This window comes from Odocoileus virginianus, chromosome 19 (genome assembly GCF_023699985.2).
Source record: "Odocoileus virginianus isolate 20LAN1187 ecotype Illinois chromosome 19, Ovbor_1.2, whole genome shotgun sequence".
NCBI lineage: Eukaryota > Metazoa > Chordata > Mammalia > Artiodactyla > Cervidae > Odocoileus > Odocoileus virginianus.
The window spans coordinates 236,407-308,495 of record NC_069692.1 but is presented as its reverse complement, the minus strand read 5'-3'; the positions used below and the strand labels follow the sequence as shown (position 1 = coordinate 308,495).

General features: G+C 38.6%; 1 long non-coding RNA gene across 1 annotated transcript; it reads right to left on the bottom strand.

The window, feature by feature from the left end:
• Window positions 1-21,116: 21,116 nt before the first annotated feature.
• LOC110140792 (uncharacterized) lies at window positions 21,117-68,557 on the bottom strand. The gene is made up of 4 exons (XR_011492932.1): window positions 68,331-68,557; window positions 53,606-53,718; window positions 47,618-47,700; window positions 21,117-21,528 (listed from the first exon to the last, which is right to left on the bottom strand). It is a non-coding gene; the product is annotated as an uncharacterized lncRNA (long non-coding RNA).
• Between the last annotated feature and the right edge of the window lie 3,532 nt (window positions 68,558-72,089).

Sequence of the window (72,089 nt, the reverse complement as noted above, 5' to 3'; positions counted from 1 at the left end):
ACTCGGGTATTGGTAACTTTCCCAGTTCTCTATTCATAAATATTGGAAGACTTTTTTCCTCATTAAAAAAAAAAAAAAAGTCAGCGACCCCATTGTAGTCTGTATATTCATTGCTATCAATGAACTCATAATTGAATTTCTCACTTCTTTTTGTGTGTGTGTCTATCAAAAGACCAATTAGACTGCTGCTGCTGCTGCTAAGTCGCTTCAGTCGTGTCCGACTCTGTGTGACCCCAGAGATGGCAGACTACCAGGCTCCCCTGTCCCTGGGATTCTCCAGGCAAGAACACTGGAGTGGGCTGTCATTTCCTTCTCCACCAATTAGGCTAGATGGCACATATACTGGAGAACGCAACGGCACCCCACTCCAGTACTCTTGCCTGGAACATCCCATAGACGGAGGAGCCTGGTGGGCTGCAGTCCATGGGGTCGCTAAGAGTTGGGCACGACTGAGCGACTTCACTTTCAGTTTTCACTTTCATGCATTGGAGAAGGACATGGCAACCCACTGCAGTGTTCTTGCCTGGAGAATCCCAGGGACAGAGGAGCCTGGTGGGCTGCTGTCTACGGGGTTGCGCAGAGTCGGACACGACTGAAGCAACTTAGCAGCACATATACCAATTTAAAATATTTGCAATGTACTTTTGAATTATTTCTCTTAACATTAAAATCTCCATTGCTTTTACAAGTAAAATTCACTTAAAACTCTATATTTACACACTAATCAGAAACAACATATTTCAATGATTACTGTTGTCCCTAAAAATTTGGGGTGATCATTCAAAAGACAGAACCTTGATCAAAGAATCAACTTTCTTCTACCAGTCTTTTCATATTTTATAGTTCCCTTTTATTTTTTTGTTTTTTTTTTTTTAATATTTATTTATTTGGCAGTGCCAGGTCTTAGCTGTGGTATGTGGGATCTTCAGTCTTTGCTGAGGCTCCTGAGTTCTTTAGTTGCAGCATGTGAGATCTGGTTCCCTGACCAAGAGTCAAACCCAGGCCCCCTGCATTGGGAGCCCTGAGTGTTAGCCACTGGAACACCAGGGAAGTCCCTATAGCTCCTTTTTTAATTTTTTGTTGCTTGGGTTATTCCTCCTGATAGGTTCCACATCTTAAAATACAGTCTTCAATTAATAACATATATAAGATTCAGGCAGCAGAACATGTTCATCTGTTCTAACCTTGAGTGCATGCATGCTCAGTCACTCAGAATGGGTCGCCATGTCCTCTTCCAGGGGATCTTCCAGACCCAGGGATCGAACCCGTGTCCCTTACATCTCCTACATTGGACAGTGAATCATCTGGGGAAGTCTCATTCTAACCTTAGGTTCTCCTTAATTGTTGTAACCAGCCTCTATTATGGTGTGAATATCATTGGCCATTTACTTGTAACCATCAGAGATACTAAGTATATCTAACATACGACATCTTCATGATTTCTGTAGTTCTTCAAAAGTGATTTATCAATATTAAAGTTAGTGACAGGAACAACAGAAAAGCAAAGCTGTGAGGTAACTTTTCGTTCCTCATGTCCCATGTGTGATGTCTACTATCAGAATCTTGATAGCCAATTGTACCACCACTGAGGATTGATGGATATGTACTAATGTTTCCCAGCTACTTTTGCTCTGGTTTCCTTGTTAAATTAGGATTACTTTTTAGGAGGAAATATATTTAAAGAAGGCTAATGGCAGCATGCTAATATCATGTAATTCATTCTTTTCACTTTAGAGAGAGGATAACTGGTCTCCCCACAGTGGCAAAGCTAGGATTGCAAACCCAGTTCATGTGATTTGAGTCCGTACTCGTGACCCCTCTGCTATGCTGCCTGTCAATATTCTCTAGGTAGTCAAATTCTGCCACTAATGGGATGACCTTGGAAAGCAACTTAACATCTCTAAGACGTACTTCCTCACATGGGAAAAGGGGGATAATAATAATGCCTATCTCACAGTGTCATTGTGAGAATTAGATGAGTTAAATTTTTTGGTTTTTTTTTTTATTTTGTTTTTTTTTTTAATTGGAGTATAACTGTTTTATAAAGTTGTGTTGATTTCTGCTGTACATCAAAGTGAATAAGCTATAAGCATATATATCCCTTCCCTCACACCTCCCTCCCATCCCCATCACCCCACCAACCTAGGTCACCTCGGAGCACCGAGTTGAGCTCCCAGTGCTTTATAGCAGGTTCCCACTAGCTGTCTATTTTACATATGAATGCATATACGTCAATCCTAATCTCCCATTCATCCCACCCCGCCCCCGCCATGTCCACATGTTTGAAAGCACTTACAACAATGACTGTCATGTTGTAAGCACTGTACAGGTGTTGGCTAAAAGAAGTTTTGTTACTTTAAATACTACCCTAGAGCTATTTTATTAATATCACTTATCATTTTTATAGGAAGATTAAAAATGGTAGTGCAAATTGCAATTAAATAAATGATAATTGTTAGGCTGTAGCTGGGATACATTAGAACATGTACACAAGATTCTCCTTGCATTTATGCAGCCTGACATTACCTGACATTTGCCTGACATTACCAAGTGCTGCTTAGTCCCTCAGCTGTGTCCGACTCTGGGCTATTGCCCTCCAAGCTCCTCAGTCTGTGGGATTTTTCAGGCAAGAATACCGGAGTGGGTTGTCATTCTCCTCCTCCATGGGATATTCACCAACCAGGGATCGAACCTGCATCTCCTGTGTCTCCTGCATTGCAAGCGAATTCTTTACCTGCTGAGTCATCAGGGAAGCCCATTACTGAGTGAATACATAGCTATACAAATCCCATGTGAAAGAAAACATACTCATAATTCAGTGACATTAACTATGATAGCTAGCATTTACTGGATACTTCCGAGACGCATGTTAATGTATTCATTTAAATTCTCAGAATAACTCTAAGGAATAGATGCTACTATTATCCTTATTTTTCAGATTAGGAAACTGAGAAACAGAAAAGTAGCTTATGTTTTGTGAACACACAGCTGACAACTGGTAGAGCTGAGATGGTATAATTGGTCATGTCCCGAGCACTTCCCAGTTTAGCCTGTCCTCCACTCTTCCCTTTCCCCCAAGTGCTAGAATCCTGAGTAATATAAAGAAAGAATATATAAGAAAATGATGCATGTAGTTTCTAAAATGCAGCTTCCTCACTGTTTGTTGGTAACAAACTATAAAAGGACAGTTCTATTGAAAGTGATCATGTTCTGAAAGTAACTAAACCTTAGTTCCTGTTCCTGTCTTCACTTTAGTGAAAAGACTGAGGTTGCTAGTGACCCTGATGTCTTCCCTGGGTATAAGAGAGCTGAGGATGAACACAGCAATGATAAAAATGTGGATCCTTAATCTGCAAAATGTAAGACATTTTATGAAAGTATTCATGAGACTTATTTAAACAGTCAGGGATTTTCACTGATCACTGTTTCACCATGCATTTTAACATCTAACTTTTTCTTTTTTATTGTGCCACTCAATCACTTCTAAACCCTTCTGCCTCCAAAGGTAAAGAGCTTCATGTTCTGAAAGAAAGGAGGAAACTCCTGAGAGAGCTCGTAGATTTGAAACCTAGAACATAATTTTCTAAGTCAGTGACTTACTTACACAAGATTGCAAGCCATAGTGACTCTGAGCATGTTTGTAGAACTGAGTTGAATGGACTTGTCCAACAATCCAGGCTACATCTATACAGGGAGAGTTTGTGGTCCACATGTTCTTTAAAATTGGGCAGACCTGATCATGGGGACATAGCTCCTTTCCACTTTCAGGAGTCAGATATAAAGGATATGGAGAAAATTTTGGTTTTTCCCCTAATACATATGCTATTACACTGGTAATGATGACAACAAAAACACCAGGGCCTTGGCAAGAACTTCAGGGAGAAATGGTGAGATAGAAAGATGCCAGGAGAGGCAGACTTTGATACACTACTGGTGAGCAGACCTTAGGAAGCCTTTTCCATGGTGAAAACAGAAGCATGCTTGAGTTGGAGACTCACCTGCTTACCCCAGGTAATCAAAGAGGATGAGGTGATGAAGTAAGAAGGCAGAGGATGCTAGTATAAAAACCCTTAAGCTACCAGGACACTGCCCTTCAGCCTTTGCATGGACAAATTTTGAGAAGCAGAGGCCTTGACATTGTCTTTCTCAGTACACTGACTCAACAAGTTTCTTTCCAGCTCATAACATGCTAGGCATGGCTAATACATTGGCCAACTAGAAAGATAGATAGTTTCCTGCCCCCATGAAGCTGATAGAGTAGAAAAGAATAACTGCACAATTAATTATAATTGTGATGAGTGTACAAAGAAATATAGATCATTTTACGAGCCCATAATGGAAACCAGTTTTCGCTTAGGCAAGCAAAACAGAAAGAGGCATTTAAGCTGATGCCTCAAGGATGGGTAGACTTCAGCTATGCCCTGTGAAGACAATGGGGGAAAGCTGATAGAAAGAACATCAGGCAGAGGAGAAAGAGACATAGCCTTGATGGCTCCCTCATAAGCCTGAATTCATGCTTTAACACTTCATCTCTCTCCACCAACCCAGGACCAGGTAAAAAGGAAGGCATAATGATGATATTAGCTACTGCTTCATATGCTTTTAATGCTCCTCCAAAACACTGAATGCTTTGATACCTTATTTAATCCAGGCAGCAGCCCTGTAAGGAAGGGGCTATCTTCTTTCCCTTTTACACATGAGGAAGCAAAAGTGTGTACTGCATATAAATGATAAAGTCAGCAATTCAAACACAGGTGTCCCTGATGCACACCCTAAAAGAAATTCTTTCCACAATCCCTTTCCACATATGTTAGAGGGAAACAGAAACAAGAAGTGGTACTCAGTAAAAGCAGAAGAAATCATCGTGGGGAAAACGAATGAGGAGAAGAATTCTCCTGTCTGCCTATTTGTAACGTATGTCTGTGTGTGTGTGTGTGTGTGTGTGTGTGTGTGCGTGTGTGTGTACACAAGCATGCATGCTCAGTCGTGTCTGACTCTTTGCAACTCTATGGACTATAGACCACCAGACTTCTCCATCCATGAAATTTTCCAAGCAAGTCTTCTGGAGTGGATTGCCATTTCTTCCTCCAGGAGATCTTCCAGACCCAGGAATCGAACTCTCATCTCCTGCATCTCCTGCATTGGCAGGCAGATTCTTTACCACTTGAGACACCTGGGAAGTCCCTCAAAAAACAATGCCAAAGTGTCTATCTGCCTATTGTGATCAATACCAGGAAGCACCAGACCATTATAGATGATCAAGTTTTGCTCAGAGTCTGAGTCTTCTGTTCTCTGGTAAGGTGTCTGTGAATTCAGAGCCCAATGTACTTCCTTTCCAGCAGAAAGGACATTTTTCCAAGATGAAATTGAAGGTAATCCTTCTCAAAAATACCGATCATTTCACACAGGAAACATCTTTTTTTGGAGCCAGGTTTTATCATTGCCTGATAGCCATACTGTGGGAGACAATTCTCTTAAGGACCAAAGTTGTTTTTATATTTGCAAAAAAAATGAAAAAGAAATGCTGTAGGGGGAAAAAGTTTCACAAAGATCAAAGTAATTCAAGTACAACACAAGAATATACCACTAAATTTCAGTGAAAAGAAAGCTTTAAAATTCACTCAAAAACAACATCACACCATAAGAAGACTTAACTTCTGTCATATCACCCAAGGAGATAGGATTGATCATTCTCAGAATGCACTATTCAGAGAGAAGAAGCCACAGATCCATTCATTTGTTAAGAGTTGTCAACTCTGGGTTTTAAAACTCATTTCAATCACACAAGAGTAAGGCACTTTCTAGTGAAAGTGCCTCACTGAAAGGCATGTTTTAGTGAGTCAAAAGAAAGACAAAAATCAATACACTTTTTTCCAACCAAAATGTATGTCTTTGATTCTGAGAGAAGGCAAAAATTAAAAAAAAAAAAAAATTAACAGCAAGAGTGACATTAAACTGTAACATTCCTTTTTTTTTCATATTTTTTAGTGATCATTTTTTCTTATATATGTGGCATATAAAATGTTTATTTCCCTTTTTCTAAAACTTCATAATAACTTTCCTGGGACTGAGTTTCAGATTCTTTGGAAACTACTGATATATTAACTGATTTTTTAAAATTCTCTTAAAAATATGAATTTCACTTAATGGGCACATATGGCCTTTCCTTTAAATATTGACTCTTCAGCAGGTAGTGTCTATAAATAAAACCAGATTTCAAAAATCCTCCATAATAAGGGAATGAAAATTTGGTAGATTTTACTTACCTACCAGAACTAAAAAAAAAAAAAAAAAATCAATATAGAGTTGAAGAAATGTGCTTGTGTTTGGAGAGTGTGATAAATAAGACATAAAATACATGTGTGCAGTCAGTGCTAAGAAATGATGCAAAGAAGAGGAGAAACAAGGTCAGACAACTCTGTCTCCAGTTCAGAAACTGGGTAAAGAACAACAGTTATAGCTAGAATGGGGGACTTTAATAAGGGTTGAAAAAGAGAAGAATATAGGATTCCCAGATTGGGCTTCCCTCATAGCTCAGTCGGTAGAGTCGGAGTGCAATGCAGGAGACCTAGATTCGATCCCTGGGTCGGGAAGACCTCCTGGAGAAAGAAATGGCAACCCAGTCCAGTATTCTTGCCTGGAGAATCCCATGGACAGAAGAGCCTGGCAGGCTACAGTGTATGGAGTCGCAAGAGTTGAATACGACTGGGCGACTAAGCACAGAAGCACAGGTGGCGCTAGTGATAAAGACCCCACCTGCCAATGCAGGAAATGTAAGAGAGGCAGGTTCCACCCCCGGGCCGAGGAGATACCCTGGAGGAGGACACGGCAACTCACTCCAGTATTCTTGCCTGGAGAATTCCATGGACAGAGGAGCCTGGTGGGCTACAGTCCGTGCAGCCCCAGAGTTGGACACGACTGAAGCGACTTAGCAGCTGCAGGGAAGAATATAAAAGCTAGAGTATTAATAACTGATCCTCTGACTTGTCAAAGACAGAAACAGAAGGAAAAGAGAACTACGTTTATAGAACCAGTCAGATCAACATAAAATACCTAGCACTTTACTCTTCTCAAAGGCTTCCATGTTTTATCCAATGGGTAGCATTATCCCAAATTTATAGACAAACGAGAGACACTAGATGACCTCAGTGTGATCTCATAAGCAAATGAGTGGCATAACCAACACTGCAACCTGGGGCCAGTGCTCTGTCCATCCAGGTTCCTGGACAGGCCTTTCAGTTGTACAACCCACCTTTATGGAACACTGTTTAGAATATTGGCTAAGCTTTAGGTGGAGAGAGCTCCTAGGTGAGAAGTGTTCCTTCAGGCAATTTGCATCATAAAGAGGACTTCCAGAGATATCAGTTAACCTTTAGCCCAAGGTGTTTATAGGGGTCAATGAGTCAGTCATTGATTATGTAATATCCAAAATGGGGGAAGAATATAATTTCTGAATTATATTCAGAAATATAATTCTGAAATTATATATTTCAGAATATAAAATTTTCTGAAAATAAATTGGAAATGTAATTTTACTCTAGCAAGAGCAATCCAACAAAAGCAGTTACATGAATATTTAAGAAAGCCAGCTTTGACCAAAAATGCATGTGAGGCTGATTAATCTACAAATCATCTTTCTTTTCTGTAATATAATAACACAAACTATATTTTCTTGGACAAGAAAACTTCAATAAAGTCATATTTAGTGTCAGCAAACCTGTCTGTGTGATTATTTTCTGATAATTTCACAATCTCTCACCTTCCAATTAACCATAAGATACCATCTCAGGCTACAACACCTCTCAGGCTCATTACACCCATCACAAAATTTCACTAAGCATGAGTGTGCCTTTTATCTGCCATATTTCCATTTAACAGATTTATGTATATTTGAACTCCATCAATTCCACATACGTCATAAATTATGGCTGAAAATGTTTTTATCATTTTTTTTGTCTTCATATTTCTCCCATACACTACTATTTTTGTTACTCTAAAACTTAACTGGTAGATTGGGAATGAACAAAATTTGTATGAAAACCTATAAAGTTTTGTATCGATCTTTATGAAAACAAAGTCTCTGAAACTGGTGTTCTAGTGGTTAGTAGTACCTCTTGTAACTTTCAGCTAAAAGAACCAAAATAAAAATTTAGAAAATAAAACAGAGCTTATGAAACTTTCCCACAAAATGAGGTTATTTTCAAGTAATAGGGGCAAAATATTTGGGGCTTTATGTAAATAAAACTTAAAGAATTAACATTAAATTTCTCATTAAATGAAAGAAAAACTTAAGGCAGGTTTATCAACTTCTCTTTCTCTCATGTTTCCATTCTCATTCAGATTCCTAGTTATATACATGTATAATTGTAAATGCAAGTGTACTTCACTGAACACCATGCCCCTCTGTGCTCCTACTCCATTTTTTGTCCATATTCACTAGTTCTTCTTTCTCAACTTTCCTGTACTGAGCTCCTTTTATTAAAAAAAGAAAAAGAAAAAAATAGCCCTAAGTCGTGTCTTACTCTTGAGATCCCATGAACTGTAACCTGCCAGGCTCCTCTGTCCATGGGATTCTCCAGGCAAGAATATTGGAGTGGGTTGCCATTTCCTTCTCCAGAACCCCTGTTATAATCAGGCTTTTATCCCCAGCTTTCCATAGGAACAAGTGACCCCATATTGTTCAAATCAATAGCTACTTCTCTATTCTTTTCTTTTTCAAGTATTTTTAAAAATCAAGACTATGTTTTTAGATAGTGTTAGATTCACAGCAAAACTGAGGAAAATATGCAAACATTTCCCATATACACCCCATCCCTATACCTGTGCAACTTTCCCTGTTTTCACCAGAATTGTATGTTCATTGTGATTGATGAATTACACTGAAATATCATAATCACATTATGATTTGCTCTTGCTATTGTAAGCTCTACAGCTTTGGACAAATGTATAATGACATATATTCACCATCAGAGTATCACACAGAGTCTTTTCACAGCCTTAAAAAATCCTCTGTGCTTTCCTATTCATCCCTCTCCTCCCTAACCCTGGGCAACCTGGGTCCTCTTACTATCTCTACATCTTTGTTATTTCCAGACTATCACATAGTTGGAATTATACATTATGTAGATTTTTCAGACTGACTTCTTTCACTTAGTAATACCTATTTAAGTTTCCTCCATGTCATTTCATGACTTTAATAGTTCATTTCATTCTGTTGCAGGGAGGAAGCCAATTCTGACTCCATATTGGAAATTTTCTTTGACTTGCTTTTTGTTGCTATTGTTATAATTTGTTGTTCTTAAGTCATTCAGTTGTGTCCAACTCTCTGTGACCCCACAGACTGTGGCACACCAAGCCTCCCTGTCCTTCACCATCTCCTGGTTGCTCAAACTCATGTCCATTGAGCCGGTGATGCCATCCAACCATCTCATCCTCTGTCATCCCATTTTCCTCCTGCCTTTAATCTTTCCCAGCATCAGGGTCTTTTCCAATGAGTCAGCTCATCTCATCAGGTGATCGAAATACTGGAGCTTCAGGTTCAGTATCCGTCCTTCCAATGAATATTCAGGGTTGATTTCAGTTAGGATTGACTGGTTTGATCTCCTTGCAGTCCAAGGGACTCTCAAGAGTTTTCTCCAAACAGCGCAGTTCAAAAGCATCAATTCTTTGGCTCTCAGCCTTACTGTTCTTGGTTAAGGCCAGCCTTGTTATTAAAATCTTATTTAGTGGCTTACCTTGAGGACCCTGCCCCTCTGCCTGAATGGAAACTAAAGTGCCTTTGTTCAGCTCATGGAGAGATTGTCCCTGCCCAGATGAACAGAAGAGAGCAATACACCCCTTCCAAAGGCTGCCCACTCCCTTGAAGATGTTTTACAAGACTGAAGACCCTTTCACTTGGCTTCCCCACTGCTTCTCCCTCTCTATTCTGCCTTTTGACTTTAGTTCCTCATTGCTTCTTTCTCTCTGATCTATAAAAGAACCTGGCATCCAGACCCCAATAAGATGGTTATTTTGAAGCACTAGTCTGCCATCTTCTCTGTTAGCTCCTTTCTGAACAAAGTTGTTTTCCTTGCTTCAATACCTCATCTCTCAGATTCACTGGCCTGTGTTGTGGAGAGCAGAGTGAGTTTGGACTTGGGTTCAAGTCAAGCAATATTCCTGAAGAATATTCCATTTCTTGAATGAACCAGAGTTTATTTACCCACCTATTAAAGGGCATCTTGGTAGCTTCCAAGTTTTGGCATTTATGTATAAAGTCACTATAAACATCATCAGCTAAAACATATAGTCACAACCTAAAAGTAGAGTGTTATTTTATTTGGTGGGAATATTTAAGACTCTAAGCCTGGGAGACAGCGTCTCAGTAGCTCTGAGAAAACTGTTTCAAGGTGGGGAAGTCAGTCTATATACAAGCTTGTAACAAGGAAGCAGGCAGTCTGAACATCAAAGATCAGGATTCAAGTTAAGGAATTTAGCATTCTGTGTAAGGGAAGATGCAAGTTCTGGGCTCACAGATTCATTCCTTTCATATGCACCTCAGTTGCCCGCCAGGATCCTCTGTCCATAGGGATTCTCCAGGCAAGAATACTGGACTGGGTTGCCATTTCTTTCTCCAGGGGGTCTTCCTGACCCAGGGATTGAACCGATGTCTCTTATGTTTCCTGTGTTAGCAGGTAGGTTCTTTACCACTAGCGCCACCTGGGAAGCTCTTGCACCTCAGTTATCTGGGGCCAATCCTGTTTCCTTGCTCACCTTGCTTCTTGCATTTCCCCAGCTCCTCAGCAATCACCATGGGGGGTGGTAGCATCTGCTGGATCACAGTTTTGGGAAGCCCTCATTCACATTTGGAAGCCAGAAATTACTGATGGCTGTGATATTTCTTGTTTATTGATATGGCAGGAGATAATTTTATTTCACAGCATCCATGTGCAAGCAAGAGTTTATGTGGACATGAATTTTAACTCCTTTGTGTGAATACCAAGAAGCATGATTTCCTGATCCAAACTATCTTCCAAAGTGGCTGCACCATTTTGCATTCCCACCACCTGTTGACCTCCATTCCTCTTACCACTTCCTATTGTCAGTGTTCCAGATTTTGGCCATCCTCATAGGTGTATAGTGACATCTCACTGTTGTTTTACTTTGCATCTCCCTCACAACACATGATATGGAGGAGCATCTTTTCGTGTGTGTATTTACCATATGTATGTATTCTTTGGTAAAGTGTCTGTTAACATCTTGACCCATTTCTCAATCAGGATGTTTGTTTTCTTATCTTCTCATCAGTGAGTTTTAAGAGTTCTTTGTATATTCTGAATAACAATCTTTTATCAATTGTGCTTATGTAAACATTTTCTCCCAGGCTATAGTTTGCCTTCTCATTCTCTTGACAGTGTCCTGCCGAGAAAAAGTCTGTAATGTTAATGAAATCCAGCTTATTGAATCTTTCTTCCATGGATCCCACATTTGGTGTTCTATTTAAAACTCCATCGCCATTTCCATGTCAGCTGGGTCCACCCTCTTCTTAGTCCATTTCTTAACCACGGGCAACACAGCTGGTCAGTTCTCGTGTCCTCTTTTTTTTTTTTTTTTCATTTATTTTTATTAGTTGGAGGCTAATTTACTTCACAACATTGCAGTGGGTTTTGTCATACATTGACATGAATCAGCCATGGAGTTACATGTATTCCCCATCCCGATCCCCCCTCCCACCTCCCTCTCCACCCGATTCCTCTGGGTCTTCCCAGCGCACCAGGCCCGAGCACTTGTCTCATGCATCCCACCTGGGCTGGTGATCTGTTTCACTATAGATAATATACATGCTATTCTTTCGAAACATCCCACCCTCGCCTTCTCCCACAGAGTCCAAAAGTCTGTTCTATACATCTGAGTCTCTTTTTCTGTTTTGCATATAGGGTTATCATTACCATCTTTCTAAATTCCATATATATGTGTTAATATGCTGTAATGTTCTTTATCTTTCTGGCTTACTTCGCTCTGTATAATGGGCTCCAGTTTCATCCATCTCATTAGAACTGATTCAAATGAATTCTTTTTAACAGTTGAGTAATATTCCATGGTGAATATGTACCACAGCTTCCTTATCCATTCATCTGCTGATGGGCATCTAGGTTGCTTCCATGTCCTGGCTATTATAAACAGTGCTGCGATGAACATTGGGGTGCACGTGTCTCTTTCAGATCTGGTTTCCTCAGTGTGTATGCCCAGAAGTGATATTGCTGGGTCATATGGCAGTTCTAGTTCCAGTTTTTTAAGGAATCTCCACACTGTTCTCCATAGTGGCTGTACTAGTTTGCATTCCCACCAACAGTGTAAGAGGGTTCCCTTTTCTCCACACCCTCTCCAGCATTTATTGCTTGTAGACTTTTGGATAGCAGCCATCCTGACTGGCGTCTAATGGTACCTCATTGTGGTTTTGATTTGCATTTCTCTGATAATGAGTGATGTTGAGCATCTTTCCATGTGTTTGTTAGCCACCTGTATGTCTTCTTTGGAGAAATGTCTGTTTAGATTTTTGGCCCAATTTTTTGATTGGCATATTATTTCTGAATGAGCTGGAGATGCTTGTATATTTTTAGAATTAAGCATTTGGTAGCTTCATTTGCTATTATTTAATCACTATAACATCTAGTAGTCTTTCAAACCTAATATAGAGTGTTATTTTATTTGTGAATAAGACTTTAAGTTCATGGAAGACAGCTCCAGTATTGATTTTAAGTTAGCTATATAACTTTAACAAATTTTGAGGAGTCGGTACATAGAAGGATCTCAGTGATTACATGTAAGGAGATGCTGTTCTGCCTACAGATTCTTCCTTTAGATTGACCTCAGTTTGCCGCAGGTCCTCTGTCCATTAGTTCTTCCAGGTCAAATATGAGGTTTATTTTTTCTAGGGTGTTTGAAGATTGTCATAGTTCTTATCTTTTACAGGTGGTTTTTACCATTAGTCCCAGACCCCCCTTGTTATTGGGCATCCTTTTTTCCATTGCATCACCTTGCTTCCTTTGATTCGAGCTTAGGAATCACCATGGGGGTGTCACGCGGATTCATTCTTGGACCCTCATTCACTTTCCAATTGATCTATATTTCTGTTTTGATGGCAGTATCCATACTGTCATGAGATAGTGGTATTTTTGTAGTAAATCCTAAGCAGGTTGTTCCTATCCCTTCCCAAAGTTCCATTCTTGCATCCCACAGATTGACTTTGCATTTTATTCCTAGTATGTTAATTTCCATCCCCAAATTGTAGAAACTATTTGTTCTATGTTCCTGACAAACTACCATGGATATGAGAGTCTTGAAATGCTCCCTTTCCTTTGCTCCTGAGACATCACACTCATCTGTTCCACTCACTACTCCTTATCCATCACTTTGTTCACTGTATCTCCTTTGTTTGAGCTACAAATGTTGGACTGTATCTATGTTCATTTCAAACTTTCCTCTTGTCTAGTCCTGTAGCTTTCAATTTCATGTTCATCCTGTTGCCCTACATGTATGTCTTGACTCCAACCTCTGTTGAGCTCCACAGACAACTAACACCATTGCATACTTGATATCTCCACATGCATGTCCAGTAATTGTGTAAAACACGGTCCCATTAGAATTACTGAATCCCCTAGATCCTTCCTATCCAGTCAACTGGATCTCAATAAATGGAAAAATCTTTCATCTCTTGGCTTAAACCAAGAATCAAAAAGTCTTTGAATTTTCTCTTTCCCTCATTTCCCACTCAGTCTCTTAAAACTCCTCTAATTCTAACTCTAAAATCTATCCTAAACCCATCTATATGTTTTCATCTCCAATGCCAGTACCCCAGTTTTGCCCCCATATCTTTATTAACCTACTCTAATAACTTTCCAACCTTTCCCCATCTTCTTCTCTATAACCATTACCCACACAATAGCCTAAATGATCTTATAAAGAGTAAACCAGAAGATCCATTTTCCCTGCTTAAATCTCCAATGGTTTCCTTTTATACAGAAAATAAAACCCAAGACTCCTACTATGGTTCACAAGACCCTTTATCATCTAAGTTCCTGACTCCTTCACTGTCTCCTTCCTTGCCACTCTAACCCTCACACTACCATGGTATAGTCATCTCCATCATCTTATTTTCTTGGACATAGTTAGTCTCATTTCTGATTCAGATTCTATACTCTTCCTTCTACCCAGAATGTTCTGAACTAGATTTTCTCACAACTGCTTCCTTATTATTAAGCTCCTAATTCAAATGTGACCTCCTCAGATAGGTCTTCCCTGATCACCCGACCTATCCTAGGACTACAATCATTAGTTTTTGTATAACTTATTTTATTTCCTTCATAGCTCTTACAACAATCCAAAACATCCTAACTAGTGCTAATGTCTGTCTATTCCTCTAGTAAAATGTGAGCTCTAGGAGGGCAGACACTTCATCTCACTTGTCTTCCTGTTGCTGTTTCCCCAACATTGAGAACAGTGCTTGGCACAGGATGGGAACTCAATATTATTTTTTTAGATGAAGGGTCATACAAAGTACTATGATTCTTGTTTTTGTAGTAAATGGGAATCAATTGAAATACACAGAGTCATAGATCAATCAGCTGAAGGATCTTTATATCAATTTTCTTATAGAACTGATTTTTAATAGAACTTACAGTCATACTTAGATACCAGGAGATTATATTTATTTCATTTTGCAAATGTGTATATTCTTTGTGAAGCCATATTTCTGAAGTGTTAATTTAACATTGCACTACTATGCTTTTTTAAAAATGTGGCTGTCTTCTACTAAAATGGCACACATTCCAGTGCAATATCCAGTAACTAAAACCAACAGCTAAATTATTTATTTGGAAGATTGTCCATGAGTCCAGGCTAAATTAGAATAAAGTATACCTTTATGTCTAAAGCACCGCCTTGATTTTATTATTCCCTGCTTCTCAACCCACAGTAGCATCCATTGCCTGCTGCCTTTGTCAATGGCACAGGTTATCTTTTATTCCTATTTATCAGTTTGCTGTCAGTTTATATTCTATCACCCTGAACAGACACTAGGCTTTTGGTATGCTGCACTGGAAAAGTAAGTTCTATGAAAATCAGTTATTTAGAGACTTCCCTGGTGGTTAAGATTTAGCCTTCCAAAGCAGGGAGTACAGGTTTGGTCCCTGGTAATGGCAACCCACTCCAGTATTCTTGCCTGGAGAATCCCATGGACGGAGGAGTCTGGTGGGCTACAGTCCACGGGGTCGCAAAGAGTCGGACAGACTAAGACTTTCACTTTTACTTTAGGGAACTAAGACCCCACATGGCTTGTGGCCAAAAAACCAAAAACAACAGGAGCAATATTGTAACAAATTCAATAAGGACTTTTAAAATGGTACACATCAAGGAAAAAAAAAAGAAACTTAAAAAAAAAACACAAAACAAAGCAATTACTTAATAGATATTGTAAAATATTATGATGACAATCATTATAAATCTCTATCTCTAAACTGAACTCTATCCTTAGTCCCAAACACAATGTGAAAATTAAACTAAAATTGCCAAACAATTAATTTTGGCATTGCAATATTCTCAACTGTTTTTACATGTCTTTTTTATATGTTACACTTTTTTTACACATAATGAAAAAAATTCTTTCTTTTCTCTACATATCTTGGAGCAATGATATATAGAGTTGATCCTCTCAGAAACTACTCTATGAATTCTGTTGTTGTTGTTTAGTTGCTAAGTCGTGTCTGACTCTTTTGCAACCCCATGGACTGTAGCTCACCAGGCTCCTCTGTCCAGGGGATTTTCTAGGCAAGAGTATTGGAGTGGGTTCCCGATCCAAGGACCTAACCTCTGTATCCTGCCTTGCAGGCAATTCTTTACCACTAAGCCATCTGGGAAGCTCACTGAATATTCAGTTCAGTCGCTCAGTCATGGCTGATTCTTTGTGACCCATGCACTGCAGCACACCAGGCCTCCCTATCCATCAACAACTCCCAGAGTTTACTCAAACTCATGTCCATTGAGTCAATGATGCCATCCAACCATATCATCCTCTGTCGTCCCCTTCTCCTCCCACCTTCAATCTTTCCCAGCATCAGGCTCTTTTCAAATGAGTCAGATCTTCACATCAGGTGGCCAAAGCATCTGGAAATTCAAGTACCTACCTTTGTGTGTGCTTAGTCACTCAGTCGTGTCTGACTCTTTGTGATCCCATGGACTATAGCCCACCAGTCTCCTCTGTCCATGGACTTCTCCATGCGAGAATACTGGAGAAGGTTGCCATGCCCTCCACCAGAAGATCTTTCCAACCCAGGGATTGCACCCAGATTCCCTGCATTGCAGGCAGATTCTTTACCACCTGAGCCACCACGGAAGCCCACCTACCCTTGAGACTTCCAATAATATAATCAAAGGTGAAACAAATGCTTAGTAGGAACTGTAAACATTTGAAAATAAGGGGGTCATTCTAGGCAATTAGTTGTATCACAGGGAGAAAAATAGTACCTGCCTTCACTTGAAAATGCCAAGTGAGTAACATCTGGCCTTACCCCCAGCAGCAGCAGTCCCTGGATGCCACACCACTGTGTGGTTTGCAGGCATTGGGGTCACCAAGGCAGACATGACACACACAAACACTGTGTGAGCACCGCTTTCCTCACCTGGAGGAGGGGCAGAGCAAGGTCAACTTCAATAGTGAGCACCAGTCCCCCAGGCCCCATCCCACATATGCACACCCTTCTTGTGCTGCAGCAAAGAGTCTTCTTCCCTCCCCGCAGAACAAAAATAGCAGTGGGTTGGCCAGATGCCCTATCATGCACCACACTTAAGCAGAATAAAAAAAGCATACATCAGGTCCAGAACAGGTCAAAGATTCCTGAACAGAAAGAAATGCCCAGCACAGGCTGAGAGAGTTCTTTATCTCTTTGCAATAAAATGTTCCAGGCCCAGGGCCGATCTTAGGCATCTGTGTAGGGATTGAAGGACTGCACTCATGAAATTGTCTTTCCCCATATAAAATGTAATGACTGTCTTAGTACTATTTTATAATAACTGAGGACCAGACAATTAACTGAAGTTTCTCTCTCAAACCCTACCCCCATGCCTCCTTTCTGATTGCTGGGCCCTTTCACTGTTTAGGAAGCAGAAATACCTTTCTGTACAGCTGTTCCTTAGGAGAAAGTTTAATATAGCTATGGGAGAAAAAAAAATTGGTTTCATGGTTTAAAATATGCTCTTCAGAGTTACATCAAAGAAAATAGTCTTGAATGATAAACTATATTCAGCCTGTATGAACCAGATGGTTAAGATAGAAAAGTTATTTTGTTTGTTGGTTTTGCATTCTTGAAACTTGGTTTTCAATACATAGAAACAAATTTTAAAATCAGTAAAATTCAAGGTTTCCCTAGAATAAAATTTAAGTTTCAGTTAAATTAGCTGCTATAACAAACTCCAAGTTCACATGGCTTAAGGCCAGGGACACCTTCTGACCTGGTGGCTCATGCTCTGGCGTCGTATCTTTTGGCTTTTTCATGCTGCTCATGGGTTCTCGTGGCAAGAATACTGGAGTGGTTTGCCGTTGCCTCCTCCTCTTCCTTCAGCTCATGCTGAAGCTCCAATACTGATGTGAAGAGCTGACTCACTGGAAAAGCCCCTGATTCTGGGAAAGATTGAAGGCAAAAGGAGAAGGGGGCAGGTAGAGGATGTGCAAGATAGCACTGCTCAAAGGACATGAATTTGAGCAAACATTGGGAGACAGTGGAGGACAGAGGAGCCTGAAGTGCTGCTGTTCATGGGACCACAAAGAGTTGGACGTGACTTAGCACCTGAACAGCAACAGCAACAAAGGCCAGAGAAGTTTACTTTTATGAATGAGTAAAAGTCCAGTGAGTGTGTTCCTGGTTGGTAAATGGAGGAGGCGCTATGCTCATCGTAGTGAATCATGGATACCAGGCTGAAAGAGGATTTGTCTTTTTAAACCTGTGTCTTTTTATTTATATGGACTGCCCTTGTGGCTCAGCTGGTAAAGATTCCATCTGCAAGGTGGGAGACCTGGGTTCAACCCCTGGGTTGGGAAGACCCCCTAGAGAAGGGAAAGGCTACCCACTCCAGTATTCTGTCCTGGAGAATTCCATGGACTGTATAGTCCATGGGGTTGCAAAGAGTTGGACACGACTGAGCTACTATTACTTCACTTTCACATTTTATATCACCATGGGTTTTGATATCTGGCCAAGAGTAAGGGGAAGAAAATGTTGAGCCTCTTCAGGTGTTTCTTAACTGCTGGTCGGGAAAAAAAAGAACCAAAATAAAAAAGTGAATGTCCCCCATTTACTTATATGTCAGAATGGCCCCAGCCGGATGGAGCAGGAGCTGGTATCAATTCTTTTCTCTGGAAGAGAAATAAGCTGGGAAGTCCACAAACTGATTCGATTCTTAGCAGTGAAACTGCAGTAGAGAAGGCCAAAAGAAGCTAATACATGGGTTGAGGGTTTGGAGAGCAGAAGGGGTTTGTGCCCAACTTCCTGTGTGGAACTCAGAGGAGGTGACATCATCTCATGAAGCCTTCAGTGATAACACGGTTATCACAAGTGTTAAGGGGGCACAAGTGGAGCAGAAGTGGTAGCAAATTAGTTCCAATCAGAGGCAAAGGTTGAAATAACCCCATCCTCGATCTACCAGAAGTCTTTATGATGCAGAAAAGCCCCTGAAGATAGCTTGTCCCACTCCATACTGATGGCAAGGCAGGCCCCAGGGGCTGCCCCATTGTGAAATCCAGGACACAGAATAATCAGCATGAACTGTGACTGAAGAACAGGGTGTGGCTTAGATATGAACACCAGGTCTGCAGGGATGTCTGTTGACAACCAAGGTTGTGCTTGTGTTGGTAGGTTTAGATTTTCCTCTCCTGAGAAAACAGTTCATTTAAATAGAGGTGCGTGCATGCTTCAGTTGTGTCTGACTCTTTGCAATCCTATGGACTGTAGCCCACCAGAAGACAGCTTCTCTGTCTATGGGATTCTCCAGGCAAGAATACTGGAGTGGGTTGCCATGACCTCCTCCAGGGGATCTTCCGGACCCAGGGATTAAACCCAGTCTTTTATGTTTCCTGCTTTGGCAGGGAGGTTTTTTATCACTAGCACTACCTGGGAAGCCCTTAAATAGAGGTACAGAGAAAAGTAATTTTAAAAAAAGGTCATTTGTATGTGCAGTAGCATTTTGGTGACTTGAAATACCTGCCGCATCTGGATTCTGAATAATGCTGCATAAGTAACTGTCTCAGAAACTCTCAGTTTTAAATTTTTTTTTTTTCCATCAAAACTCAACAGTTGGAAAAGGATATGGTTTCAGGTTCACCTTTCCATTTCAGAATTTTATTTAGTAAGACTCTTTAGTCTTTAAATCAATATTAGTTTCTGCAGCATAATCAAGTTGAGCCTTACATATATGAGAAGACTGTTTTCTGTCCTCTTCCATGACACCTTAAAACATTTGCTATTTTTCTCCCAGTTGGCAGCCAAGTATTATTTCCACTCACAAGTTGTTACTTTTAGCTGATTATGAAGAAGGATTCCTCTTTACGGCTGGTGGCCATTCAGGCCTGTCACTCAACTGCCACATAAGGGGCTCTCCAAGAGGTCTGTCTTTAAGTACCCAAAATTTTTTTTTCTTAAATTTGGCTTTGTTGGGTCTTAGTGGCAGCATCTGGGATCTTAATTGCTAAGTGCTGGGTCTTCGCTGCAGCCTGTGGGACCTTTAGTTGTACCATCTAGTTTCCTGACCAGGGACAGAAACCAAGTCTCCTGCAATATGAGCGTGGAGTCTTAACCACCATACCACCAGGGAGGTCCCAAGTGCCCACACCTTTCTCAGATGTTTTGAGACACTTACCACTCCCTTTTCACCTCCAAATGGACCACCTTTGAATCCGTCCATGAAGTTGCCTTTTTTTCTCTAAGTGCCTCCAAACAGTTGTCTCTTATGTATTATTACCATAGCACTTCTAACGTGTATACTTTAAACAATTTTTAAGTCAGACCATCACATATAGACACAACAAATTTGGTGAAAATACATCTGGTTATTTTTCCATGATGGCCAAATAGACAAGAGTTTAACTATCTCTGGATAGACTCACTCAAGCTAATAACCATGTAGCCCATATCATTTGTGAATATTAATAACTTTGGATCTTTTCTCTGCCCATTTAACTCTTCATTACCCCTTCAACATCAAGCCTTTCTATTCCAAGTATTATGTTTCATTCCAAAATAGATTTCTCTTTTATATACATTTTTATTGTGTGTATAAGAAACACCATTTAACTGACTTTGCCATTTCCCTGGGAATTAATTATAAATTGTTATAAAGATTCTTCAGAGCAAGAGTCATTTCTATTATTTTAAATCTTCCAAACAGTGTTAAATTGATATCATCTTGCAGACTAATCAGGGCACACAAAAGAATAAAATTGAATGTGGCATTAGCCAGTATGTTACTACTAGCTCCTTTTGAAGGACAAGGATGGATCTATAAAATAGAAACACATGACTCATCAATACAATTATGACATTTTGAGGCTCTGTGCAAAGCAGTCCTGCTATCATAATCTGAATAAGTCTTTATTAAATATCTAATTAAGCACATTTTTTGATAAGAGAAAACAAAAACATGTGATCTCAAAAGTTATAATTTTTCACTTTAATATAAATCTAGTGTGAAGAAAAGAGTGATGCAGTATTGTGTTTACTGCAGGGAGTAGGACTTGAAATTTTCATAACTTCTTACCCTCAAAAAAGATGCTCTTGATCACAGTTTAGTTTTTACATGAAGACTGTTGACAATAACTTCATAGTACTCGCCTAGGTAATCAGCTGCCTTGTAAATGAGATGTCTTTTCTTTTAGAGTTTATATTGAGTTCTAAATTTCATAGTAAATGCCACTAAGACATTGTTTCTTACAAATAAAATTTTTTTAATGAGCTAGTTCCTCAGTTTGTCATCATGTTTGCTTCCTGACAAATTTCTGCCAGTTGCTACTTCAAAGGAATAGCACTTTTTTAAGGATAGATAGCTTGATACCAACTCACCCACAAGATACTGACTCGAAAAGATTTAACAAGACAGTGAAAACATCCTTCTTTTTATTGAGATGTACATAGCTAGAGAATAATAATTACAATCCAGATAGAATTAGGAACCATTTGGTAGAAAATGTCAAAATTCATTCCAAACTCCTTAGGTAAAAGGAGAATTTACTAGGTTTATTAATTATAGGAAGGGAATCGGTAAAAGCTCAATGGCACCAGAACTGAGAAATCAAGGCAAACTCTACCCCATTTCCAATTCTCATCTCTGCTTCTTCCTATATGTTGTCTTCATTCTTTCTGATCAGCTTCACCACAAGAGAATGATCGCTTTGGCACCAAATTGAAAATTTCAAACTAAGGGCTTCAATTGACATTCCATGGATCGAATACTCATCTGTTGCTGACCAGTGATGACTGGATTAGCAGTAGCCTGTTAATGGAGCACCTGTCATAAGCAAACAGTTAGAGTTGGAATAGGGGTAAGTGAATCTTATTTGGCATAGCAAGTAATAGATGATCACTGTTAGAACTTACACACACTTGAAATCAGTAATAAAAGACTGTGTATACTCACATGAATAATAAACTATATCTTCATTTTTGGCTCAGTATTCAAAAAATTAATTGAGTGGCACATGTTTGTAATTATCTAATACAGAGAACAAGGTATGAAAGATCATTTCAAAACTATCTGATGTGATGACCTCATTGCTTAAGTTTTCTGTCTTTGTGCTGTAAAGCCACTGATCATAACTGTTTTAAATATATGTTTAAGTATTAGAACAAAAGATCACTTACAATTTTGTCTATCAAAAAAAAATGTTGAGCTTAGTAAAGAATTCATATCCTTTGTTAAAAAGATAATGTAAAGCAGAAGGGCTCTCATTTTGATAGCTATTTAGGAGCTCAGTAAAACGAAGATCTAATCTAAGTAAAAATTAGCAGAAAATAATACTCATGTTACAATTCACTGAAGTTTCAGTTATTTCAAAATGATTTTTCTGTTAAGGTTAGGACACACATCCATGAATAATTATAAACAGAGTATCTTGAAATATCAATATGGATCATGAATGCAAGAAAAAGTACTTGTAATTCAACACTATATTTTACTCCTTAGCCTAACCAGAAAGAGGTATATTTTCTCATGAAAATGTTTTTCATTTCATTTTCATCAGCGTTTTCCAGGTTTTCTTCTCATCGAACAAATGCCACCTTATTCACTACTGCAGACTATGCAGATTTGCAGATGTTTACTTTTAGAAAGTAAAACACACTTTAGTGACCAACTTTTTAAAATAAAATATAGTTTGATTAACCTTCCTTCGGAGGATTCATTCATCTAGAAATATTGCTGCATTCTTGACAGGTTCTGCCCTGTCCCAGTGAGAGGTAGAGGGTTGAATATGAAATAGTCAATCAAGATAAAGAGTGTTGGACTTCTCTGGTGGCTCAGTGGTAAAGAATCTGCCTAAAATGCAGGAGACAGGGGTTTGATCCCTGGTCCAGGAAGATCCCACATGCCATAGAGCAACTCAGCTTACATGCCACAACACTGAAGCCCGTGCTCCAGAGCCTGTGCCCTGCGATAAGAGAAGCCACAGCAATGAGAAGCCCACACACCACAAGTGGAGAGTAGCCCCTGCTCGCCACAACGAGAGAAAGCTCATGCAGAGCAATGAAGATTCAATGCAACCAAAAAAAAAAAAAAAAAAGATAAACAGCGTTAAGAGAAAGAGACTCCTTTAGCCTCATTCTGCCTCAAAACCTCCCCATTAGCAGTGAGCCGTCCTCGTGATTCAGCTGGTTGGGGCCACAGGGGAGTAGAAGACCCACAGTGGCTGCTCTAGTCTGATGCTTTAAGACCTTGAATGGCCCAGGGAAATACTTAACAAAAAGTGTGGACAATGAGGCTTATTGTTCTGTCTGCCTCCATCAAATAAGCAATTGTCAAATCTCTCCTTTGATTTATGTGAAATTTGCATGTAGTCACAAGACAGGCAGACCATTACAATGGGAGTCTAGAATCTGGGGTGCCTTCTTCCCAATTTTGCCAGACTTAGAGTGTGTCTCTAGAAAGGCTCATCAGCCAATACTCATTTTTGAGAACTTTTGCTGTGAAGGGCAAGTACAGATATGGAGTAGAACCTTGTGGGAATATTGAATTTAGATCTATATTTTTTCCTTTTGCTTTTGTTTTGCTTTCTTTCTAAGCTGAGAGATATGATAGCATGTTTGCAGGATTCATGGAAATAATCCATGGGAGAGGAAGAGAGTAATAATGCTGGTGAGGAAATGGAAAACTGCAGGAGCAAATCTCTGAAAAGGTGAAAAAGATTCTGAAGTACAAGTGAGGGGTGGGATTTACAGGAGAAGGGGATCACTCCCCCCTGAACAGGGAGGGTAGCAATAGGGCAGAGGTGGGTACAACTCGCAACCTCTCAACATGGTAATGGGGAGAGATGGAAGTGCCCATTCCACAGCTTTTATTGTCTTGTTCAGTGAGGTGTGAGACACTTAGACTTTCTGCAAGACTATGACCAGAATAAGGGAGGTTTTAGAAGTGAGAAGAAGGCAGGCAGTAAACAATTAGGACAGTGTTTCTCAAATTATTTGAGAAAAGATCATTTATTTATCTTTAAAAATCTCCCATATTCTTTTTTTTTAAGTTTCTTATTTTTAGTTTTTGTTGGAATATAATTGCTTTACAATGTATTAGCATTTACTGTACAATGAGGTGAATCAGCTATATGTATACATATATCCCCTCCCAGGTCATCCCACCCATCATCACAGAGTACCAAGCTGAGCTTCCTATGCTTTATGGCAATTTCCTGTTAGAATAAACCCTGAGAAAACCATAAATCAAAAGGACATGTGTACATCATCCTTGACTGCAACACTATTTACAATATCCAGGACATGGAAACAACCTAAAAATGTCTAATGACATATGAATGGATAAAGAAGATGTGGGACATGGATACAATGGAATATTCTGGGCTCTGCTATTCTCACTCATGCCCAGCTCTTTGTGACCCTATGCAGTGTAGCCTGCCAGTCTTCTCTCTGTCCACGGAATTTTCCAGGCAAGAATATTGGAGGTGGTTGCCATTTCCCACATCAGGTGATGTTCCCAACCCAGGGTCCAAACCCAAGTCTCCTGTGTCTCCTGCATTGGCAGGTGGATTCTTTATCACTGTGCCACATAGGAAGCCCAGTGGAATATTACTCGATCACTAAAAGGAATGAAATAGCCTCTGTAGAAACGTGGATGGATCTAGGGTCTGTCATACTGTGTGAACCAAGAGAGAAAAAGCAAATGTTGTATATTAACACATATATGTATGTGTAATCTAGAAAAAAAAAATGGTACAGATGAACCTATTTCCAGGGCAGGAGTAGAGACACAGCCGAGAGGTAGAGAAAGGACATGGGGACACAGAGATGGTGGGAGAAGGGGAGGAAGGGACAATTTGGGAGATTAGGATTGACATATATATACCATGTGTAAAATAGGTCATTTATTTTACTTTCCAATCTATCATGTGCATATACTTTTATAAAATATAATAAAAATAAAATGCTGAATTAAGTTTTTAAAAAGTCAGACAAAATACAAGCCAAATTATTTTAACTTCATATTCAAGACAATTAGACTTACTCCTTAAAATTACTTTAAAAGTTTGCAAACCCTTCTTATCAGTTTCTAAACTTCAGTTGTCATTAACATGAATAAACTGTTCACAAATAAGTTCATGTTTGTACCCTAAAGAGCACAGATCTAGGAGAGAGAGACTCAGAGCTCACTAGGAATATATTAGAATCTCTCAGTAATGTTACACAAATTTTTGTTTTGTTATTATGAACTAAAAATAAAGCCAGATATTCCAATTATATGATTTTTCTCTGCAGAATTTAACTGTTTGGGATGTGGACAGGAACAAGTTGAATGATTGGATTCAGCAGGAATTGAACTGTTTCAGGTGGAGGACCTCAGAGATCAAAGGTGATAAGCACCTTTGCAAGAGCAAAATACCATGGAATATAAATTGAGTGAAGCTAGAAGAGGGATGATGAACAGTGAGAAAATTATAGGATTAGTGGACCAGCAGTTTCAATGACATTGAGGAATCATATCAGTGGGACTGGATGGTGACAGATGTTGGGAAGAGAGTGAAATGTTTGAAATTATGCTTTCAGAGCTTCTAGGGAAGCAATGGCTAAGATGTGATGATTTTAGTAGCTAGCAGAAATGAGAGAAACACCATTACAGAGACTTTATTCCAAGGTGGACAAAGGGTCTTCCTCATGGAGATGAAGTCATCATGAATGACAATGGGAGTAAGATAGAGAAAATGACTTTGAGTCAAGAACTATAAAAGGAAGAAAAATTCACAGAGAAATGGAAGAGATGACAGTAAATATTATCATGAGTATCAAAAAAATAGCAAAGATTTGGCAAGATAGAATAGAAATTATCTGCAATCGGCAATATGAAGAAAAAAGGAAACCAACTCCATTTTCTAATCAGAAGTACTTGGAGTGTCAAAACAAACTAAACTAAAAAACAAACCTTCATTCTACAGAGAAAGCAGAGTACTTAAAACCTTATTAATCAAACAACAAGAGTCCCAGAGGGTGTAAAGAAAAGGATTCTATGTGTTTAATTCCAGTCATGGCCAGCTAGTTCCACAGTCATGGCCAGCTAGTTCCACAGTCATGATCCCTTCCGTCCCCCCACCAATGGAATCAGAAATAAAGTAAAACATACTGCTGAAACGTATGTTTAAAAAAAGGTAAAGTCATGGTTGATGACACTATTCTTCAATAATGACACATTTTGATAAAATGCTTGGATGCTAAAAGACTAGAGATATTTTATAGTCTCATTTCAATAACAAAGTGACTGAAAAAGATTAATCACATGAATTATGATGGATAGTTGACATAGGAATTATATATTCACTCAAATAAAGAGAGTTTCAGCTAAATAAAGTGTGGTGCTTATGCTGACAAAACGATAAAAAGAATCTTAACTATGCAATTAGTTTTTTCTGTTTACTATTTTACAAATGTTTTTCACTAAAAATAAAACATGATAAATATGATGTTCTTTGTTTTATTATTTTGGTCATTATTTCCCCATCAAACTATAGAAATAAAGTATCAGTTTAGTTCAGTTCAGTCGCTCAGTCGTGTCCGACTCTTTGCAACCCCATGAATTAATTGCAGCACGCCAGGCCTCCCTATCCATCACCAACTCCTGGAATTTACTCAAACTCATGTCCATTGAGTCCGTGATGCTTTCCAATCATCTCATCCTCTGTCGTCCCCTTCTCCTCCTGCCCCCAATCCTTCCCAGCATTAGGGTCTTTTCCAATGAGTCAGCTCTTCACATCAGGTAGCCAAAGTATTGGAGTTTCAGCTTCAACATCAGTCCTTCCAATGAACACTCAGGTCTGATCTCCTTTAGGATGGACTGGTTGGATCTCTTTGCAGTCCAAGGGATGCTCAAGAGTCTTTTCCAATACCACAGTTCAAAATCAATTCTTCGGTGCTCAGCTTTCTTTATAGTCCAATTCTCGCATCCATACATGACCACTGGAAAAACCATAGCCTTGACTAGACAGACCTTTGTTGGCAAACTAATGTCTCTGCTTTTAAATATGCTATCTAGGTTGGTCATAACTTTCCTTCCAAGGAGTAAGCATCTTTTAATTTCATGGCTGCAATCTCCATCTGCAGTGATTTTGGAGTCCAAAAAAATAAAGTCTGATACTGTTTTCACTGTTTCCCCATCTATTTGCCATGAAGTGATAGGACCAGATGCCATGATCTGAGTTTTCTGAATGTTGAGCTTTAAGCCAACGTTTCTACTCTCTTCCTTCACTTTCATCTAGAGGCTTTTTAGTTCCTCTTCACTTCTTGCCATAAGGGTGGTGTCATCTGCATATCTGAGGTTATTGATATTTCTCCTGGAAATCTTGATTCCAGCTTTTGCTTCTTCCAGCCCAGAAATAAAACATATATATTCATAAAAATGTTACCGAAGTTTTATAAATGTGCCTATAAAATTCAGCAGTTATCAATCCTAAACCCAATATGGAAAGTTAAAACAATTTTCCAGTTATAAGATGAAGGAGAGTAGCTCCCTAATCTGTAAAGTGGGATGATAAAGGATCGAGTTTATAAGATTAGAAAGAGGTTTAAGTGAATAGTCATTGTTACCTACTGAATGTTTGTGATCCCCCCTCAAATTCATTCATTGAAATCTTAATCCCTAATGTGGTTGTATTTGAAGGTGGGCTCTTTGGCAGGTAATTAGGTTTCAGTTCAGTTCAGTTCATTCGCTCAGTTCTGTCCGACTCTTTGCGACCCCATGGAGTGCAGCACAACAGGCCTCCCTCCATCACCAACTCCTGGAGTTTACTCAAACTCATGTCCATTGAGTCAGTGATGTCATCCAACCATCTCATCCTCTGTCATCCCCTTCTCTTCCGGCCTTCAATCTTTCCCAGCATCAAGGTCTTTTCAAATGAGTTAGCTCTTCGCATCAGGTAGCCAAAGTATTGGAGTTTCAGCTTCAGCATCAGTCCTTCTAATGAATATTCAGGACTGATTTCCTTTAGGATTGACTGGATTTCCTTGCAGTCCAAAGGACTCTCAAGAGTCTTCTCCAACACCACAGTTCAAAAGCATTAATTCTTAGACACTCAGCTTTCTTTATAGTCCAACTCACATCCATACATGACCACTGGAAAAACCACAGCCTTGCTAGATGGACCTTTGTTGGCAAAGTAATTAGGTTTAGATGAGATCATAAGGTTGGAGTTCCCACAATAAGAACAGAGTCCTTATAGGAAGAGGAAAGGGGCTTCCCCAGTAGAAAGAATCAGGTAAAGAATCCACCTGCAATGTGATCCCCGAGTTGGGAAGATCCCTGGAGGAGGGCATGGCAATCCATTCCAGTGTACCTGCCTGGAGAATCCTATGGACTGAGGAACCTATGGACTTCAATCCACAGAGTCACAAAGAGTTGGACCCGACTGAACTGACTGAGCATGCATGCATGTGGCCAGATATCTTAGTATCTTAGTATTTCTGTCTGTGTATCTTTTTCATGTAAGGAAACAGTAAAAGACAGCTATCTAGCCAGGAAGAGGTCCCACACCAGCAAGCAAATCTCAGCACCTTAATCGCGGACTTCCCAGCTTCCAAAACAGCAAGAAATAAATGTATATCATTTAAGTCACTCAGTCTATGATATTTTGTTATGGCAGCACAAGCCAGTTAAGATAGTCATGTAAAGAATGCAATGATATAACTAACATATATCTATCTATGAAATGTTACCATTGTAGAAAAATTCAAAAATTGAGAAAATACCATAAACCCAATTATTTGCACTATATAATAATAATAAGGGGATTATTTTACACTAGGCATTTTTAGAATAACTACAAAATGATAATAAAAGTAAAAATACTACTAGCACTTGCAATTACATACCACTTAGCAAATGTCAGGCACCATTCTGATCACTTAACTCATAAAAGAAGTTACTCTCAGAACACCTCTATAAAATGGTATTATGATTATTATCCTTGTTTTACAGAAAAGGAAATCAAGGAATAGAGTTTCTAAGAATTTGACATGTAGCAGGCATTTAAAACTTTGCTAACAATACTGAGAGATGAATAGTATTATTGGCATTATTATACAGATGAGAGAAGTAAAAAAGGGTTAAGAAAATTGCCCCATATTTTTCAGCTGAAAAATGGTGAAGCTGGGAAGTGAACTCAAGCTGTCTGGGTCAGACCTCTGTGTCTAATTACTATGCTGCATTATCAAGGGGCTAATAGTCTGTTATGTCTGTTACAAAAAAAAATAAGAGGAAATTAACACTCCTGTGGAAATGGGCAATGAACCTGAACAGATAATTCATAGGGCACATCTCTCTTCTCTTCTTTGAAATGCTTATTATATCTACAGTCAATTGCCTGGATAGTTATTTGTACAAAAGTGTAAGTCATTAGGTACAGCAATATTAGTAAAAATGGTAACCCTCAAAGTGGGCTAAAATATTAATGTGAATGTTACAATATCAGATTACTTATCAAACTGAATGGAAATTTTAATTTATTAAGAACACAAAACATTTATGTTTATTTTTGTTCTTTTAAAGTCATTGTTTATTGTATGATCAAATTCATTTCAATCACTTTAAAATGACTGTGAAGGTCACTAAGCAGGTGACTGGTTGAAACTGATTGAAATGGAGAAATTTAAATCTATATTTTCCATCATTTTATCCCAGCCATCGACTTCCAGTATGCTTGTCCTATAAGCGATCAGTCTAAAAGGAGATCATCAAATAGTTGACTGACATAAAGTAAAAGATAACATTTAAAAGTTCTTTTTAATATCATTCCTATTAATTTTTATTTTGTAATTACTGAAATGGACACTCACTTCTATTACTATCACTAAACACAGCAAATTACAAGCTTATGTTTCTTCTTTCATTACCTTCAAAGATATCTTTTATTGATTGGGGATTATCAAATATAGTAATTATACATGCATCAGTGTAAAAATATTTTTAAATATAATGAAATTTTACCTACACAATACTTTGGAAAATTAGGGAGTATAGGGAAAACATTTTAATCCCTGTTCAGATATTATTAGCTAACTTCTAGTCAATTATAAAGTAGAAAAATGAGATAATTATGATATGAATTACATAAAATAGATATCTCTGAGAAGAACAAATCTCAAAGTTTATTTTTAGGTAATAATTTGCTGATTTGAATTGGAAGTACCTTAGTTTACTGTTTAACAGTAGAAAGAAATGATCAAGAATTTAGAATATAAAATATCATTTGTCTATCATTGTAGGCTCCCATATTTATTGAAAATTTTTATTTTTTCAATGTATTTCTGGCATTGTTTGACAACATCTGGCTTCCCTGATAGCTCATTTGGCAAAGAATTTGTGATAGCTCATTTGGCAAAGAATTTACCTGCAATGCAGGAGACCCCAGTTTAATTCCTGCATTGAGGAGATCTGCTGGAGAAGGGATAGGCTACCCACTCCAGTGTTGGGCTTCCCTGTGGCTCAGCTGGTAAAGAATCTGCCTGCAATGTGGAAGACCTGGGTTCACTCCCTGGGTTGGGCTGATTCCCTGGAGAAGGGAAAGGCTACCCACTCTAGTATTCTGGCCTGGAGAATTCCAGGAACTGTCTATAGGGTTGCAAAGAGTCAGACACCACTAAGTGAATTTCACTTTCATTTTCACTGTTAAGAGGTAGAAATACACAAGCCAAGTGAAAGTAGTTTATTCAGGCATAAAATATATGAGTAAGTGAAATCTTCAAGAAATGTTCCATCTATTTAAATTAAGAGGTTTTCTTAATCTTCAACTACACCTAAAATTCAGGTTAGTTTTTTTACACAAATCAACACATTTTACTTTCAAAAGCATTCCCTCTTCTTTTTGCTAACAATGAAAAAAAAACAACAAATATTGGGAAAAAAATGGAAATACATTAACTGGACAATCAGCTTCTGAAAAGTTGACTCTAACTGACATTTTTGGGCTCTAGTGGAGGTTCACAGCCGGAGGTGGCGCAGTGGTAAGGAATCCACCAGCAATGCAAGAGACACCTGTTTCATCCCTGATGGGGAAGATCCCCTGAAGAAGGAAATGGCAACCCAGTCCAGTATTCTTGCCTGGGAAATCCCATGAGGAGGGGCCTGTAGCCCACCAAGCTCCTCTGTCCACGGGATTCTCCAGGCAAGAATACTGGAGTAGGATGCCACGCCCACCTCCAGGGGATCTTCCCCACCCAGGGATCAAACCCAGGTGTCCCACATTGCAGGGGGGTTCTTTACCATCTGAGCCACCAGGGAAGCCTATTTCAGTGTATTATTCACTAACCTACTGTATACAGATATGTATTAAGACATAATTTCTGAAATAAAACATAATTAAATTTGTACTAAGACATTCAGATAGTTATCCCTATCAAAAATTCTATTGACAGAATCATTTCAATAATATGTTTAACATCTGTTTCACAGTTCATAGCTAGTTCTTAATACCAGCAATTGACTAATAAATCAGTACAACAATAGTCACTCTCCTTTCACAACTGAGACTCAAAAAAACATACTATTTTACAAAGTTGGTATTTTTATAGTTAACTATCAATGAAAAAGCTCATTTTCCTATAAAATACCTATACAATTCTATGAGTTACATTAAGCCTCAAGGAAATGACTGTCTTCCTTCTTTTCTATCAACTGATCCCATTTTTTTTAAATAGAGACTTATCATTGAAAGTACTCCAGTGAGCATTTTTCCAATTCATTTCTCCTTGGAGAAAAGCTAACATTTTACAGCCAAAAATTTATGTGCCTTTAGTCTTACTTTAAAATATATTTATTTTCTTCTTGGCAAGGAAATTTTTATAGCTGCCTTATTTTAAAAGTATTTATTATAAAAAAGTTTTATCTCATTCAAGAGTTACATGCTTTATTTATTTTAAAAAACTAATTCTAAAATGTATCTTTAACTCTCTCAACTCTATTTCTTTGAACCCAATTTCTAGCACCTGATAATATGTGCTGCTGTAAATCTTCTTAGTACCTTGTGCTTATTTGCATCAACTGTTTTCTTCAGCCTTTAAGCCCATAACAGACACCAATCTTTCTTTCAAAGGTTGCCTGCTGCTACTGCTAAGTCACTTCAGTCATGTCCGACTCTGTGCGACCCCATCCCTCAGATTCTCCAGGCAAGAACACTGGAGCGGGTTGCCATTTCCTTCTCCAATGCATGAAAGTGAAAAGTGAAAATGAAGTCGCTCAGTCATGTCTGACTCTTCACAACCCCATGGACTGCAGCCTACCAGGCTTCTCTGTCCATGGGATTTTCCAGGCAAGAGTACTGGAGTGGGGTGCCATTGCCTTCTCCATCAAAGGCTGCCTACATGCTACTAAATATATTATGAATTGCACAAACCATCTGACCCTATTGACTATGGAGTTCCACAAAGATGAATATTTGGAAATTATTTATATTATCAATTAAACTACATTGCCTGATGTTTGTGTCACACAACTAGCAAAAATGACACTGCTAGAAATGAAATTTAACTGTTCTATTACTTCATAAGTGTGGTTGGTCATCTATTTGAGGTCTCTATGTTTTGGACTTGGATATCTGGGCTTCCCTGGTGGCTCAGATGGTAAAGAATCCTCTTGCAGTGCAGGAGACCCAGGTTCAATCCCTGGGTCTGGAAGATCCCCTACAGAAGGAAATGGCTACCCACTCCAATATTCTTGCCTGGAGAATTTCATGGACAGAGGAGCCTGGCAGGCTACAGTCCATGGGGTCGGAAAGAGTTGAACACAACAGAGCGACTAACACTTTCACTTCACTTTCATCGATGCTTAAGTGTGACAACTATAAAAGCACTTGATAGCCTATTCTCTAAATATCTTGAATTTATAAGTGTAGAATCAAGTATAGGTAGAAAAAACATTTTCCAATAACTCTGTTTACCTGTTCAAGAGGAGAACACAGAATAGTCTGCAAGAATTGAGGGGGGGGGATCACAAAATTAGAACAACAAAGCCTATGTTCTAGGGCCTTCTTTGACTTTAAAGAGAGGATTGGTCTTGGCAAGTCACATGTTTCTCTGAGGTTTTCTTTTTTTCCACGTCTAGGTAACAAGGTATCAGTGAAAACATAAAGACTCTGAGGTCCCTGTAAATTTAAATTATATATTACACAGTGTTAAATGGATTAGACTGAGGACACTCTAACTCCACCAACTCAACTGACATGAGTTTGAGCAAGCTCCAGGAATTGGTCATGTACAGGGAAGCCTGGCATGCTGCAGTTCATGGGGTGGCAAAGAGTCAGACACGACTGAGTGACTGAACTGAACTGACCTCCATAGCAGTCTAGATAAGCAAAACAAAATCTAAGCCTGGAAATGCCTCAAGTTTACAAAATCAGAACTTGAAGGATAATCAACAACAAACAGCCAAGTAGACTTTAAGCTATGGCCAATCTAGTCGTTTCCTCTTTTTGTTTGAGAACTTTCTCTGCAGAAGTATCTCTTCCACTCCTATCTACCAAGCCACTTGCAATTTGGTACTGTCATAGTCAAATAAATTTTTGCTCAAATACACTCTTAAATGTGTCAGTATGCCTTAGATTACAGTAACTCAGATGGTAAAGAATCCACCTGCAGTGCAGGAGCCACAGGACGTACAGGTCTGATCCCTGAGTTGGGAAGATCCCCTGGAGAAGGAAATGGCAACCCACTTTAGTATTCTTGCCTGAAGTATTCCACAGACAGAGGGGTCTGGTGGTCTACAGTCCATGGGGTCTCAAAGAGTTGGACACGTCTGAGAAACTAAGACACAAACACACAGGTTATCTTTCAACATTTCAATGTCTCCACAAATTAAAGTGGAAATTTTTAGTTGTTTCCCAAGCTAGAAACATAAAGAACTACAAAAAAAATCTTAGAACAATACAAGTTTATGCATTCCTGAATAAGAAGACTAATGAACCAGTCTTCCAAAAGAGTGTCATCTGAGGGCAGAATTTCTCTCCAAAGACCCAGCGTATGAAGAAAATTAGATGTCTGAATTTTTGTTTACATGATAAAATAAATGAGCTGTTAAGAGGCTTAGAGTTTTAGTCAGACAATAATATATACAACTGGTATAAAAGCTTGTTTACACAGTGGTTTAGGAGCACTTCTATTCTTCAAAGGACCATACAAAAACAGTTGGCTCACACCCAGATTTTCCATCGTGCCCAGGTTAAGGTTTCAGTTTGAGAAAAATAGTGACCTTAATAAAGAGAATTAATTCACTTCTCTTCTAGAGTAATAATAAAAACTAATTCATTTCTATTATAAATATGTATCTTTTTAAACAAAAAAGTCTTGATTATTTGTGGTGTACTGTCATCAATTTATATTCAAGTTAAATTAACTGAGCATATTTTCTTAACTAATCAAGTTGCTAACAACTGTTAAGTGTGTTCTGCTTGCTATATATCTCTCCTAAAGGAAAGCTTCAGGTAGAATAAATGAAGTTCTGAGAATAGCATCAAATATCACTTTGCCTCTTGGTCTATAACACACAAGTAGATATCAATGGATGTGTGTCTATATTTTGTTAATGGGTGTATCTTCAAGTGGAAAGATCATAGGCTTTCTTTTCAGTCATCTTTGGATTTGAATATAAGAATAATATCTCATTTTTAAACTATTTTTTATTTAAGTATGGTTAATTTACAATACTGTGTTAGTTGAGTATTCTTGCCTGGAGAATCCCAGGGACGGGATAGCCTGGTGGGTTGTCGTCTATGGGTTCACACAGAGTTGGACACGACTGATGTGACTTAGCAGCAGCAGCAACCCCAAAATTATTCTATCACACACACACACACACACACACACACACACACACACACATATATATGTTAGTTTTAGGATTCTTTTCCATTATAGTTTACCATAGGATATTAGATATAGTTCCTGTGCCATACAGTAGGTCTTGTTGTTCATCTATTTTATATATAGTAGTGTGTATATGTTAACCTTAAATTCCTAATTTATCTCTCCCCAATCCATGCTATCCTCTTTGGTAATCATAAGCTTGTTTCCTAAGCCTATGAGTCTATTTCCATTTTGTATCATTTTTTAGATTCCACATTTAAGTGATACCATATGATATTTGTCCTTGTCTAACTTACTTCACTTAGTATGATAATCTCTAGGTCCATCCATTTTGCTGCAAATGACATCATTTCATTTTTTATGGTTGAGTAATATTCCATCATATATATGCACCCCCTCTTCTTTATCCATTCATCCTTCAATGAACACTTATCAATGAACCTGGAAGTTTGCTTCTAGGTCTCGGCTATTGTAAATAGTGCTGCTATGAACACTGGGGTAAAAATAACTTTTCTTGGCTTGGTACTTAAGTAAGTTATCAGGCTCTTAAAATTTTGATTTTTTAATCTTTAAAGAAAGGAAATACAGTGCATCTTAGGTCAAAATTCCAAAGATTAAAGTTCATCCTAACCTTCCTTTCTTCTGTATATCTTTTATTTCTCTCTCAACACCTCTTCCTCCTTACCACACTCCCACACTCCCCTTTCCTATTGCATATCATTTCTATCTTTCATGTGCCAGATCCTGAAAAGACCTTTCACCACAAAATAAAGCTCTGTTTCACTAGTAAGCATCCAGCTTAACTAAACTTCATAGCCTCCCTGGAAGTTAGGTGCAGCCATTTGACTGAGTTCTGGTCAATGGAAGATGGGTAGAAGTGAAAAAATACTCCTTCTAGGTCTGTCCATGGAAGACTTGCTGTCATTCTGCATTCTCTTTCCCCACTCACTAGTACAAGACCCAGAGGACCTGGAGGAAGATGAATTCAAGCTATAAGGTGAAAGAAGCCTGAGTCCTAAACATCTGCTATCACTGGCATTGAATTCTTATGTAACCAAGGATGAAGTTCCTTTGTGTAAAGCCTCTGAGAATCAAAGATTATGTTTACATAAGCTCACGTAACTTCATCTCTAGCAGAAATTGGTACCTTGAAGTGAGATGCTGTGGTTGCTATTAAGTCAGGTGGCCAGTGGCAAGAAAACTGCAATGGAAGCAGGAAACCCACTGTGGTAGGACATTTGGCCAACATACCACCTGCATTGATATATTGGGGAAACCATGAGCTTGTAGCACTAGGGAAAGAAACTGGAAAACAAGATGACAGCTTTTAATAGTGATTTTTACTGGCTATGCTTCGCAGTACAGAAGGAAGAAATAGCCTTAGGCAAACAGTATTTTGCAAGTTAAAAAAAAGTGAAAGGACAGAGGGAGTCAAGAAATCTAAAATCTTGCAGAGTTGAGATAAACAACTTCTTTTACACCTCAATATGAAATAACACCAAGAAAGATGTTGAGCACCAAAATCACAGTAAAACTCAGCCTTGTAGCAAAATACACACTAATACTTCCCTACCCAAGCACATTGTGTCAGAGAGCCCTGAGGTACCACTATTAACTGGAGAGAGGGAAGATTAAAAAAGAGAAGAGTAATCAGTCTTAAGAATTATTCTTAGGAAAGAATTTTGGATGTAGTTACTGACAAATAGAATAAAGAACATTTCTATTGTAGTTGTTCAGTCACTAAGTCGTGTCTGACTCTTTGTAATCCTATGGACTGCAGCACACCAGGCTCTTCTGTCCTCCACTATCTCTAGGAATTTGATCAAATTCAAGTCCATTGAGTTGGCGATGCTATCAAACCATCTCATCCTCTGCCACCCTCTTCTCCTTTTGCCTTCAGTCTTTCTCAGAGTCAGGGTCTTTTCCAATGAGTCAGCTCTTTGCATCAGGTGGCCAAGTATTGGAGCTTCAGCTTCAGGATCAGTCCTTCCAATGAATATTCAGGACTATTTTCCTTTAGGATGGACTGGTTTGATCTCATTGCTGTCCGAGGGACTCTCAAGAGTCTTCTCCAACACCACAGTTCAAAAGCATCAATTCTTCACTGCTCAGCCTTTTTTATGGCCCAACTCTCCCATTCATACATGACTACTGGAAAAATCATAGCTTTGACAAATGGACTTTTGTTGACAAAGTGATGTCTCCACATTTTAAAACACTGCCCAGGTTTGTCATAGCTTTTTTTCCAAGGAGCAAGCATTTTTTAAATTTTGTGGTTGTAGTCATATCCACAGTGATTTTGAAGCCAAAGCAGAGAAAAATCTTTAAAATCAATTATATAATCAGACTACATAGGAATTTTTGAAGAAATTTCACTGCCTAAGAAAACTTAAGCCTGGGGGAAATAAACAAATGAAAATAAACATGGCTATTTTTGACATTAAAGCAACAAAATGTTAAGAACAAGAAATGGGCTATCAAAGTTTTAAAACCATGAAATATGCTTCAGATTTGGCCAAGAAAAAGAATAAACCAATATTGATCCTCCCAGAACCCTAGATGAGGGAAGGAGTGCCCTCAGCAAGCAGAAGTGAAGTAAAGCAAAAGTCGCTTGGTCTTGTCTGGCTCTTTGTGACCGTATGGACTATACAGTCCATGAAATTCTCCAGGCAAGAATGCTGGAATGGGTTGCCATGCTCGCCTCCAGAGGATCTTTCCAACCCAGGGATCGAACCCAGGTCTCCTGCATTGCAGGCTGATTCTTTACCAGCTGAGCCACAAGGGAAGCCCAAGAATACTGGAGTGGGAAGTTTATCCCTTCTCCAGCGGATCTTCACAACACAGGAAGAGAACCAGGGTCTCCCACATTGCAGGTGGATTCTTTGCCAACTGAGCTATCAGGGAAGCCCAGCAAGCAGAATCGGGGTCTAATCAGGGCTGCTCAGAATGGACTATACAGACAAAGAGGTGAGTAAAGCCAAAGGATTACGGAAGGCTGAGACTTGAACTCTTGAGGTTACCTGCTGAATATCTTCAATAAACAGTTACATGAGCAAGAAATAAAAAATGATTCTCACACTTAATGCATATCAGCAACACTGGAGGGCTCGTTAAGAAGATTGCAGTATCCCATTTCCTTTGTTCTGATTCAGGAGTTCTGGGTGGGGTCCCAAAATGTGCATGCCTAACAAGTCCCTGGTGGCTCAGCAAGTAAAGACTCTGCCTGCAATGCCGAAGACCCGGGTTCCATCCCTGGGTTGGGAAGATCCCCTGGAGAAAGAAATGTCAACCCACTCCAGTATTCTCGCCTGGAAAATCCCATGGACAGAGTTGCCTGTCGGTCTACAGTCCATGGGGGTACGAAGAGCGAGACACGACTGAGCAACTTTCACATAACAGGTTCCCAGGTGCTGCTGATGGTGGCAGTCTGGAGACATTTTGAAAACCACTGATGTAGACGCAGGATTTTGAGATCTCAGACTTCTCAGTCATAGTAACAGTCTCAATTTAACCAGTACACAACATATATTTTGTACTCCTTCAAATCCTCTTTCTTCTCTAGTTTGTATTTCCTTCCTATTTTTGCCTCTATTACCCATTTCCTGTTGCTCTTCTATGAATCCTCTCCCTAGTTTTTTGTTTCCACTCCAGCCTTATCCACTTTTCTTAGAAAGATTCTAAACAAGCTGAATTAAAATATTGATATATGTTTTAAACTAAAATTGCCAGAAATCTGGAAGAGTCTTTATTTTAAATACCTTTCTTGAAGGACAGTGGTAGCTAGCTACTTTAGCAGCTATCAACAATTTTAAAGTGGTGCAGCTAATGTTCAGAGATTATCCTTTAAGGAATGATCTAATGCTTGCTACTCAAATACCAAAAATCCAGTTTTCTCGGAGGAAGCTAGGATGAGCTCGCAAATGTAAAATGAACCTTAAATAAATTTTCATCTCTCTTGAAAATGATAGGACTATCAGTTCAGTTCAGTTCCTCAGTCGTGTCTGACTCTTTGCGACCCCATGAATTGCAGGATGCCAAGCCTCCCTGTCCATCACCAACTCCCGGAGTTTACTCAAACTCATGCCCATGAGTCGGTAATGCCATCCAGCCATCTCATCTTCTGTCAGCCCCTTCTCCTCCTGCCTCCAATCCCTCCTAGCATCAGGGTCTTTTCCAATGAGTCAACTCTTCACATGAGGTGGCCAAAGTACTGGAGTTTCAGCTTCAGAATCAGTTCTTCCAATGAACACCCAGGACTGATCTCCTTTACAATGGACTTGTTGGATCTCCCTGCAGTCCAAGGGACTCTCAAGAGTCTTCTCCAATACCACAGTTCAACAGCATCAATTTTTCAGTGCTCAGCTTTCTTCACAGTCCAACTCTCTCATCCATACATGACCACTGGAAAAACCATAGCCTTGACTAGACAGACCTTTGTTGGCAAAGTAATGTCTCTGCCCCTTAATATGCTATCTAGGTCTATAAAAGACATTTTCTAAGCAGTCTATTGGAACCCATATCACTTTCAAAATACTTCCTCTCTTGAGGGTCCAAGTAAATGTGTTTAGCAATCTCTAATTAGTGTACATGTAAAGGTTTATCTTGTATTCTCCCCAAATCTCTTCTGCTTCAATAAAGACACTATCTTTTTATTCTATTTTCTGTGAATATGAAGATCAGGAGGTTAGCATTTTCTCTAGATAGCTTTCAAATATATAAAGACAATACTTCTAAAGTATGTTTTTAAATTATCTCACTCTAAAAATATTAAATCTCACAAAGTTCTACACTGTAATAATTTTCAAAGCTTTGAAGCAAAGCCATTATAGGCCAAAATTATTCATCCCACAATGAGCATTTAACTGAAATTTTAAAGACTAAAATTATTAGGCTCCGAAATGTGTTGTCATTGTTGGAGATATTTTGATGTGTTTTTCACATTTTCATCATAATTTCAAACTTCTTGTTGTATATTTCTTTAACCCACATATGTAAATAAAAGGTCATTCCGGACCTTGTATGTGAATCATCTATTATATTGTATGTTAGTTTACTAGAATAATCTATATCTTACTCAACCAAAGTTTAGTAACTCAGGTCTATATTTCTCCAAATCTTTGTCCAACAGCTCAGATCCCACTTAACTGTCCTCAAACCTAATATGTTGTACTTACACCTCAGTACACCTTCATTACATCCAAGCTACTCAGTCATTTCATCTCAAAGAAGTCTTTCTATATTCCTTTCTATGCTATAGGTCCTTTTTTGGAAAGTCAGCCCAATTTCTTTCTACTAGATTAATGGGAGTTTAATTTCAAGAGCAAATTGTTATCTTCTCTAAACAACCCTACCAATTATTTCTGAGCCAGCCCTGGGTTAAAACATGGGGTTGTCCCCATATTTTCTAAAAAGGTGATAGTAACAAATGTGTTAGTTAAATAAGATTTATGGAAACCCACTAAGATGAGTTCTCAAATATCAGGTATTTTACCATGCTTTCCTTGGTATCACTGATGCCTGGCATAGTATAAATGCTTCATTAAATATTAAAACCTTCTTTTTCTTAATTTGGCAGAAATATATTGAATCTATACCATAAATTGCTTCCTATAAATCTCATTTCAACAAAATAATGACTGTATATTTGTCACATTAGATACTCTACCAGCCACTTGCATAAAAGGAAAAAAAAAAAAAAACTATAGCCTCTGTATTCAAGGAGTGTGCACTGGCAATAACAATACAGTACCATTCGGATTAAGAGCAAAAAGATAAAGGTTTTTATGAGAGTATTTGAGAGTGATAACCTTAGTTTTTAGGCTGGGGTTGCGGAAGACAAGGAGGCATTTACTATCAAAGTGGAAGGGATATTGCTTCTAGAAACAAAGTAGCATGTACAAAAACAAGAGGCAAATAAAGGTACAAGGTGTGGGTAACAGCAAGTAGTTTAATATGCCAGCCTTCAGCACATGAAGCCAGTAATAATGAGAGGTAAACACAGAGAACAAGGCTACTTCACATCAAAAACTCCAACAGCCATGAAAGAGAGTTCAGGCTTTCCATCTTGAGGGTATTTGGAGGGTTTGTAAAACTGAAAATGGGAATGACATTATCAGATTTCAATCCCAGACATCTAAGTCTTTTCTAAAGGTATAGGGTAAGCACATCCCATTAGAATTTGGAGAAAGGATAGAGCATATTGTATTGACTGATTCAGAGGTGGATTATATGCATGTTGACTGAATCCTTGCCTTAACTGTGTTTTATTTTACCCATATGTGACTTTATCAACAAATTTTGCTGCATGCCTTCCAAAGTAAGATGAAGAGTGGAGGGACTCTCAGTGAGAGTGGACAGGAAAGAGAGAAGATGAGAGCCTGCAAAAAAAGTAAGAAAGCTGCTGGGATGATTATAAACTGGTGGTTGTGGGAAGAAGTCAGATTCTAAGAGACTTTTTGATTATTTGGATATCAGAATGAGGAAAAGAAATGAATCACGTCTTCTAATATTTTAAAACGTAGACTCAGTAAATGGTTGTTTTTAGAGTATATTTAATTTTTTTTTAGAGTATATTTAATATTTACCAGGGCTTTCGCAGTGACTCAGTGGGTTAAGAACCCACCTACAATGCAGAAGAAGCAGGAGACTTGTGTTCGATCCCTGGGTCAGGAAGATCCCCTGGAGGAGGGCATGGCAATCCACTCCAGCATTCTTGCTTGGGGAATCCTATGGACAGAGGAGCCTGGAGGGCTGCAGTTCACGGGGTTGCAAAATGTCAGACACAACAGAAGTGACTGAACATGCAGGCACGATCTTTACCAACTCAAGCGTAAGAAGTACCTGGAGGTCAGGTACTATCTCTTTCCTGCTGACTGTATCTGGTATAGAACTCTCCTAGATCAGGTTCTATTGCATGACTGCAATACTGCAGTTCAAGAGTAAGATTGTATTTAAAATTCTCTGTGTGTTGCCTTCTTCCCTCAGAATTTACACAGGTCAGTGAGGACTATCCTGAAGCAAAACTTTAAAAAATGAACATGAACAGAAAATTGGTTGAGAGAAAGAAAATAGAATCCAGCATGTGAGAAATGAGCAGCATAACTTTCTGTCTATGATTGGGATCAGAGAAATGCAGATTGAGGTTTTGGCTACTTTATTAATGTATATTATCATTTATTTTGATGTCCTGTCAAATCACTGCCCGAATGAAAACTTTGGTTTCCACTGAATTATCTTATATATGAAAATGCCATTTTAGATATAATAGCAAAAAATTAGCAAAAAACTCTTCAGTGTAGGCAATATTTACTCAAAAATTACCAGCATCTGTGAGAAATATGAAGAATTTTTTCAATGTAACATTATTATAGGATAATTTTAAGTGCACATTGGGGAGGTGGTGTTCAGAACAAAACGACAAGTGTCACAGAAAAGGTGGTACAGAAGAAGTTGTCTTAACTGACTGCATTTAACCAACCCACAAGATGAAGTTGTATTCCAAACTCACTAAACCAAACTCACTAAAGCCTAGGACAGCACCAATGCTTGTGGCAGTATGTAAATGCCTCATATACCTACATTCTTCTGTTTCTATAAATGAAGATGTTTGCTAGAGTCAATTATGTTATTTCCTAAACCTGGTGATGTTAATCTTATTAATGATTTCATATCATTAAAATCTTTGATTGATTTGCATTACTGGTTAATAAAATACAGTTACTAACATTTTGAAGAGATTTAATTAATGAACATTTTGTGCAGCAACTTTGAAAAATATTTCAAGATTTATAAAAGTAAATGAATATAATCTCTGTGGCGGAGATCACTGTGTGTGTGCATGTGTGTGTGCATGTGTGTGTGTGTGTGTGTGTGTGTGTGTGTGTGTGTGCGCGCGCGCTCAGTCATGTCTGGCTCTTTGTGACTCCATGAACTGCAGCCAACCAGGCTCCTCTGTCTGTGGAATGTTCCAGGCAGAAATACTGGAGTGGATTGTCATTTCCTCCTCCGAAGGGAATCTTCCTCACCCAGGGATCCAACCCACACCTTCTGCATCTATCTCCTGCATTGGCAGGAGGATTCTTTACCTCACCCAGGGGTCCAGCCCACACCTTCTGAATCTATCTCCTGCACTGGCTGGAGGATTCTTTACCTGCTGAGCCACTTGGGAAGCCCAGCAGAGATGACTGACTTACACTAAATTTTAATCCCTGGCTCTTTTCACAGAAAGAGAGCCAAAGCTGGAAAAGTGACATCAAAGCTAGAGATCACATTTCCCAGCCTTCTGGCAACTTGCGTGGCTATCTGACTCCAATCTCTGTAAGGAAATGAGAGTGACAATTCCATATACGACTTCTGGGTCAGTTCCAAATTAAAAGTCTAGTTGCTGGCCCTGGACCGCCGCTCTCTTTCCTCTGGGCTGGAAAGCGGATTTTGGACTTGACATGGTGCTGATCACAAAGGTGAAGGCAGTGCCTGAACAAGAACAAGACAGAGGAAGATTCCATGAGGCAGAGGTGACCTGCTGGTTGGATTGTTTTCTGAAAAATAAAATTCTATTGTACTCAAGCCATTGTATTGGGGGGTTTTCTTTGTTATAGCAACTTAGCCTCTATCTTAGCTAAGACAAATTCTTACCCAGCAATTCCTTTGATAGGAATATGTTCTGAAGGAATAAGTGTACATTGAAAACAGAACACTGTTGTGAAATTTTACTTTTCTGAGCCCAAAAAAGAGAATATAATATTTTACTAAATTAAAAACAAAATTTGCAGTTCTGAAGAGGGCCTATTCTAATAAACACAAGAAAAACTGAGAACAATGCTGTTTTGAATTCTCAAGGGGATTTCAAAGAACAAGACTTTATCACATTCCTGATAAGTTATCTTAAGTTGTAAGTTAAGACATAACTTATCTCTTTTTAGCTGCAAGTACCCTGTTAAGTTTCCCAGTTTTAACCAATAATGGACACTGACAAACCAGCAGGAGGAAATCTTCCTGGTATTGTGCAATATGAGAAATAAAAAGAATGAGAACGTTTAGCTTTAAGAAGTTATGTAGAACTTGATTGTTGTTTAGTCACTAAGTCATATCTGACTCTTCTGCAACCCTATTGATTAGCCCACCAGGCTATTCGGTCCATGGGATTTCCCAGGCAAGAATGCTGGAGTGGGTTGCCATTTCCTTCTCCAGGGGATCTTCCCAACCCAGGGATCAAGTCTTTGTCCCCTGCATTTGCAGGCAATTTCTTTACCACCAAGTCACCAGGGAAGCCCCATGCATAACTTGATAGATTTATCTAAATATATCAGAACTACCTAGTATGATGTGGCTTCCCTCATAGCTCAATCAACAAAGAATCTTCCTGCAATGCAGGAGACCAGGGTTCAATTCTGGGTCTGCAAGATCCTCTGGAGAAGGAAATGGCAACTCACACCAGTATTTTTGCCTGGAGAATCCCATGAACAGAGGAGCCTTGTGGGCTACAGTCCTTGGGATTGCAAGAGTTGGACATGACTTAGCAACTAAACCACCACCACCACCTACTGTGATATGAATTAGATGTATCCTGAATAAATCAATGAAAGAAAGTCAGTGACTGGAAGGGAAAACAAAGCAAAACAAAAAAATTTCAGGTCCTAAAAAAGATTATTTCTTCTAATGTGATGGGATTTACTAGAATGAAGAGCTAACTATCATTAGTGATATCCAGAAGGAGACTGATTTATCATTTGATAGAAAGTATTCAGATAGAAGGATGGTATCCAACATCCCTTGTGGTCCTGAAAATCTGTAATTTTTTGTTGATATGACAGGCAGTTTTTCCTCACCAACATCAGTTGCCTGATTTGAAAATCTTGAATGGAAAATTTTCTTTGTGGAATTGTTTTGGCTTCTTTAATTTTTCCTGGTGTCTCAGAGGGTAAAGAATCTGCCTGTAGTACAGGAGCCCCAGGTTCAGTCCCTGGGTAGGGAAGATCCCCTGGAGAAGGGAATAGCTACCCACTCGAGAATTCTTGTCTGGAGAATTCCGTAGGCAAAGGAGCCTGGTGAGCTTCAGTCCATGCAGCTGCAAAGAGTCAGACACAACTAAATGACTAACACTTTCATTTTTCGTTTTGACTTCTTTATATAGCCAAGAACACAAGCTCCAGAGAAGGCTGCTTATTTCCAAATCCTAGATCCAATGTGTGAGAAAGTTACTTACACTGTGTAAGACTTGATTTTCCCACTACCAAAATGAAGTTGATGATAATGTCTAGAACCCAGGATTTTAATGTGTGTTAAATAGAAAAATGCAACTGCTTTGCACAGTTTTGCATAAACAAAAATTAACACCCTAATTAATTAAATCTTTCTCTGTGTGATTGGTTTTTACATTCTAATAGTCTATTAAGACCATCACCAAGTAAAAGAAGTGCAAAAAGGCAAAATGGTTGTCTGAGGAGGCCTCACAAATAGCTGAGAAAGGAAGAGAAGATAAAGGCAAAGAAGAAAAGGAAGGATATACCCATTTGAATGCAGAGTTCTAAAGAATAGCAAGGAGAGATAAGAAAGGCTTCCTAAGTGATCAATGCAAAGAAATAGAGGAAAACAATAGAATGGGAGAGACTAGAGATCTCTTCAAGAAAATTAGAGATACCAAAGGAACATTTCATGCAAAGATGGGCTCAGTAAAGGATAGAAAAGGTATGGACCTAATAGAAGCAGAAGATACTAAGAAAAGGTGGCAAGAATACACAGAAGAACAATACAAAAAAGATCTTCATGACCCAGAGTAACCACAATGGTGTGATCACTCACCTAGAGCCAGACATCCTGGAGTCCAAAGTCAAGTGGGCCTTAGGAAGCATCACTATGAACAAAGCAAGGGGAGGTGATGGAATTCCAGTTGAGCTACTTCAAATCCTAAAAGATGATGCTGTGAAAGTGTTACACTGAATATGCCAGCAAATGTTGAGAACTCAGCAATGGCCACAGGACTGGAAAAGGTCAGTTTTCATTGCAATCCCAAGGAAAGGGAATGCCAAACTACCTCACAGTTGCACTAATCTTACAGGCTAGCAAACTAATGCTCAAAATTCACAAAGTGAAGCATCAAAAGTATGTGAACCAAGAACTTCCAGATGTTCAAGCTGGTTTTAGAAAAGGCAGAGGAACCAGAGAGCAAATAGCCAACATCCGTGGATCACAGAAAAAGCCAGAGTTCCAGAAAAACATCTACTTCTGTTTTATTGACTATGCCAAAGCCTTTGGCTGTGTGGATCACAATAAACTGTGGAAAATTCTTTAAGAGATGGGGATACCAGACCACCTGACCTGCCTCCTGAGAAATCTATATGCAGGTCAAGAACCAACAGTTAGAACCAGACATGGAACAATGGACTGGTTCCAAATTGGGAAAAGAATAAGCCATGGCTGTATATTGTTGCCCTGCTTATTTAACTTATATGCAGAGTACATCATGAGAAACACTGGACTGGATGAAGCACAAGCTGGAGTCAAGATTGCTAGGAGAAATATCAATAATCTCAGATATGCAGATGACACCACCCTTATGGCAGAAAGCAAAGAAGGACTCAAGAGCCTCTTGATGAAAGTGAAAGATGAGAGTAAAAAAGTTGGCTTAAAACTCAACATTCAGAAAACTAAGATCATGGCATCTGGTCCCATCACTTCATGGGAAATAGATGGGGAAACAACAGAAACAGTGAAGACTTTACTTTTGGGGGCTCCAAAATCATTGCAGATGGTGATTGCAGCCATGAAATTAAAAGACACTTACTCCTTGGAAAGTAAGTTATGACCAACCTAGACAGCATATTAAAAAGCAGAGACATTACTTTGCCAACAAAGATCCATCTAGTCAAAGCTATGGTTTTTCCAGTGGTCAGGTATGAATGTGAGAGTTGTACCATAAAGAAAGCTGAGCACCAAAAAACTGATGCTTTTGAACTGTGGTGTTGGAGAAGACTCTTGAGAGTCCCTTGGACTGCAAGGAGATCAAGCCAGTCAATCCTAAAGAAAATCAGTCATGAGTATTCATTGGAAGGACTGATGCTAAAGCTCAAGCTCCAATAATTTGGCTGCCTGATGTGAAGAACTGACTTACTGGAAAAGACCCTGATGCTGAGAAAGATTGAAGGCAGGAGGAGAAGGGGACAACAGAGGATGAGATGGTTGAATGGCATCACCGACTTGATGGACATGAGTTTGAGCAAGCCCCGGGATTTAGTGATGGACAGGGAAGACTGGGTCGCAAAGAGTCAGACACGGCTAAACAATTGAACTGAACTGAGTCTATTTGCAAAACAGCTACCCATTTTTAAAGACATTACTTTTTAGAGCAATGTTTGCTTTACAGTAAAACTGAGAAGAAAATACTGAGATTTCCCATAAAGGCCCTATCCCTACACATGCATAGCCTCTCCCATTTTCAACATCCTCCACCTAGGGTTGTCCACTTGTTACAACTGATAAACCTACTTTGACTCGTTAGTATCACTCAAAGACCATAGCATTCACTCTGAGTGTGGTGCATTTTATGTGTTTGAACAAATATAATTACATATATCCTTCATTATAAAATCATATAGAGTATTTCCACTGCCCTAAAAATCCTTTTTGCTCCACTTATTCATTTCTGTCTCCTCCAAACCCTGGCAGTCATAGGCCTTTTTGCTGTCTTCATACTTTCTCCTTTTCCAGAAGGTCATTTAGTTGGAATCATAGTATGTAACCTTTCCGATTGGACTTATTTTACTTAATAACTTGAATTTAACATAGGCTCTTCTAGGCCTTTTCATGGCTTGTTAGCACAGCAATTTTAGTGCTGAATAATAATCCATTGTCTAGATGTTCCACAGTTTGTTTATCCATTCACCTGCTGAAGGTCATCTTGATTGCTTTCAAGTTTTGGTAATTATGAATAAATCAGCTATAAACAACCACTTTTTCCGATTGTAAGAGCCATGCTATTTCCTCTTTACTCTTACTCCTATTCCCCATTATGGTCATAGAGCAAAGCATAGGACTATAGTTACCTTCTTCATGGTCATTCATCTACTCCACGTTTTCTTGTCCCTTAGCTCCAAGACAGCAAAAGATCTGCTTAGCTTCTCGGATTCTATAGGAAAAAAAAAAAAGCCACTCTTTTCTTTTTAAATTGACAAAGTGAGGTGAAAGCAGCCACAAATGCCAGGTTTTCTTCATTTCTTTCATTTTAGCGATCTTCACCATTTAGGTCTTCACTGTATTATTGTATCCCTAGTGCTTTCAGGCAGAGTTTTTTAAATGTAAAATATGTCCAGATTTTCTCTTTGTCCCCACTAGGAGAATGGGCTTGAATAATCTGGTCTCCTCTGCTAAACATTGAAACTGAGGAATGCATAATTTCTCTTGCAAAATTCAAGTCAGTATTCCCATATCTTAGTATTGAAGCCCTTTGGAAATATCGATTCACAGTTATAACAGCGAAGTTTTACACTTTTGAAGCTGATAATAGTTCACATGTATTTAGTGACTTAATACTTCTCTAGGTACTTTGATATTTAACATCACTTTGATTTTCACAGCAGCACATCTACAGCAGGCCAGATATTAAATTAATCACTTGTAGATGGAAAATTGCAGACAAAGAGATACTATGTGACTTTCTCAAGGTCACACAGCTTAATAAATTTAGAAGTACTATGATAGAATAAGAAAGAAAGTGAAATTGCTCAGTTGTGTCCGACTCTTTGCAACCCCATAGACTGTAGCCCACTAGGCTCCTCCATCCATGGAGTTTTCTAGGCAAGAGTACTGGAGTGGGTTGCCATTTCCTTCTCCAGGGGATCTTCCCAACCCAGGGATAGAACCCTGGTCTACCTCATTGCGGGCAGATGTTTTACTGTCTGAGCCTCCAGGGAGCCCACTATGACAGCATACTCAGTCTTAACTCCCAATGGAATTTCCCCTCTGCTGCTGCCAGTTTATCCATGAACAACAGAAAAGACCAACTGAAAACAAGCAAACAAACAAAAAACAGTGAGGAGAACAAGATGGTGGAGGAGTAGGTGGACGTGGAGCACATCTCTCTACATGGATACATCAGGAATACAGCTTCAGACACAGAAGTGCATGCAGAACACCAGCTGAGAGTGGACAGGAAAAATACCTGACCAGCAGAAAAAAATATATATAGACCCACACAAAACTAGGTAGGATGAAGGAACTAGGGGGAAAATCAGGAGTGTTAGGAGACTGGACCTGCCCTCATTGGGTGGGGGATCTAAAGCAGGGGTTCGATCCCCACATTGGGGCAACTGTCTGATTCACAGGAGAAACATTTAAGGCTGAGAGTGAAACAGCTGATCTGCAGCAGCCTAAGTGGAATGAGAATCAGACAGTCCTTGCTGCAGCCACACACACCCCAGACAGGAACGCTGTTGGCCCCCTGGAAGGCACAGCAGCTGGGAGTTAAAGTTTAGGGCTTGTGGAGCAATCTCAGGGCGAGCGATGCTGTGGACTGCAGAGAGACGGATGGAAGGATGTGAGGGAGGAGACTGCGGTGGGAAATGCCTGTGGAGGAAAGCCAGGCAGCCACAGAAGCAAGGCGATACTGCTGTCACACCTAGGCGATGGAGCCATCACCACAGCCTCTCTCTCCCCACACACCAGCATCACCAGCTGAACAATAGAGAGGCTGGCCCATCAAATGCCTGACAGCACTGAACCACAGAGTAGGACCCCACCCAGGGAGCCCATTTAAGTGCCGAACAACAGAGAAGGACCCCAGGCAAAGGAAGCCCTCTAAGTGCCTGAATGGGCAGAGCTACAGAGAAAGACTGGCCAAAGAGGCCTTCTGATCACCAGCTACAAGAGGCTTGAAAAAAGACTCTGATAGGGCCATTATTCCTGCAGCAGAAGCAGTCTGTGTTCCTGCACAATTGGCACCGCCAGGGTCCCTGCAAGCCAAGCAGGTGCACCACCTTCACGCTCAACTCTCACTGGGGCAGAGCTGCCACAGGCAAAAAAGCCTTAAACCTGTGCATGCAGGGTTGCTTTGGTCGTGTCCAACTCTTTGCAACCCTGTAGACCGTGGCCTGCCAGGCTTCTCTGTCAGGGAGGGGGGTTCTCCAGGCAAGAATACTGGAATGTATGGGCCAGCACTGGTTGTCTTACCCTTCTAGCGCGCTGTATTTCCTGCTGCCCTAGCCATCAACTCCCCTGAATGCCTGGTGCTGCCAGAACCCCTGCAACCCAAGCAGATGCACCACCTCCACACATGGCCCTCACAGGGCAAATCCAAGTCCTCCAGGGCAGCCTCAGGAGAGGCTCTATTTAATTCTACCTCTATTTAACTTTGCTATCTATTCTTTCTTTTTTCTTTCTTTCTTTCTTTCTCTCCTTTCTTCTCAACATATTTCTTAGTTTTGTTTTCATTGCTTTATTCCCCACTTGGCACCTTGCTTTAGTTTTGTTTTCCAGTTTGTGCTTTAGTTCATTTTGTTCTTAACTGGTAAATAAAATTTTTTATTTCCTTTGTTTGCCAGGTTAATCAATTTTACCTTACTTTTGTTGGACTGGTTTGACTTTGCTCCTGGGTGTATATGTATATGTGTATATTCAAAACAAAAAATAATGAAAAGGCAGAGAAATACTACCCAAATGAAGGAACAAACTAGAAACACGGAAGTCCAAATAAATAAAGAGAAAATAGGCAAACTACCTGAAAAAGAATTCAGAATAATGATGGTAAAGATTATCAAAATCTTGAAAACGAAATGCAAGAATCAATTAACAAAGACGTAGAAGAATTAAAGAATAAACATACAGAGACAAACAACACAATTAATGAAATTCAAAATACTCTAGAAGGAATAAATAGCAGAATATCTGAGGTAGAAGAATGAATCAGTGAGGTGGAAGATAAAATGATGGAAATAGCTTCTGAAAAGCAGAGTAAAGTAAAAAGAATGAAAAGAACTAAGGATAGTCTCAGAGACCTCTGGGACAATATCAAATGCACCAACATTTGAACTATAGGGGTCCCAGAAGAAAAAGAGAAAGAGAAAGGCTATGAGAAAATTTTCAAAGAGATTATAGTTGAAATTTTCCCCAACATGGAAAAGGAAATAGTCAATCAAGTCCAAGAGGCACAAACTGTTCCATACAGGATAAATCCAAGGAGAAATACACCAAGACACATACTAATCAAACTAACAAAGGCTAAACACAAAGAAAGAATATTAGAAGCAGCAAGGGAATAAGCAACAAGTAACATACAAGGGAAACTCCATACATTTAACAGCTGATCTTTCAGCAGAAAATTTGCAGGCCAGAAGGGAATGGCAAGATATATTTAAAGTACTGAAAGGGAAAAATCTACAACCAAGATTACTGTACCTGGCAAGGATCTCATTCAAAATTTATGGAGAAATAAAAATCTTCTCAGACAAGCAAAGTTAAGAGAATCCAGCACCATCAAACAAGCTTTACAACAAATGTTAAATGGACTTACAGTCAAGAAATACAAGAGAAGAAAAAAAATCTACAAAATCAACCCCAAATAATTAAGAAAATGGCAATAGGAACATATATATCAATAATTACTTTAAATGGAAATGGATTAAATGCTCCAACCAAAAGACACAGGCTGGCTGAGTGGATACAAAACAAAACCAATATATATGCTGTCTACAAGAAACCCACTTCAGACCTAAAGACACATATAGACTGAAAACGAGAGGATAGAAAAATATATTCCATGCAAATGGGAAGCAAAATAAAGCTGGAGTAGCAATCCTCATATCAGACGAAATAGACCTTAAAATAAGGATTACAAGAGATAAGAAAGGATACTATATAATGATCAAGCAATCAATCCAAGAGGAAGACATAACAATTGTAAATATCTATGCACCCAATATAGGAGAACCTCAATACATAAGACAAACACTAACAGACATAAAAAGATAAATTGACAGTAGCACAATAATAGGAGACCTTAACACCCCACTCACACCAACGGACAGATCATCAAAACAGGAAATCAATAAGGAAACCCAAGGCTTAAATGATACATTAGAGGAGATGGATCTCATTGATATCTTCAGGACAGTCTATCCAAGTGCAGAAGAATAAACCTTCTTCTCAAGTGCACATAGAACATTCTCCAGGATAAACCACATCTTGGGTCACAAATCAAAGCTCAATAAATTTAAGAAAATTGAAATCATATCAAGCATCTTCTCTGACCACAACGCTATGAGGCTAGATATCAATTACAAGAAAAAAAACTTGTAAAAAACACAAACACATGGAGGTTAAACAGTACATTTCTAAGTAACCAACACATTATTGACAAAAGCAAAGGAGAAATCAAAAAATTTCTAGAAACAAGTGATAGTGAAAACATTTCAAAACCTATTGGTTGCAGCAAAAGCAGTCCTAAGAGTGAAGTTTATAACAATATAGTCCTTCCTCAAGAAACAAGAAAAACATTGAATAGACAACCTAACTTCACACCTAAAACAACTGGACAATGAAGAACAAAAAAACGCCAACATTAGTAAAAGGAAAGAAGTCATAAAGATCCGAGCAGAAATAAGTGAAAAAGAAATGAAAGAAACAAGAGTAAAGATTAGTAAAACTAAAAACTAATTCTTTGAGAAGATAAACAAAATTGACAAACCTTTAGCCAGACTCATCAAGAAAAAAAGAGAGAAGAATCAATCAACAAAATAAAAAATGTAAAAGGAGAGGTTACAGCAGACAATGCAGAAATACAAAGGATTGAAAGAGACTGCTATGGCAATAAAATGGATAACCAGGAAGAAATGGACAGATTCTTAGAAAAGTTCAATCTTCCAAGACTGAACTAGAGAGAAATAGAAAATATGAACAACCCAATTACAAGCACTGAAATTGAAGCTGTGATCAAAAATCTCCCAAAAAACAAAAGCCCAGGTCCAAGTGGCTTCACAGGAGAATTCTATCGAACATTTAGAGAAGACCTAATGCCTATCCTTCTAAAACTCTTTCAAAAAATTGCAGAGGAAGAAACACTTCCAAACTCATTCTACGAGGCTGCCATCACCCTGATACCAAAACCAAACAAACACAACACAAAAAAAGAAAACCACAGGCCAACATCACTGTTGAACATAAATGCAAAAATTCTCAACAAAATTTTTGTGAACAGAATTCAGCAACACATCAAAATCTCATACACCATGATCAAGTTGGGCTTATTCCAGGAATGCAAGGATTCTTCAATATATGCAAATCAAACAATGTGATACACCATATTAAAAAATTGAAAGGTAAAAACCATATGATAATCTCAATAGATGCATAAAAAGCCTTTGATAAAATTCAGCATCCTTTCTATGATTAAAACTCTTCAAAAAATGGGCATAGAAGGAACCTACCTCAACATAGTAAAGGCTATATATGATAAGCCTACACAAATATTATTCTCAATGGTGAAAAACTGAAAGTATTCCCCCTAAGATCAGCAATAAGGCAAGGGTGTTCACTTTTACCTCTATTATTCAACATAGTTCTGAAAGTCCTCTCTACAGCAATCAGAGAAGAAAAAGAAGTAACAGGGATCCAGATTGGAAAAGAAAAAGTAGAACTCTCACTATTTGCAGGTGACATGACACTGTACATAGAAAACCCTAACAGTAGTATCAGAAATTTACTGGAGCTAATCAGTGAATTTAGGAAAGTTGCAGGATACAAAATCAATACACAAAAATCACTTGCATTTATCTACACTAACAGTGAAAAATTAGAAAGAGAAATTAGGGAATGAATCCCATTCACCATTGCAACAATAAAGAAAGAAATATCTAGGAATAAACTTACCTAAGGAGACAAAAGAACTATACACAGAAAGTTATAAGACACTGATGAAAGGAATAAAAAATGATATAAACAGATGGAGAGATATTTCATGTTCCTGGGTAGGAAGAATATTGTGAAAATGACTATACTCCCAAATGCAATCTACAGATTCAATGTGATCCCTATCAAATTACCAATGGCATTTTTCCTTGCTGGGGTCCAGCCTCGTCAGGATCCAGGGGGTAACCTCAGGATGAACGGCGTCAGCGAGAGAAGACACGTGAGACCAGCCTTGATAGGGCCAAGTCTGCGAGGGAGAGAGAGAGAGAGAGAGAGAGAGAGTGACAAGACAGGGGGTGCAGCCGAGTCTGGCAGGGTCTGGCAATGCTTTATTTTTTACCATGGCTTTTATACCCTAAGTTAGTACATCTCTAAGGGGAAGATAGTTTAACATTACATCAGCTTGTTCTTCACGAAACCAGGGTGTTTTCTGCATACTTCTTTGTTTATGAGGGTCTTGAACATTATCTTCTGGCCTTGGGGCCCATTAACATTTTATGCAGGTCAGGTGAATGCAAATCTATTTTCTGTTTCTGTGGTGACCTTAACTGAAGGGTAGCAGTCTCATAGGGCAACAGTACAGAGTAGAAGTATAACCTTGTTAACATAAAAATTAATCCTTCTGCAGAAGTTGTCAGTTGCGTCTATCTAAGAAGTTTACCACACACTGACTCTGTGACTGTGGTGAGGCAGCCTCTGCCTAGCATTCCTGGGTGACAATTAACAACCATCTCATTGTTACCACACAAGGGCTAAGCTCTTATTTTTCTAGACCTTTAACTATATTAACAGTGGCTTCCATAACACAACCATAGCATATCAAGAGCAAAAACACAGCAAGCAAACATCAACCCAATAACCACCTTTAGAATAATTTTTCTTGTGTTTTCTAATGTGACTCCTTCACGCCTCAAAAAGGCTCTATGTCTACTAGAGCTTTTATATAATCAGGTTCTTTATGTTATTTTATGATTAGGGTATTATAAGACATCATGCATATTAGTATCAAGGGCATAAATGCATTTGCCAAACAAACTAAAATACCAGCAAAGGAGTTTAAATTAAAACACTCCTTTCACCCTAAATAATCTCATTAGATACCACCACCTGGGAAACTTATTGATTAAAGTTTTAAATTGATTCTTATTTGGTAAGAGATCGGGGAAGGCCTTCTGCCTGTGTCACAGAAATTAGGGAGTAGTCTACTGAAGCAAGCATCAGAAAGACAGATATCATCTTTAAGGTGAGCGCTGGGGGCAGCTTTTCGGAATCCCTGAAAACCTGATCTGCCTTGCCGGTCAGGTTTTCTCCCTCATGACCTTGTCATGGGTGGGATCTTGTGTGCTGGCTCCCGGCACAGAACTAGAACAAAAAAAATTCACAATGCATATGGAAACACAGAAGACCCCGAATTGTCAAACATTCTTGAGAAGGAAGAATGGAGCTGGAGGAATCAACCTTCCTGACTTCAGATTATCCTACAAAGCCACAGTTGTTGTATAGACCAATGGAACAAGATAGAAAGCTCAGAAATAAAACCATGCATCTATGGGCACCTTATTTTTAACAAAGGAGGCAAGAATATACAATGGGGCAAAGACAGCCTCTTCAATAAATGGTACTGGGAAAACTGGATAGCTACATGTAAAAGAATGAAATTAGAACACTTCCTAACACCATACACAAAGATAAACTCAAAATGGATTAGAGACCTAAATGTAAGACCAGAAACTATAAAATTCTTAGAGGAAAGCATATGCAGAACACTTGATGACACAAATCAAAGCAAGATCTTCTATGACCCACCTCCTAGAGTAACAGAAATAAAAACAAAAGTAAACAAGTGGGACCTGATTAAACTTAAAAGCTTTTGCATAGCAAAGGAAACTATAAGGAAGGTGGGAAAAAAAACCCTCAGAAAGGGATAAAATAATAGCAAATGAAACAACTGACAAAGGATTAATTTTCATAATATACAAGCAGCTCATATATCTCAATACCAGAAAAATAAATAACCCAATCAAAATTGGGAAAAAGCCCTAAACAGACATTTGTCCAAAGAAGACATACAGATGGCTAACAAACACTTGAAAAGATGCTCAACATCACTCATTACTAAAGAAATACAAATCAAAACTGCAATGAGATAACCCCTCACAACAGTCAGAATGGCCATCATCAAAAAGTCTGAAAGCAATAAATGCTGGAGAAGGTGTGGAGAAAAGGGAATGCTCTTGCACTGTTAGTGGGAATGTAAACTGATGCAGCCACTATGGAAGATGGTATGGTGATTCCTTTTTTAAAAACTAGGAATAAAACCACCTTATGACCCAGCAATTCCACACCTAGGCATATACCCTGAGGAAACCAGGGTTGAAAAAAATACATGTATCCCATTGTTCATTGCAGCACTATTTACAATAGCTAGAATGTGGAAGCAACCTAGATGTCCATTGACAGATGAATGGGTAAAGAAGTGATGGTACATATACACAATGGAATATTACTCAACTATAAAAAGGAACTCATTTGAGTCAATTCTGATGAGGTAGATGAACCTAGCACCTATTATACAGAATGAAGCGAGTCAGAAAGAGAAAGATGAATATCATATTCTAATGCACATATACAAAATCTAGAAAAATGGTACTGAAGAATTTACTTACAGGGCAGCAATGAAGATACAGACACAGAGAATAGACTTGTGGACATGGGGAGAGGGGAGGAGAGGGTGAGATGTATGGAAAGAGTAACATGGAAACTTACATTACCATGTGTAAAATAGATAGCCAATGGGAATTTTCTGTATGGCTCAGGAAACTCAAACAGGGGCTCTGTATCAACCTAGAGGGGTGGGGTAGGAAGGGAGATGGGGGGGAGGTTAAGAGGGAGGGGATATATGTATACCTATGGCTGATTCATGTTGAGGTTTGACAGAAAACAACAAAATTCTGTAAAGAAATTATCCTTCAATAAAAAAATTTAAAAAAAAATCAAAAGGAAAAAAGTGATAAGCACCTTCCATATGGATATTTTTGAAACATCTATCCTCTTTGCTACAATTAAAAAGCAATTATATCTATCTACAAATATTTTAGCATATTTTATTCTGTAAATGCACCCTTATAGTTCACTTAATGAATTGTTAACAGTAGAGTTACTACTTGCAAAGGAATAATCCAAATGCTTCTTTCAGATTAAGTTGTAAAAATGAATGCCTATTAAATTACTTTAACACAACCTATTTTTAGAAATCTAGTCTCTTAATATAGATAGAATTCAAGGTAGAACTCTATAGTGTACAGTTCATAGTAGATATTTTATAAAGTACATTATAGCGTTGAAGAACTCTTGTCATTATAGTGTCTTTAATAGTTCTTCAAAAGAACCTCAGTACTTCTTGCCCCAAGGTTTTTCACATGATATTCTCTGCTAGGAAAGCTGTTTTATACCCAATTACAGAATATAAATTGTCTGGCAAAGAGACAATGAAGAATCATTTTGATCCAAAACTCAAAATTCTTTACCTCTTTGACTAAGCCAGTCAAGCTATTTACTAGTAACATGAAGGTAAATTGTACTCAAAAGGTTTTTAGTGTGTAGATTTAGCAATATTGTTTTATTCATCTAATCTTGACAAAACTATGTAAATAAATACCTGCTCCAGAAAAATGGAAATCTCCCCATTCTCATCCATTCTTTCCACAATAGATAGAATAAATTTATTTTTTTAATCTTTTCAGAACTTCAGCATCATAAACTGAAAGATATTTGGTATAAATGTTCTGATCTAAACCAAAGAGGAAAATTGTATAAAGCTAAATGTTAAATAGTTGCAGCCTTCTTAAAATATAGTGTTGCCTAAGAAACAAACTGTATTTTATGTGATTACTATAATATCTCATGTATCCTTGTGAGAATTCTGTGTCTTTTTAAATAAAACATGATTTCAATATTAAAATTAATATAGAAAATATTAGAAATATATTAATGATATTTCAATGTTGCATTAAGAAATAAAATGCACTAATTTGGAACACAATGTACCCCTGATATGTCTTGAAAAAATAAAATAGATGTAGAAAAATTGCAAGAAGTGCCTTTTTCATCACTAAGCCAAATTTAATGAACTCACTTCACATATATTGCTAGATGAATTGCTGATATCATGAGTGCTTTGGAACTACAAGGGACAGGACTGTTCCAGGATATGATATAATCATATATCCAGAGTCTAATTTAAACTTTGGTGTTTTAATGTAGCAACTGTCTTTTACTAATAATTTCTACCTGAATAGTCTGTGTGCATTGTTGCTCAGTCATGTCTGACTCATTGCAATCCCACGGACCAAAGCCTACCAGGCTCCTATGTGCATAGGAATTCTCCAGACAGTAAACCTGGAGTGGGTTATTATGCCCTCCTATAAGTAGTCTAGGTTTTTTACCAATTTCAGTGTGGGTATTCTCCTAGTCACCTGATGTGTAGGAATCACTTAGCTGTTTTCTGGATTTCCATCAGAGGAAATTACTTTATGTGTGACTATACACACAGCACAACTAGGGGAGCAAGGAAATTCAGAAGCTTCCTACATCATCATCTTGAACCAGAGTCAAGATGTGTGCTATCATTTGAAAAACCTGAAAAAATAAGTAGTCTAGGTTTTTTAAATACGATATGAAACAAGTTCTAACACCCCATTTATTACGGCTGCCATCTGAGAGTGGGGTCACCAAATCACCTACTTCCAATAGCCATAGGTCTTGGATTCAATAGTCCCACAGGACTATAGCAGACAAAGCAGCAGTTCCTAAGAAGCAATCTTAGAAACTATCTTTCCAGAAATTACTACAGCTATCTTTCCAGGATTTATTGCAGAGGAAGAAGACAAAAATGCCTGTCTCCTTGTCTTTACATGGAAGGGGTTAGACTGCATACTTTACAAGCTTCTACCTGAGTATCCAACTTCTAATGATCACACATTGTTGTGTTGTTGCCAATCCTTGAGCCTGAAAGAGCCAGCAGGCACTTCCTACCTTCTCCTTCTGACTCTCTCTAATGATAAACCAAGTCACAAATATCTCCCTGTAAGGAGCTGATACACACATCTGGCATGCAAACTCTTGCAGCTGTGTCATGAGAGATGGTCTGGCTCTGATCACCAGTGACAATTGCATTCATATGTCCCCACAGGACTGCAGTGGGAAAAAAACCAATTGTTAACAGGCTGATGATCCAGCACTTGCAATGGCTATCCCTCCAGACTAAGCACTGAAGGATCAGCGAAAAAAAAAAAAAAATCATTTTTTCCAGTCTTTCCCTGGAAGGATTTGACAGCATATTTTAAAAGCTTCTGCTGGATGGTGCAGCTTCTAATTAGCATGCATCTAAATGTTGACTGCATTCTTCCCTAGAGGTCAGAAGGACTGGTAGGCACTTCCCCTGCTTTCTGCCTCCAATTTGCCCAACAGTAAGGCCAGGGGACAGGTTTCTCCCTGGAAGGAGCTTGTCCACACAGCTACTGCCCCAAAATCTATAGCTGTGAAATGACAGACAGACCCCCAAGTCAATCAGCTCAGACAGTTTGTGGCTTTCATTCATTAGGCCTACAGGAAAAAGCAAAAATGTGCACAGGAGCACCCCCACACTGCTACACATTGTGGCTCAAAGGAAAGGGAGCCAGTGAAAATGTCTGAATTCCATTCTCCCTAGAAGTTTTACAACATACTATCCCACTTGCTTCCTGAAGGTCTGGGTTCTAGGCAGCCTGCATTTAGGTGTTGACTACAATCCTCCCCTAGAAATACTGATAGATCCTGGCACACCTTCAAGCACATGAAGCCACTAACAGCAAAGGTGGCAGCTTGGATTATCACAGAGATTTGAGATGCAACCAGGAGCTCAAGGGGGCTAATTGAAGAATTTTGTCTTCTACATAACTCTCTATAAGGGTTAAATACTTATCTCTGTTTTATTAAGATGGGTTTGTGAAGATTTATCGAGTTCTTTTTTTGGTACATATTCCTCTGTTTCTCCATTTTCCTTGACTTTCTTTGTTGGTTTCTGCACAGTAGATAAAATAACCACCTCTCCTGGTTTTTACAAAAAGGGCACTAATTGGTAATATGAAAACATATGAAAGTATAAAACTCATTAGTAAACCTAGGAGAGAGTTATATTCAGAATGTTCTAATATTGTAATGGTGGTGGATAAACCATTCATAACTATATTACAAGGATTAAAAACAAAAGTATTAAATAACTATCAGTTCAGTTCAGTCACTCACTCCTGTCTGAATCTTTGCAACCCCATGGACTGAGCACGTCAGTCCTCCCTGTCCATCACCAACTCCCAGAGATTACTCAAACTCATGTCCATTGAGTTGGTGATGCCATCCAACCATCTCATCCTCTGTCGTCCCCTTCTCCTCCTGCCCCCAATCTTTCCCATCATCAGGGTCTTTTCAAATGAGTCAGTTCTTCACAACAAGTGGCCAAAGTATTGGAGTTTCAGCTTCAGCATCAGTCCTTCCAATGAATATTCAGGGCTGATTTCCTTTAGGATGGACTGGTTGGATCTCCTTGCAGTTCAAGGGACTCTCAAGAGTCTTCTCCAACACCACAATTCAAAAGCATCAATTCTTCAGTGCTCAACTTTCTTTATAGTCCAAATCTCACATCCATACATGACTACTGGAAAAACCATAGCCTTGACTAGATGGACCTTTGCTGACAACATAATTTCTCTACTTTTTAATATGCTATCTAGGTTGGTCATAACTTTCCTTCCAAAGAGTAGGCATCTTTTAATTCCATGGCTGCAATCACCATCTGCAGTGATTTTGGAGCCCAGTAAAATAAAGTCAGTCACTGTTTCCACTGTTTCCCTATCTATTTGCCATAAAATGATGGGACCAGATTCCATGATCTTAGTTTTCTGAATGTTGAGTTTTAAGCCAACTTTTTCACTCTCCTCTTTACTTTCATCAAGAGGTTCTTTAGATCTTCTTCACTTTCTGCCATAAAGGTGGTGTCATCTGCATATCTGAGGTTATTGATATTTCTCCCGGCAACCTTGATTCCAGCTTGTGCTTCTTCCAGCCCAGCGTTTCTCATGATGTATTCTGCATATAAGTTAAATAAGCAGGGTGACAATATACAGCCTTGACATACTCCTTTTCCTATTTGGAACCAGTCTGTTGTTCCACGTCCAGTTCTAACTGTTGCTTCCTGACCTGCACACAGGTTTCTCAAGAGGCAGGTCAGGTGGTCTGGTATTCCCATCTCTTTCAGAATTTTCCACAGTTTATTGTGATCCACACAGTCAAAGGCTTTGGCATAGTCAATAAAGCAGAAATAAATATCTTTCTGGAGATCTCTTGCTTTTTTGGTGATCCATCAGATATTGGCAATTTGATCTCTGGTTCCTCTGCCTTTTCTAAAACCAGCTTGAACATCTGGAAGTTCATGGTTCACATATTGCTGAAGCCTGCTTGGAGAATTTGGAGCATTACTTTACTAGCGTGTGAGATGAGTGCAACTGTGCGATAGTTTGAGCATTCTTTGGCATTGCCTTTCTTTGGGATTGGAATGAAAACTGACCTTTTCCAGTCCTTTGGCCACTGCTGAGTTTTCCAAATTTGCTTATATATTGAGTGCAGCACTTTCACAGCATCATCTTTCAGGATTTGAAATAGCTCAACTGGAATTCCATCACCTCCACTAGCTTTGTTCAAAGTGTTGTTTCCTAAGGCCCACTTGATTTCACATTCTAGGATGTCTGGCTCTAGGTGAGTGATCACACCGTCGTGATTATCTGGGTCATGAAGATCTTTTTTGTACAGTTCTTCTGTGTATTCTTGCTACCACTTTTTAATATCTTCTGCTTCTGTTAGGTCCATACCATTTCTGTCATTTATTGAGCCCATCTTTGCGTGAAATATTCCTTTGGTATCTCTAATCTTCTTGAAGAGATCTCTAGTCTTTCCCATTCTGTTGTTTTCCTCTATTTCTTTGCACCGATCACTGAGGAAGGCTTTCTTATCTCTCCTTGCTATTCCTTGGAACTCTGCATTCAAATGGGTATATCTTTCCTTTTCTCCTTTGCTTTTTTCTTCTCTTCACAGCTATTTGTAAGGCCTCCTCAGACAGCCATTTTGCTTTTTTGCATTTCTTTTTCATGGGGATGGTCTTGATTCCTGTCTCCTGTACAATGTCATGAACCTCCATACATAGCTCATCAGGCACTCTATCAGATCTAGTCCCTTAAATCTATTTCTCACTTCCACTGTATAATCATTAGAGATTTAATTTAGGCCATACCTGAATGGTCTAGTGGTATTCCCCACTTTCTTCAATTTAAGTCTGCCAAAATTGGCACTAAGGAGTTCATGATCTGAGTCAGTCAGCTCCCAGTCTTGTTTTTGCTGACTGTATAGAGCTTCTCCATCTTTGACTGCAAAGAATATAATCAGTCTGATTTTGGTGTTGACCATCTGGTGATGTCCATGTGTAGAGTCTTCTCTTGTGTTGTTGGAAGAGGGTGTTTGCTATGATCAGTGCGTTCTCTTGGCAAAACTCTATTAGCCTTTGCCCTGCTTCATTCTGTACTCCAAGGCCAAATTTGCCTGTTACTCCAGGTGTTTCTTGACTTCCTACTTTTGCATTCCAGTCCCCTATAATGAAAAGGACATCTTTTTTTGGTGTTAGTTCTAAAAGGTCTTGTAGGTCTTCATAGAACTGTTCAACTTCAACTTCTTCAACGTTACTGGTCAGGGTATAGACTTGGATTACCTTGATATTTTTAAGAGAAGACAAACAAATTGACAAATGTTTAACTAGACAAATGAGGAAGAAAAAAAGATTTAAATAAAATCAGAAATGAAAAAGGAGACATTTCAACTTATAACTAAGAAATACAAGGATTGTGAGAAACTACTAAGAACAATTCACATCAACAAATCAAATAACTTAAAAGAAATGGATGCATTCCTAAAAACACATACATTACCAAGACTAAAACATGAAGAAATAGAAAATCTAAACTGATAATTTAGTAGTGAGAAGATTGAGTTAGCAGTGAAAATCCAGGACCAGATGACTTCACTGATGAATTCTATCAAACATTTAAAGAATCAGAATTATTCCTTTTCAAACTCTTCCAAAAGACCAAAGAGGATAGAACAGTATCAAATTTAACTTAAGAGGTCAGCATTACTCTAATACCAAAACCAGAAAAGGACATTGTAGGAAAGGAAAATTACAAGCCATTATTTCTGATGATGGGGAAGGCAATGGCAGCCCACTCTAGTACTCTTGCCTGGAAAATCCCATGGACAGAGGAGCCTGGTGGGCTGCAGTCCATGGGGTCATGAAGAGTCGGACACGACTGAGTGACTTCACTTTCACATTTCACTTTCATGCATTGGAGAAGGAAATGGCAACCCACTCCAGTGTTCTTGCCTGGAGAATCCCAGGGACAGAGGAGCCTAGTGGGCTGCCGTCTATGGGGTCGGACAGAGTCGAACACAACTGAAACAACTTAGCAGCAGCAGCAGCAGCATTTCTGATGAACACAGATGCAAAAATGCTCAAAAATATGAGCAACCCAAATTCAACAATGCATTAAAAGGATCATACACCACTGTCAATTGGGATTTATCCCAGGGATGCAAGGAAGTTTCAGTATATGCAAATCCACAAGTGTGACACACGATACAAACAAAATGAAGGGTAAAAGAAAATCACTTGATCACCTCAATAGACTCAGGAAAAAAATTTGACAAAATCCAACATCCATACATGATTAAAACTCAATAACCTAGGCCATATGTGATGTAATAACATAATAAAGGTTATATATCACAAGACCACAGCTAACATCATACTTATTAGTAAAAAGCTAAGGTTTTTCCTCCAAGACCTGAAATAAGACCAAGTTGGTCACTCTCTCTGCTTCTATTTACTATAATACTGTAAGTTCCAGCCAGAGCAATTAGGCAAGAAAAATAAATGCAATTTATCCAAATTGAAAAAGAAGAAGTAAAATAGTCTGTTGCAGATGGCAAGATACCATGTATACAAAAAGCCTAGAAATGCAACCAAAAACTATTAGAACTAATAAAAGAATTCAGTAAAGTTGCAGGATACAAAATCAAAGTGCAAAAATCATTTGTATTTCTATACACTCACAATAAACCACCAGAAAGTGAAATCAAGAAAACAATCCCATTTGCCATAGTATCTTAAAGAATAAAACACTTAGGAATCAAATCAAACAAGTAGGTTAAAAAATCTATACACTGAAAATTATAAAACATTCATGAAAGAAACTGAAAAAGACACATTTCATGTCCACAGATTGGGACAGTTAATATTGTTAGAATGTTTATACTACCCAAAGCAATTTGGAGATTCAATGCAATCCCTATCAAAATTCCTCTGGCATTTTTCAGAGAAATAGAAAAAATAATCTATGATTTGTATGGAATCACAAGAGAACCTGCATAGCCAAAATGACCATCAGGGACAAGAAAATGTTGGAGGTACTCCAATTCCTCCTCCTTTTTTATAGCTTTCTCCATTTCAAATAAAGGCAGCCTCTTGTTTCCAGTTACTCTTCAGGTCACAGGTCTTGGAATCACACTTGCTCTTCTTTTGCTTCTGATCTCCAATCTTTCAATAATCACCATAAGTTCTATCTTCAAAATATTTCTAGAACCCACATTCTCACTGCTTCATTGTTGCTTCTATTAAAATATAGAATACTTTCCGGAATACTCATTAGAAAGACTGATGCTAAAGCTGAAGCTACAATACTTTGGCCACCTGACGTGAAGAGTTGACTCATTTGAAAAGACCCTGATGCTGGGAAAGGCTGAAGGCAGGAGGAGAAGGGGACAACAGAGGATGAGATGGTTGGATGGCCTCACCGACTCAATGGACATGAGTTTGAGCAAGCTCCGGGAGATGGTGAAGGACAGGGAAGGCTGGCGTGCTGCAGTCCATGGGGTTGCAAAAAGTTGGACATGCTGAGTGACTGAACAACAACTGTGGAAGCAAAACACTTCATTAATTTATCATCTACACTGAGAAAACATCAGTCATTTTAAGAGTCTATACACTCTGCCTACTTTTACTCACACTCTCTTAAAACTCCCAACTACTCATCTCTATGACTTCACATCCTACCTTTCCCTCTTTCTCACTCTGATCCTAACCTGCTGACAATCATAAGCAGTGGTCCCCCACAGAGTCCCCATTCTTACACTCTCCTCAGCCTAAATATCTCCTCCTAAATGTCTGCATGTCATGCTTCAGGTCTTTACTCTTTGCGTCTCTTTTTCTGTCAGGACTCTTCTGAACACATAATATTGCTGTCTTCCCACTTCCTATTCCCCTCTTTCTCTGCACTCTGTTCTTTTGCATTTTTTACTATCTAATATGCAACATAAGCTTATTTATTCAGTTTACAAGGATTTCTGGTCATTTTAGCCCCCCAAATATTGCTAATGCAGAGGTTTTGGCACACCGTACATACACAGTAAATATTTGTTGAATAAAATGCCATATTATAAGTACTTGAGAAGAGTAAGGGGATTTTTATTTTTTAAAGTATGGAATCATACCTTGAAAACTTTAGAAAAGACTTGAAAGGATGAGTTGTGTTTGAACTGAGATTAGATGCCAAGTTAGATTTGGCTACATGGATATGGAGATGATACTCTGCAGGTGGAGACGATTGTGCATGCAGAATAAAAGATCTGGGGAAATAAAAGATGCAACAAGAGTGTTGTTACTAACTTGGCTAGAACATACAAGGCATGAAAAGAAGACCAAGGAGGTGATTTGAGGCACGCACGATAAGCCTGTGGCCTATTTGGGTTCTGAAGTGAGCAACGTAGCTCTCCCCTTCCCTGGACAAACAGGCAGGTCTTTGCCAGGTCCCATTTACATATGAAATTTATACTAGGAAGTTAAATGCAGAGGGTATAATAACTTTCTCTTCCAAAATTCTGCCAGTGACAGTTTTTCTGCTTATCTTGCTGGCTGAGGGAAAATTAAATCAATAAACCTCATTTCTTACTGAGGTGGACCAAGTAATTTTTCATGCATATTTAGGGAATATAAATTTCAGGTCCAGAATTTTCAAACTATACACTATTTTAAATAAGCCAGCAAAAGAATGATAATTACATAAAAGTAAAATATTTTTCTTAAAGGGATTTTACATATAAATATTTCACTAAAATTGTTCTTCTATACTTAGGACCTGAATCTGAGCTCGGGAAAAGCAATCAGTCAACTAATATAACACGATTTAAGCAGAAATATTCAAGCAGGAAATTCTCATTGGCAACAATCTTGCCTCTATTTCTGCTGGCTCTATAAGCAAAGTTCTAACCTTAACTCTTTAGGACCTCTGAAGGCATTCCCTCTAACAAAGTTATTTTTCCTTTGCACTCATCTTTCTTAGCAGTTACAGAGACCCTAGCTTCCATCACTTCCTGAATTTGATCTCTCTCGCCATATTTTAAAACTCAGAGATAAACACAGATCATAACGAATCATAAAACATAACTACTGTCAAAAGAAAACACTGGTAAGATGACCAAATAAAATGAGAATATCAAATGGCAGGTGCTTAAAAATAGCACTTCAGAACTATATATGTGATTAGCCAAGTCTATTTACTTGTTTACCTGGTATGTGTTGATCTTTCATATACTGTATATCATCCTTTTAGCATTAACTTCTTTTAGCATTAATAGCATGAAAGTGAAAGTTAACATGTTATTCACTCAGTCGTGTCCAACTCTTTGCGATCCTACGGACTGTAGCCCACCAGGCTCCTCTAGCCATGGGATTCTCCAGGTAAGAATACTGGAGCGAGTAGCCATTCTCTTCTCTAGTAGATCTTTCCAACCCAGGAATCAAACCCAGGTCTCCTGCATTGCAGGCAGATTCTTAACCATCTGAGCCACCAGGGAAGCCCAAGTTAATGGTATAAATAATAATTACTATTATAAAAATGAATTCTTTATTAAGCACTTACTACATACCAGGCACTTTATATGAATTATCTGATGTAATCCCCATAATATCCCTCTGAGATAGGATATATTATAACCCTTAATTGACAGGTGAAGGAAAAGAGGCAAAGTGAATGTTAAGTTACTTACTCCAAATCACAAAGCAATTGAAGTGGCAGAACCAGAGTTCAAACAAAAAGGACATCTGATCAAGGCAATCTAATTGCAGATTATGTGATTTTAACTATTCCACAATTCTGCCTGTTTTCTCTAACATATAGTTTCTTGGGTTATTGAGAAGCAAAAGTGGGAGCTAGCATTAATTAAGCATAAATGGCAACCCACTCCAGTACTCTTGCCTGGAAAATCCCATGGACAGAGAAGCCTGGTAGGCTACAGTCCATGGGGTCGCAAAGAGTCAGACACAACTAAGCAACTTCACTTCAAATATGTCAGGTAGTGTGCATTATTCCCTCTAACCTTTTAAACAGTCATACGAATTCAATATTCCTCAGAGAAGGGAAGGAAGGCTTAGAGAGGTCACTTTACTTGTCCAAGGTCCTTCCCACTTCAGAGACTAGAGTCCTATTTTCCTTTAAAAGATTAGAATACTGTCATTCAATCATTAATATTTGGAAAGCATAATTCTACAAAATCAAAAAGTTCATTTTATTTACTTAGTGAAACCATGACCAAATTAAGAAAGAGAAAAATAACAACACATTCAATTATCTCTCTCATTTTACAGGTCCAGCTCAAATGCCAGTTCCCTCATGAAGTATTCCTCAATTCCCTGATTCCCAAGCCTAACTTTTATTTCAATTAGATTAGAGAGAAACAAGTCTAACAGATTGGGGAACAGATGTGCAAATTGTTAAACCACCGTTGCTTGCACTGGGAGTCAGACATATTACACCTGCTATTTGTAAAACCCCTAGCCCTTGAATTCCAGTTCTCATGACACATATTCTGCTTAGTAGCAGCATTATCATTATAGTTGCATTATCCTCTTTCCAGATGAAAAATTAAGAGCAAAGGCTGTTTTATTCTCATTTACTTTTTTATCTTTTAGAGTATTTGGCATAGTGTCTGGCATATTACACATGCTTGATAATGATTATAATCTTGGTTCTAATGAGAAGTTCATTAACTTAATATTTATTTAATTTAATAATCTTTAAATGCTTACAATGAGTAACACCACTCTCCCAGTTTAGATAGCTGAGAATAATTTCTAGATAGTTTCAATGAGTTTCTCATGATCTCATGAAAGAAAAGGAAAAAAGCTTCAGAGATGAAGTAACAGAATTGCAAAATATTATGTATGTCATAGCCTGATGAAGGCATGAATTAAGCCCTTGTTCTGGAATTAACTGCACAAAGACCATGGATGAGAACCAGCATAGCCTATTCCAGGGACAGTTGTGTGAATGACAAGTACATGAGAAGGAGGGAAAATAGAAGATGATAACACTTTAGTGCTAGGATAAAGCGTTGGAATTGATTCTAATTACAATAAGAAGCAAGTGGAAGGTTTATACTTTAAAAAGTATTTCGGCCTTGAAAAAGAAGAAAATTCTTCAGTTTGTGGATATTGATGAACCTGGAGAACATTATGCTAAGTGAAATAATCCCAACAGAGAGATAAATAGTGATCTTGAAACTGAGCAGGACCCTATGGTCTTTGCCTCTCATGTCTCTCAAGTAAGAAAATGCAGAAACAAAGGAAACCAGTCAAAAGGGACCAAAAAATGATAACTTAGTCATTAAGCACAGTTTAAGCACCTTAAGTTCCTTCTCAAAAGCTATAGATAATATTTGGAGCCATACCCCGTGAGTCGTCTCGTAGATACTGAAAACCCTACCAGGTGGAAGAAGTTAACGACACGATGACCAAACGGTAGCCGTGACATAAACACACCGTTCCAAGAATTGGCCTCAAGGAAATGGAAAAAACAACCCTGGAACTGAAGACTAACTGCACTTAAAACAATCAAGATGCTGATCAGACCACCACAGGACCGTTTCAAGATGGCCGTCAGAGCTGATTGTGCTGTTCCCGCATGTAGCCCCCTCCCTCCATCTATAAAAGCTCTTGCGCGAGTCGGGGGAGGGAATCAGCCTTTGGATAAGAGTCCATCCTGCTCCCCCTCCCCCGCCTCAGTTGCTGGCATCCAAATTGAAGCAAACTTTCCCTTCCATCAACCTTGCCTCTTTATTGGCTTCAGAGCCATGAGCAAACAGACCCCACTTTTGGCAACAATCTCACTTATATGTGGAATCTAAAATAGTTAACTTTATAGACGCAGGGGACAGGGGCTGCTTGGGGCAGGGAGAGAGGGAAATAGAATCATCAAAGGGAGAAAAGCTTCAGTTATGCAAGAGGAATCAATTCTGGAGATCTAATGTACAGCATGGTGACTATAGTTAACAAGAGTGTATTGTACACTTGAGATTTGATAAGGGGGTAGATCTTAACTATTCTGGAAGGAAGGAAGGAAAGAAAAAGGAAGAAGGAAAAGGAAGGATGAAATGGCAACTGTGTGAGGTGAGGGATGCACGAATTAGCTTGACTGTGGTGATCATTTCACAGTATGTACAATATATCAGATCGTCAAGTTGTAAATCTTAAATATATACTGTGCAATATTGTTGTCATTCAGTCACACTTTCATGTCCGACCCTTTGTGACCCCATGAACTGCAGCATGCCTGGCCTCCCTGGCCTCTATTATAACTCCAGGGATGGTGAGATTCAGACTTGCCAGTGCATTTGCTGTGGGTGTGAGTGAAAAACATGAGATTTAAAGGCAGGTTTATCTTACTCTAGAACTTACAACATTTCCACATCTCCATATCCTCTCCCTTGGGAGCTTTATTAACTTTTATAAAAAGGCAGGGTGAAACTTATAAGCTTAGCGTTTCTTCGAGCTACTTCATTGCTTTACGATTTACCATTTTTATCACTCTAAACACTAACTGCAGGTTTAGAGAAAGTGATTATTCATTTAAAAAATACTAAGAGAATGCGTGGATGCATGGAAATTAACAGGTGTATAAGAGAGAATAAATGATCTCTTTCAGATTTGACCTTGGCAATGTAAGTATACATACAGAGTGAATGAGATTAGTTTAAACAAGACAGAATGTGTGCAACCTGTTTCTTTTTTCTGTACAAATAACTTGCAGCATTCCAGACTTCTCCCTCATTGCAAGTTAATATAACCACAAAATTATTTTGAGTATCATTTCAAGGAGCATTTGTTTGGCATTATTCTTTTCAAAAAATTATAATAAAGATAATGGCTAGAATAAATACTTCAAATATTTTATCTTTGAGAAAGAGTGCACACTTTAAACATTTATTGATGAGGCAATATGAACGTTATTCCAGCAAGTTGTGAATGGTAGAATTCCAGAAACTAGACTCATACTGGTAGAGACATACAAAGTCCATTAATAATGTGAATTTATTAAGCAGGAATTGTGATATTAAAGAGGAACTAGTACCTGGATCCCACTTCCAGAGATTATGATTCAACTGGACTGAGATGAAGCCCATGCATCAGTATTTTAAATTGATTTCCTCAGATAATTGTAATGTACAATCAGGGTTGAAAACAGGGTCTCAAGAGGAAACAAAGTATTGTTTCTTATTTTTCTGTAATATCTTAGAACAGAAACTCATCCCCATTTTTCAAGTTAAAAGAGTTCTCTTACTCTGGCAAAAGTCAGGGAGGAAGGGCCATACATGGAAAAATACAAAGGTTTTATCTGTGTGTGTGTGTGTGTGTGTGTGTGTGTGTGTGTGTGTGTGTGTATGAGAGAGAGAGACAGAGAGAGATTGCAACTCTGGTTTCTGTTAGGTAGGAAGTTAGGCATGAGCAACCAAGTGTTCCCCAGCTAAAAAATGCTTCAACCTCATCTCTAAATCCCACCCTAGATGTGTCCAAGTGCTGCCCATGAGAGGTCACAGATATGCTTAAAAAAAAAAAAAAAACCCACAGAGACTTTTCCAACTTCCACAGTCCCTAGGTTCACAGTGACTACAAATTAACCACAGGGACTTCAACTCCAGCAAACGCTCTCTTGATGCACAGCTGTGTCCTCAAGTGATCTTAGGTAGCCAGGAGCCTTAAGGATTCATAAATATTCTATATATACCTGCATCTTATTACTACAAAGTAAATTATGGGAAAGAAATATGCAATACATCCTGTTGTTATGTAACTTGCAACAGTCACTCAAAACTGTCAATCCCCACCCATCTAGATGAATATGTAAAAGTCCTGTCTTGAAATCCCCCTACCTCGTCTTTCTGGTACCAGTGTCTTTCTTGGCCTGGCCCACCTCTCCCTTGAGGTGTTCCTTCTGTTGTTTATTTAATAATCTTGTTTTTGCAACATGTAAGACCTTAGATTCTTATTTATGTCCTTACCAAGAACTGAGGCCCATGAGGAAGGGTCCTCTTTGACTCTCCCTATTTGGTAACAGTTTCTATATTCTTAGAAATAGTATAGTTCAACTGAGTTGGGTGACCTGAAATTTAACTTGAAATAATATCTAATTAAATGAACCCACCCTTTCTAAGCTAGATAAATACCACCTAGTATGGTAATATTTCTGCAAGACTATACTGTCCTTGAATAAATAGGCCTGGGCTATAGAGGAGAAAATGTTATGCTTAGAATACACTATTTTTCAATCCAGTTTGTTTGCAACAGAGGCAGAGAGTTATGGCAAAAGCCATTCTCTAAAGGAATAAATTGAACAGTACTACAGGATTCAAGTGGTGACTACATAGTGAACTAACTATTGAATTTTCAGATGTGTTTTTGCTTTGAAGATATACTGACATCAAGGTCCCTCGAAAGAATATAATCATCCTTTTGAAATCATTTTTAATATATCCTATGTAATACAGATGTGTCATCTTTCCAAGACATTTTATTTCTCTCTGAAGTTTCCACTGAAAATTGACCTGAGCCAGAATCCATGTCAAATTGTAAAAATGATTATATCTGACAGCCTTGGGCATGTTAGAATTTGAAAAAAAATGTGAAAATTGGGTAATTCTACTTTATTAAAAGCATAATATGCATTTTAGGATCTCTAAATGTTCACTCCAACAGTTCTAATTATGCTTCATTATCAACTGAACGGGCTACATGATAGAAACTGATATACTAATGAACAGATTTGTCACTCAGAACTTAATATTTCAAGATTATGAAGATATTTTGAAAAAAGAATATTCCTTTCTTCTACTGGAAAATAAAATTGTAATGGTATCATCAATGCAAGCTAAAAGTGCTAGCTTCAATAATACAATAACAAAATCCTGAACCTTTGAACCTGTCCTTACACTGTGCTAATTGTACAGCCTTGATGGTTAGTAGCCTCTGTCTACACACCCCACCAAGACAATCATTAGAAGAAACAACAAGGGAATAACAAAACAAAATCCCACTTCTGCTCATAAGATGATGAACTACATGTAGATTGTAGCTCATGCCTAGATCTACCAAAGGTCTTTCCATACTCAGACTGCTCATATATTGAGAGAATTGATACAGGAAAGACTTTACCA